The sequence below is a fragment of the Pteropus medius genome, unplaced genomic scaffold, assembly GCF_902729225.1.
Source record: "Pteropus medius unplaced genomic scaffold, Ma_sr-lr_union100, whole genome shotgun sequence".
Classification (NCBI taxonomy): domain Eukaryota; kingdom Metazoa; phylum Chordata; class Mammalia; order Chiroptera; family Pteropodidae; genus Pteropus; species Pteropus medius.
This window is the reverse complement of record NW_024347862.1, coordinates 3,243,718-3,315,806: the sequence shown is the minus strand read 5'-3', so window position 1 is coordinate 3,315,806 and position 72,089 is coordinate 3,243,718.

The following is a 72,089-nucleotide window of genomic DNA, read 5'->3' as shown; positions in this document are numbered from 1 at the left end:
ACTTCCTCATCATTCAGGGCTAGGCTATTTTTTAAATGTCCTCATAATTTTTATAGTTTCATTCATATTGTTCTTATGCATATGTTATTAAATTAATTCCTAGATGTTAGCATTTTTGATGTTGTTTTGAATGGGCATTCCTTATAACTGTACTTTATAACTACTTATTGCTGATATAAAGGAAAGTATTGATTTTTATATATTTCTTTTATATCCAGTTGCTTTATTGAACTCTTAGCAAGTTTTAATAATTTTAAATGAGTTTTTTGCATTTCTAGGAAGACAATTATATTGTTGTTAGATAATAATAAATTTATCTTTTTCCCCTCCCACCCCTAGTGTTATAAAATTTAAAATCTCTAGATGGATACTCCTTTCTCATTCAAAATTTTATAGAATTGCCTTCTGTGTTTCAAAATTTAATAGGAGGTTTGCTGCTGATTTTTGCAATAAAATTTTATGAGCTTTAGGAAATTTCCTTTAAAAAAAAATTTGCCTAAAGTTGTTATTTTCCCCCATTATGAATGGTTGTTAATTTTAACAAAAACTCACTTGGCATCTAACAATATTATTACATGATTTCTCCCCTCTATATTTTAATGTGATGACTTATTGTTGATGTATCTTCTATAGTTGAAATCTGGTATGCCTGGCACAAACCCTAATTGGATTTAAAGTGCTGCTGGATTTCATTTTATTGTTTTACAGCATATTACTTAGTAAAATCTTTCTAAAATTATTTTGTTTATTTTCTAAGCTATGTTTCGTATCAAGTTGGGTGTAGCCTTATTAAATGAATTGAGAAAGTTTCTAGTTGTTTTTACCTGTGGTTTTCACTACCTATTCTGTATTCTCAGTCCCTCTTGCTCTCTTGGCTCCAATTTTTTTTTGGCAATGTATCTACTGCCTCCCCACGGATCTGGCTATCACTTCTAAGTATGCATTTGCCAATCCCTTTTCTCTATAACAGTTCTCTGAACTGCCAACTCATATTTTCAAATGATGGTTTGATTTTTTTTTTTTCATTTAATTTAGAATCTTAGGTGTAGAAGATTGGTCTCTCATTTATGGGACATTATCATAATTGCGCCATGCATTAAGGCCCCTTTTCTTGTTTTATTTATGTTATCCCATTTCTCACAGCCTTATTAAGAACCATTCAAATGCATATAATGTTTATTCTTTAGGCTCTTAGGTTTGTATGTATGTATATATACACATATATACATATATATATATGTATACATATATATATACATACATACAAACCTATGTATATATGTGTATATATATTACTTAGCATAAATGGTATTATATTACATACTTTATACTGTTTCTTACCTCCCCTCTCCCTCTCATTTCTGTACTGTTTTAAAGCCCAATAATATTACTTTGTGTTTATCTAACTTCTAACTATTCTTAACACTCAGTGGGGGAATCTATGAAAGTTTACTTTTCTACTAGTCCATGATTGATGTTACATTGCCTCCAATATATGTGCTAAGATGAGCATCTTTAAACATGTTCCCATAGAGACCTGTGTGAGAATTCTCTTGGTTTATATGCTCACGAGTGAAATGAATGGTTGTGATGAGTACTTCCCTTAATCTGCCTGCCCTCCACAGTGGCAGCTCCAGTCTACACTTCCACCTACAGTGCTATGTGTATCCTTCTCTCCACTTCCTTCAACACTTGGCTTTATTCAACTTTGTAAATCTTGCCAGTCAAACAGGTATAAACTGGTATTTTATTTTTGTTTTATTTTGAAAATGTTTTGATTACCAACTAATTTAAGTATTTCTTTATATCCTCATAAGCCTTTTGTGTTCCTCCTTTTTAAAATTCCTCATGTAAATTCCTTGCCCATATAAAGGGTTAATTGTCTTTTCTTCGTATGCATCACTTATGTATTCTAAATACTAGTGTTTTGTCAGTTTCAGATACAGACAAGTATCATTGTCTGTTAATTCTATTTATAATGTCCTCTGTTGAAGTAAATTTTTAATTTTGATGTGATCAAATTCATAAACTTCTGTGTAACATTTTAGACTTTTATTTAAGCAATTTTTCTCTACCCCTAGCTTACAAAGAAATTCTTCCTTATTTTCTTCTATTAAATTTTCAGTTTTACCTTCTCATTTCAGTCTTTAATCTATCCTGCGTCTATCTTTGAATGTAGAGTTAAATAGGTAACGTTTATTTTTCTCCATATACTAAGTTGGTTTTCATAATATCATTTTTCCTTTCTCCAATTAATTATATTGCCACCTTTAATGTATCGTAAAGCTCCCGTAGCTGGTTTCAGTGGTGCTGGGACAGGCGAATTTTGCCTGCAGTCAGTATGGGACAGGAGAATTTGAAAGCCTTTCTTCAACTCTCACTTCATCTCCCTGTCATCCTTGATCCCAGGTTGGGGACACTGCCTCCCCTCCCTACCTTTGCAACAGAGCCACTCAAGTTCAAGACAGTGGCCAGACTCTCCTGGGTCTCACATAGATTTTGTTGATATTTTTGTTATTGTAACTTTATAAAACCCATCTATCCTCTCTATTCTAGTTTCTCCATGATTGATTTTAGGAGAGGGATTCAGAAGCCTAAGAGAGTTTAATCTTTTGACAAGAAACATCTTACTGGATACCCTTAACTACATGTCATCTGCCACCTCAGAATTGAGAAATCTGGATTTAAACTCACATTTCCTCTCAGATGTTCTTCTTTCATGTCACTAACACAATTGTTGGCATTGTCATCATCCTAAACATCTGTGACTCCTTTCTTCTTACCACCATTCATATATATACATTTAGCTTCAAGAAACTAACAATACAGCTTCACAGTGTTCTGCATATTTTCCCAGTCATTGCACTTATGCTTACTTCACTGCCTTCACTCCCTAGCCTGTGCACTTTAAGCACAGAGTTATCTGCTTTACTGTAATCATGGTACATCTGAGCTCCAAAACTTTAATTTCAAGACTACTGCACAGAGAATATACGTATAGAGTTCCCTTTTGGACAAACTGCTTCACATGATACTCTAAACCTGTTGTGTTCTGACCTCAGCCTCCTCTCTCAGCTCCTTCTAGAAATCCTAATTCTAGTCTGTCTATTTTACTTGCAAAGCTCTGAGTAGAAGGCCCTTAATGTTTCAGACTCATTTCTTTGTGCTTTTCCCTCCTCTTGGAATTCTTAATACTTTACATTTGCTTTATTTTGTTGAAAGGTTACGAATACCATCCTGTATATTATTTCATTTAGCCTTCCCTCCCCTGCCTTTTTTCCCTTGTCTACTATTTCAGACTGTTGAAATTTCAATTTTTTCTTAAGACTTAACTCAGATATACCTCTAATGTAGCTTTCCTGTAGTCCTTGCTTATTTTTTATACTGGGATGGAATTTATAAATAAACAATGGATTTTGTCAATGGAGTAAAGAGACATGATCTTTTGTGGACTAATGCTAGAAAATAACTCCCCTAGATGGCCTGAATGCTTTTACTTTTCACTAACGGAAATTGTAGCTACTGTTACATTAGTTTTTGTAATTCTGGGAAGAAAGTTTGTGGTACAATGAAAGACAGGTTCAAATACTGGATCTTCCCATAGAGATACAATGAAACAGACTTGGCTTCTAACACTGGATCTGCTTCTGTATTGAGAGCTGTGTGGCCATCCATCGGTAATTCCCCTTCTCTGGATTTTACCATTCTCTACTGCAAAATGAGGTGATTAGATTCTTATTCTCCAAGGACTTGTCAAGCTCTAATATTATGTTTGAGTAGTGAAGCCCTTTTGAGACAGAGGCAGCCTTGTACATTTTTGCATATAGAAGCTGTCCAATGAATGTATCTTGAATTTAATCAGCTTCATAATGAAATCCTGGCCTCAAATTTGTGCTATACTTCCACATTCATATACACTTAATTTCAACAAAATTGTTTAACATTGGTTGGCTATATTATCTTACTAATAACTTCAATTCTCCTTGTCACATATATGCATAAGTATTGCCAGAGCCCCATGTGTGCCTGCTTACCACCACCCCCACCCCAGTGTGAGCATAAACCTTTGCATTCTTGATAATCACAGTAAGACAAGATGGTAACACTTTTTGTTCATACCCTCAGACAATGCAGTTCATTAATATCAAAATTATTCAAACATCTCATTCATACTGTACCAAGCTATAGGTAGAGCTCTATATCATTGAGCTTGAAAAGACAAATATAGCATGATCCTCTATAAGTAGTTTGTAATCCATTTAGGAAAGGCAGATGTGGATGACACTGAAATAGATGTGTAATAATAACACAGAATAGTAAGTTAGTACAACGTGATTTCAGAGGAAGGAGACAGTGTTTTGAGGAAAAGTGGTCAGCAAGAGCTTCATGGGTAATATGGGGTTTAACTTAGACCTCAGGGGAATGGTTAGGATTTTATAGTCAGAAAAAGAGACAGAGCAATGTTACCTGATGGTATAAATGCAAGTCTCAGTTTACAAGCTGGGGACGCATTAAGGGCAGGAAGCAGCAGGTCGCTGAAGGCACATTAGCCACACCAGTCAGGTAAAGATGGGACCAAGTACATGGTGATCTGGAGCTCAGAAAAAGCAGAAGGCCAACGGCAATGGTTCTGGAGGCTGCTGCCAGAGTTCTGAGCCTGGGTCTACCACTTCTAGGTGTGTGAACAAGGACAAGATAGGTAATAACATGGGCCTTGTTCTTCTCATCTTAAAATAAATATAGTGATAATAGTACCATCTTCATAGGATGTGAGAAGCAAAAGAAAGCTAACTGAAATCAAGAAATTATGAAGAGAGTACTGCCTGGCTCAAATTACCAAGAGAGTACTGCCTGGCTCATATTAATCACTAAACAAGCTTTGGCTAACTATTGATATAAGTGATCAAGACTGAGATTAAGTGATCAGACTGAGGGAAAGGAAGGATAAGATGTACTTGGATACCTGCCTTAAAAAGGAAACCAATTTGGGAGCTAAAAGTTGAATGGGTAGCCTGGACACACTGTGTGTCTTGGTTCAGGGTTGAAGAGCAAACATACAGAGATCATTTAAGTCAGGAAGAGTCCCTCCTATTTTGAAACTTTCTCTTGTTTCTTGATTATGAAATGACAGGAATCTGGTGCTGGCTCCTTGGGTGGTGCCAGAAGGCAAGATTAGAGTTCAAGACTCTTCCAAGGCCAGACTGGGCCAGTCCAATCCAGTTTGGACAAGAGAGCTAGCAGTGAGGACTTCAAGCAGGGATATGGCATGATGGTGGTGAAGTGTAAAGAATATAAATCAGCCATGAGGTGACATTCAGTGATGGCCATGTGCAAGCCACTCTGGTGTGGATCTGGTTCCCAGTACATATCTCGCTGGGAATGTGCAAATAGTTGGGGCCCAAATGGACAAATACCACACTCAGCAGCTGGAGCTGTGGCGGGGTTGATCCTGCTACACTTCATTTGAGTAACTGTAGGATATGTTTAGAGTGCTGCTTCATTACCGCTGAACTCCCTGTGATGTTCTTCAGGGCCCACTGTGCAGAGACATCTCTGTACACACCAAGGTCCCTGCAGTGGAGCTCTAGGCTGCAGCTACATTTCTGATAATAATGATAACACATAGACAGTGGGGATTTCCAGATCGTTAATTTATCTGACTTAGCTCTCTCTTTAACCTGCTTTCGTCATGTCCAGGCTGAGGTAAAAAGTGAGCCCAGCTAAGAATACTCATTAGTTTGGTATAGTGAGCTGACCAATCCTGGTGCTCTAAAGGTAATTGACATTTTGTGCAGTGGCCCTGAATAGTCACTGTGCATGAGAATCACCTGGCAGTGTGATTCTTGTTGACAATGGGACACCTAAATGTGGTCCAAGTTTCTGATTCAGTGAGTCTGGGTTAGAGCACAGGTATGTGTACCTGTTATATTTTCCCCCAAGTGGTTGTGATGCAGGTAGTCATGGGCCACCTAAGGAAGACACATTTGTTGATCACTTGCTGGGCCAAGCACTGCGCTAAACTCTAAGTAAGTTATTTAATTTGTATGCATCCTTTAAGTTGAGCACTGTTGTTAAATCACTATTTTATAGATTGAAGGGTGGGGGAAGCAACAAAATTGCCTTGAGTTTAGGTATTTTAAACAATTTGGCCAAGATAACAATGCTACAAGGTATTAGTGCTACCTGGGATTAGTTTAGGAGGGTAGAAGTTTTAGGGTTTTTTTTCCACACTTAATTCGATCCCCTCAGGTACCACAGTCACAGGGAGAGTTTATTATATAACAGGTAACAGAGAAAAAAATTAAAAATAGATACAGTATAAGTTCTCAAGGAATTCAAAGTCTCATGTTGGAGACCAGGAAGAATAAATGTTAAATAAAGGAAAATGTAATTGAAATGTCAAAATGGTGTATTAAATAAAAACAGGCAGAATTTTTTTTTTTTTTTTTAGTTTGTCTATGGTTTAGGTTAGTCTCAATGGCCTTTGAAAGAGGCAAATCCCATACTCCAATTATAAGCACATCTTTTATCTTACTTAACTTCTAGAAGAAAGGTGGCTTGAAAGAAATCAATCAATTTACAATATACAATGATCCCATAAAGATCCTGTATTAGAGGCAGCTCGCTTGGAGGTGGGATATTGAGGCTGCTATAGACTGTTCTTTTCCCATGTGACATCACAGAACAATGGCAGGGTCTGCACCCTGAGAACACGGATGTATTATATTTCTCCAATTCAGGCTGGAAGACCTTTGGTCAGATCACTGTGGTCTCTCACTCAGTCAAACTTCTTCCTCACTAACATAAACCCTGAAACTTCTCTATGAAGGAAGAATGAATTGGACTCTGGAGGGAAAAGCAAGGGAGAAGAATCAGTCAAGCAAGATGGTGAATGTGGGGAGGAGTGGGGAGGAGGCCACATTAGTTGGTTGTTTCCCCCATTCTCTTGCTTTTCCCGACTTCTCAAAGCCCAGTGTGCTCTCTGGGTGGATTGTGGATTCTGTCCTTTTACCCTGAGCCACCCTATCCTAAGCAGATTTGCCCCCTTTCCAATAAAGGCAAACCAAATTAAATCTATAATTATCATTACTAATTCCACTTAATTAGTCAAAAGCCAGCAGCCAAATTGGCTTTCTCATAATTATCTGATAAGCAGTAAGCACATCTCATAGATTATAATTAACACTACTTAATTAAAATCTAATATACATACACCCTTTCCTCGAAATACATGTAATTGGGTTTATAACAGCAGGTAAAAATTCTTCTTCAGTTGGGGATTTCAAATACCCACTTTTACTTTCAGAGCCTCAGATAACTAAGAGTGAGTTGCAGATAATTTTGCTGATTTATTCTTTCAGAAAGTTATACATTTTCTCCTCAGGGGACTAAAGGAAGTCTTTCCTCTCTCAAACTAAGACATGCCTGGCCCACAATGACCACACTGCTGATTCTTGCTTTATGCCAGGAAAATTTCAGCTTCCAACTTAGATTTCTCGACATTTATCTAACCACGGACAGTGTCAGAAAGGTCTTGTTCACCTCTAGACTGGAAAAAAAAATCCCTATCAAACTTCCACCAAAAATCCTAGCAAAATCTTTGAAAATGAATGGGATTCAAAGCTTTTTTGAAGTTCTAAATGGCTGTGATATGTATTTTTCATCCACTTCCATCTCTGGCTAAGCTGAGGATCATAGGTGTCTGATGTTACATTCCTGTGAGGGTGCTCGCTGGGATTAGAAGGCAGAATATTCAACATCTTGAAAGTGAAAAGACTCTATTCGGAGATTGCTAGCCACCCATTCCTCAGAGATGAGGTCAGAGAACAGATTAAAGAGGGCCAAAGACAGTCGCTATTTTGTGTCCTTTAGGAGCTAGTGCTTATCCAACTGGAAAGCAAAGAGCCTTGGCTATCTTTCACATGCTGAAGACAGAGAGGGAAAATAGAAAAGCGAGGAAGAACAACTGTGCCAGAAAAGAGGCAAAACTCTGTCTAGTGTAAGCAACATTTCATTGGTGAAGTGTCAATGATGTGCTTATAATTGATTTGTCATTTGCAAACCATAGAGAGATGTATGCATGATAATTTCATGTATTTCCTGAAGGCCCTGTTTATAGAATTCAGAGCTTTCTGTCATTTGATCTTATTTGCCTCACTTTCCTTGTGCCTAGTCTAGTGCCAGAAAGTGGAAGACAATGGTTTCTATACTGATGCCTACATGGTAGGTGGTTTAATGCTCCAATATCAGAATATCAAACAATGCCTAGGAGAGTCAGCTGAGGTGTGGTTAATTGTAGGAGAACCAGAACCAACTATCTCTCCTGGTACTTCTCATTACTCACTCTTCTCTACGCCTTCCCTGCTGGATAATATGTTTCATGAAGGCAGGACCTGGGATAACTTTGCTCCCTGCTTTATTTCCTACTATCTCCTTAAAATCACACATTTAATAAATGTCTAACATATTACTGTTAATGCATAAATGAATGAATATCCTATGTTTCTTTCCTACTGAATAAAAGCAAATTCACAACCAATTATTACTACATGGGGAAAATAATTGAAACCTGAATTGTGAGATTGATCACATTTTTATTGGTACTAGATTTCTCCTGTAAAGTCCATTTTGTATCAGGAAAACAGATCTAAACCTAACCACCTAACAACAATCAGAGAGAAAATTCTACTTATGATTTGTCTTGGTATTTCTTCTATCTATCTGCTTACTTCTTTCTTTGTACCCTAATCAAACCATTTGACCAATGGGTCAATCATTAGCAATTTAAACCAGCTTTGGCAAAATAATTAGTTGTTGAATAGTCCATCTCTTCATAGCCCACCTAGGGAGTAGCTATAAACGCTTGGGGGATGATCCTGTATGTTGAAAATTACCTTAAAGGTTTTTGGCCTGAATGCCACTTTCCTCCTTCTATCTTGGATTCCTGTTTACTTTGCAGGTCAGTTGGGTAGTGACAGCTGTGTTAATACAGGGAGACCTCTGTCGAGGAGATAGTTTTGCTGGTGGCCCTTAGAAGCTTTTGAAGCCTTTTTGTCTTTCATCCTCTTTCTACTTCCAGGGATCCTCTGAATGAACACAGCTTGCTACTAACCACTCATTGCCCCTGGGAAGGCTATGCTACCTTCTTGCCTCTCTCATCCTTTCTCCCACCCAGCAAGGGCTTTTTAAAAATTTCAGTATCTTGACTGAAAGCATTTTTATTCCGCAGGAATTATCTCAAGGGAGATACTTCATTTATCCTGTTCCTTTGACTGAAGCTGCCTTGGCCACCTAATCCTCCATCCACACTGGGCTTTCTGTAATACTCTGGGTTTGAATAAATTATATTTTCAAAGGTTAAGACTGGATTTCAGCAGTCAACACTCCCACTGATGTCTATGTTATTTCCTGAACCTGAGAAAAAGGCAGAGCTGGTGGGTTTATAAAGAGAAGAAATCTCTCTGCAATGCCATCACTGGGAAGGTGCTATTAATTCTTTTGCAAAAACTTTAGTCCTTTCTTCTCCTCCATGTTACTGCAAAGGGACAGAGTGGACTATTTCTGTCTGGGGCTTCTTATTTTGAAAGGTCTTGAGCTTGGGATGGCTGCTGTAAGTTTATCTCTGTGTCTGTATCATTTAATGCAAGAGGGAAGAAATTAATGGAAAAATAAGATGGGGAATGGTATGTGGAGGAGAAAATTGAAGAAAGAGAAATGAGCAACTGTTTTTCCTGTAATCTGCAGTATCCACTGAGCAGCTGTTTGTTGCGTTTGCACTTGCATTATATTTGGCTTGAAATATTTGCATTCTCTTGGATGTGGTACTAAGTAGCAAAAAAGACAAAAAAAAAAAAAAAAGAGCATACACATATATACCAAAAAACAAAAACACTTTTGAAACATCCAGTTGTGTAGTAATAATATTATTTAATAATTACAATGTTTGTCAGCATAGTCCTGGAGCAGCACCAGGGTAGAAAAAAAACCAGAGAACAGCTAGTTTCACAGCTAGAAGTGAAGGTGGCCTGTCTCAGGCATCGTCAGAAACTTTGTTGGTAGCCTCAGTGGATACCTGTGCGACTTGGCAGGCTGTGGTTCCTTAGCAGGAACATTCCCTCCCCTATACTTTTGAGTCTTTCCACAATCTCTCAGTTTCCTTTCTGTCTGACATTGTCTCTGAAGGAAACATGTGCTTGCTGTGCATGCTCAAAGGCCGGTTTCCAAAGGCCAGTGCCCCAGCACCTCTGAGATCGCCTACCTTCCTCTCCTATATTCTCTTTCACCCCACTCTCCTGCCATCTGTTCTTTCATGTAGAGAATGAGTCTGAAATACATAAATTCGAGCCAAGTCTCAGAGGGCAACCTAAGTGAACTGGGTCCCAGGGTGTTTACAATCTATTGGCTTTTTGACTTTGACACCCTGAAAGGGATTCATGGTTGTACATATCCATGGCTGTTTATGGGGTAGTTAGACTGTACAGATAGAAAAACATCTCAGCTCTGGAGTTCTTAATAGTGATGATGTAAAATTAAGGTTAAAAACTAAACATTAGGACCGCTTCCTCTCACTACCCATCTCCACTGCTTCTGTCATCAAATACTATTAATTCAGTCTCTCAAATATTTCTGGCAATTCTCTACTTCTGTTCTCACCCACTGCCAGTATCCTAATTCAGCTCCACATTATCCTTGCATTGTTTAGGTAAATATATTCCTAACCTGTGTGCACATCAGGAGTGGTTTGCCTATAATGCAGAGCCTGTTGTGTCTCTCCCCTGCTCGTCATGCTTCAAGGGCTCCTGGCTGCCTCCAGGGGAAAAATCTAAACTTCAGAGCATGGCATTTGAGATCTGGCTCCCTACTCACCTTCACAGGCTCATATATCACCAGTCTCCCCACCCACTTACCATCACTATAAGTAGATGGGATTCTTTGTAGTTTCTCCATAAGTTAATATGCTTCTGCCTCCCTTTGGGTTGTCCTGCTGTGCTTCTAACAACCCTACTCTTCTTTAGGACTCTGCCTCTCCAGGAATACCATCAGCGTGCTCCATGCTCCTAGCCCTAGTCTGCTTTTAAGACGCCTTTTCTGTGCTTCTCTAGCACCCTACAATTTTACCTATATTAAACTTACTATAATGCAGTATACTTGTCTATTTCTTATTTTCTTATGTATTAAACTATAATCTCTTTGAAGATAGCCATGCTTGCCTAGAACAGTTACAGATAAATAATTGTTGATTAATAAAGATTTTTGGATTTGTAAATAGATAGCATATTTAGTTGCTCACTTTGGAAATAAGTGATCTGATAAAATTAGAGAAATGAATGACAGCCTGTAATTATACAATCTGTGCTAAGAGTCTGAGTATGTTCTTATCTGGGTGCTGCTCTTTTCTAGGAGACTATGATATTCTTGACTTGAAACATGTATACCATTCACTCTAGTTCAGGCAGGGACTGGCCACCTAAGCTCTCCCAAGGTATATTAAATTAATATTTACATAAAGAATTTAATGTTTATTTATAATGACAAGAAATAAAGGAATTTACTTATCAAACAAAATAGATAAAATAATAAGAACAAGTAAAACAGAGAAAACAATACTAAAAAAGGGAGGAAGAAAGGGGGTCCTTTTATGTATAAAAGACCTATCTCTTTCTTTTCTTAGCTAGTCAGTAACAGCTTTGACTTAATTATTTCTAGCTTTGCCCATTCTCAACTATTTTAATCCATTCTGATTTCAAAGATCATATTCTTATGAAAGTGTTAATTTCTAAAAATATCGTGCTAAGTATGTTTACTTTGTAATTTTGCATAGTGTCTCTCTTCTCTTCTTCAGGTTATCAGTGTCCAGATAGCTTGGGAAGCCAGTCTTCCCACCAACTCAGTCTGTGTAGTTTCAATGCACTGGCTACAGGTCGAGCTCCACAGATGTGCCAGGGACCCGATGTGGCCATTACAGATCCCTTCTCTGTAATGATATGTTCAGAAATAATCTGGGACCCCTTCCTCCACACCCCTTCAGATACACTTCATTGAGCAAGAAATGTGACCCAAAAAACACTGAAAGGCTCTCCAGTGAAGTCCAACTCCTCGAAACATGATGGCCTCAAAAATATCTTCTTCTAATTAGATTAAAAGTGGCATTAGATTAACTAATGGCATATATATGTATACATTTTTGTGACTAGCTAGTAGCCACTAAAAGGAGCCAGGACACCATGGATTAATGGTTGGTCGATTTTAGGACTGAGACATAAGAAATTCAAAGTGATATACCTGAAATACCTTATACCTAATAGCAAGGAAGTGCTCAAAAACTAATGGGAAGGTGTTCAAAGTACAGAGGAGACAACTTAAAGAGGGTCACAATGTCCAAACTTTGGTAAAATTTGAGCATTAAAAAGAATAATAATATCATTGGATTATAACAATAAGCTAAATAAAAAGTAATTTCTGAGTCTATAATATTACTATATAAAATAGAGATGGGCTTTTCTTATAGAAGAATGCTAGCTAATAGATATAAAATGGAATGATAGAATTATGTTGTAAACATTTTATAATCACCAAAAAATTTTAGACAAGTATCATCAATGGATGATAAAACTATAGGGTGAATGTAATTGGAACAGAATATTAATATAGTCTCAAAGCATCACCCCTCTCCAGATTATATATTAATTACAAATGAAAATATGTAACATTTTGCAATGGAAAAATCTAGAAAGCACCAACTGAATATATAAGCATCATCGATAATGGGACAAACTACATTCTATATTTCCTGATATCATGTATTAAGAGGTCACAACATCACCTATGTAGTCTTCTGGGTTAAAAATGTTTAACTGGAATCTATGTATAAGAAAATAATTGTGTCAATCTAAATTGTGAAACGATCTAAAAAATAACTGGCCTGAACTCTTTCAAATGTCAAAGTAGTAAAAGATTTTAAAAATGGTAGGGATCTGTTTTAGATTAATAGAGGTTATAGAAATATATCAAATAAATATAATGCATGATCTTTTATTGATTCTGGATCAAATACGGATAAAAGACTAACTACATAAGACATTATTGGGGGAATTGAAGAATTGAATATAATCTGTAGATGAGAAAATATTATTGTATCAATGTTAACTTTCTTGAGAATTATCATAGTGCTCTTAGATACTTGTTACAGTATTGCGGGATAAAATTTAATCATGATTGCAATGTACTTTCAAATGGTTTTGTGGAGGACAGAGAGAGAGGACAGGTACATGGAAAATGCAAGCATAAGTGGCAAAATGTTAACAACTGGTTGAATCTGAGTGAAAATTAAGTAAATCTTTTTTTTAAATTTAATTTTATTAGTTTCAAGTATACAGTACATTGGTTAGATGTTTATATAGTTTATAAAACAATCCCCCCAATTGCTCTTTCTCTCCTCTGGCTCTCCACTTAGCCATTACATTAATGGCAACTGCATTCCCTATGCTGTGCTCCCCATCCCCATTACCACTTATCAATTACTAATTTGTACTTCTTTAACCCTTCACTCCACTATCCAAGCTTCCCAACCCTCAACTGTCACCAGATTGTCCTCTATATTTGTGTCTGTTTTTGATTAGTTTGTTCTTTTTGTTCCTTAGATTCCACATATAAGTGAAATCATATGGTATTTCTCTTTCTCTGTCTGACCTATTTCACTCAGCATAATAGCCTGTAGGTCCATCCATGTCATTGCAAATGTCACAATATCATTTTTTTAAACGGCTGAGTAATATTCCATTGTATATAAGAACCATAGCTTCTTTATCCAATTGTCCATTGATGAGGACTTAGGTTGCTTCCATATCTTGGCTATTGTTAAGTAAATCTTCATTGTAATATTCTTTCACTTATTTTGTAGGTTTGAGATTTTTCAAAACAAAATGTTGAGGAAGAAAGAAAAAGAAAGAAAGAAAGGAAGGAAGGAAGGAAGGAAGGAAGGAAGGAAGGAAGAAGGAAGGAAGAAGGAAGAAAGAAAGAAAGAAAGAAAGAAAGAAAGAAAGAAAGAAAGAAAGAAAGAAAGAAAGAAAGAAAGAAAGAGAAAACAAAAATAGAAATGGCCTAAACCAGTCCTATGAGACTTAATTCTTCCATTTGTGTGGAACAGTTGGGAAGACTATACATAGAGATCTCCAAATGACTCCTTTTTCTCCTTGATTCTCCTCTAATTTTGTTTTCCTTTGTTCTCTAGATATTTGTGCAGTGACAAAATATGATGTATCCCTGTTCATCAACCAACCTCTATTTTCTTGTCTTCCTCTAAGTACAGACTCAGCAATTCAACATTAAAAGTTTTAGGGTTCAAATAATTTAAAACCACGGACAACTCTGAAGTCAGCAAACTTAATTAGGATCACAATTTTAAAATAAGAACAACATTTTCACAGACTTCAATACTGCTAAAGATAGCTAGCATTCTTTTATTAAATAGACATAATGGGCTCTGTTTTCCATGGAGGACATCTTCTAGTCCTCAGCCCTCCATATCTGGGTTTATTTAAAATTTGAGACTGGGTTAAGTTCCTGTGTTGTTATTCTCTGCTATCAATCCTCTGGGCCTACTCTCCTGCTTGGGGTGAGAGTTTATCTATTAAGAGAAGGCCAAAGTCAATATCCAGATGTGGTCTAGATAAGACTCATCTTACCTGTGGATGTCTCGGTCTCTGTGAGCTCCCAGAATGGGCCAGAGGGAGAGACAGTCCCAGGCACTGAGAAAGCATAACATTTATGGTTCTTTGCCCCTTGGTTAGCTGTGGGCCATTTGTATGTGGGGAGGTGGGGTGAACTGACGGTGGGCAAGAAGGGTGACTGCAAACCATGTTCTTGGCCCAGGTTAGTAGGTAGGATCATGTCAATATCTCCACAACCAGGAGAGGATATTGCCAATAGCTGCAGAGTCTGCTCACATATATTTTCAGTCAGTCTTGGACTTTCATTTGTCAGACATTGGAGGATTTGAGATGAGAAAAGTAAAAGGATTCCTTGCAGTAAAAAGACAAAATATAAATGCCACAGTCTATTTCTGGATGGATATGGGGACTATATGGGGCTCTGCTGGCAGTCTCAGCATTAATATTCAGCAAGATACCCACTGAGGAAGGGTGATGCAGCCAGAAGAGCACTCGCAGCCTTCTAAAAATAGCACAGGGCAGAGCATGGGAAGGCTGTGGCTCTAAGCCCAACACTGTGGTTTGGCTGACTTGGGTCACATAATTATGTCAGGAAGAGTAACGTGGTTCATGGTAGAGAGAGAGCCTGTTTTTCACCTTTGGTCAGGTAGCAGTGATTCTCTAAAATGTTGCTCTTTAAAACCCGTCAGGGCTGTCTTATACCTGACTTGGGCCAAATAAGAACTATTGCTTTCTCCAAAAAGCATGGCCCATTGTTTCCTATTTCTTTGTAATTATGAGACGATAATGTAGAGAAATGTGTTTCTATTTAAAAGGCCACGTCTTGCTATTCAAAGTTCATCATGCAAAGGTTTGGCCTGGCTTCTGACATTTACAGAGTATTTGAGGATTAGTGCAGAAAAGAAAAGTAACTAAAAGACCCTCATATTCTGAAAGAAAGTGTGTTAAAAGGGTTCAGTTGTCTTTTTTGCCAGTAGCAAAAAAATCAAACTTAACTTTGCATTCTCACTTCTTAGACCCTGAGAACATACTCTTGGTCTGCTGCTGGAGCCTTCTGCTCTCAACATCTTCTAATCCAACCTATTCTTCATACCTATATTCATATTCCTAATATAACTTATTTGATTTTTGCCCACCTTCAAGGGCACTCATGACCTCTTTCCATTTTACTACTCTGTTTCCCAGATATTTCTAGCATAAACTTTCTGTTTCAGCTTGAGTAATATATAAATATGTTGTGAGTATTCTTTTGCTCATTCCATTTTTTTCTCTTTTTATAATCACATGTTTTAAAATTCAAAAATCAGAGAGAGAGATATGAAATATCTGTGAAATGTCCTCCCATTTCTATGCTCTAGCTAACCAGCTCTTCTCTCCCAAGGTAATCAATATAATCATTTTTTTAACATCTTTCCAAAAATAATCTCCTATGCAAAAATAAGTAAATACTCTCTCTCTCTCTCTCTCTCTCTCTCGCACACACACACACACACACACACATACACAAACACACATTACCATATAATATACCTTATTCTGTATCTTGGCTTTTACTTAACAATATTTCTTAGAGAACATTCCATTTCAATATTTAAAGAGCTTCTTCACTCTTTTACATATCCTTTTGATTACCTCTCCCTTCCTTTCTTCTGTTTCTCTCAAATCTTTCTTTGAAATTCTGACTTCAATGCTACTACTTTTTCCATTTTTTGTTTATTTGTTTGTTTGTTTTTCTGACTACTCTTTCTCCATATAGTTAGCTATCTTTAATGTGGTTGGGTCATAGCTTCCCAGATAGACTGTACTGTCTTTAAGAACAGGGGCCATGTTTTAGCCTGCTTTTTAACTCCTACGACATGATAACATTCAACAGAGGGCCTTATTCATAGTAGGAATGTAGTTTGTTGATTTGATGGACAGCTGAAGGAATAGAATTTGCCAACTCTCTGCCTTGTCAGAGTCTGTGTTAGGAACCAGGTTTGTTTACATCGACCCTGAATGATCTTTCCAGCCAAGAAAGCCTTCTCAAGCATCTCTGTGAATGCAAATATGTGCTTGCCTAAAGCAAGGCATAAAGGGCAGCATTACTATGCCTGTTTTCTTTCAACAGTCAGTTGCTCTTTCCATTTTCTTTCTCCAAAAGTCAGCCAATTGGTAGGGTTTGCCAAAGCACAAACTGCAGAACAGAAAGATGAGCTCTTTTGGTCAGATGTGCTCCTTGTCAAGCCCACATCAAGATGACTGGCAGACTCATGACACTGTTCAGTCTCCAGAAATCTTATTGCTGATTGGGGCTACAGAGACAAGAGCAAGGAAGGATATAACACTTTGCCAATTTAGCTGCCCTCATTCCAAGTGATATCTGCCTGACTCTCTGGGACCAGCTGTGTGCTCCTGCATTGATCACAGGGATGAGGAAAGCTATGCTGCTTTTTCATACTCTGGTCAGCTCCTCCCTGGGGAATTTCTCCACTGTGAGATTGTCCCCAGATTAAGTAAATAATTTCATATTAGTCTAATTAGTTCTAATACACTCATTAGTTCAGTCTTAGAGCTCATTCTCAAGGGAGTGACAGTCAAAAGCTGTGATGCATGTTTCTTTTGTGAGAAAATCGTGTTGTTTTCTTTCAATTTGGGAATCCAAATGTGACTTCTGGGACTTAAAAAAATCTCAAGTTTCTTAGAGTTGAGCGAGTCTCAGTCCAGATGCATAGAGTCAACCTCTTGTTGCTGCTCTGCGATTGCAGGGCTGATAAATCAGTTCGCAACTTCAAATGGCTGATTATAGTGTAATTTAGCAAGACTAAATGTAAACAAATAAAAAGATGACAAATATAAGGCAATACTGTCTAGCTATCACAGACAGTAAGTGTTTTTAATTGTTTAGAGGTGAGAGATTATTGTGAAAGAGCAGAAAAAGTTTCACTGAGGTTTTAGATCTGAAAGATCCCTAAAGAATGAGTAAAATTTTAGGAAAGAAGAAAGGAAGAAGAAGCAGAAGGAACATCGGTGCAAGACAAGATTCATAAAAACCTGAGGTTTAATCATACAACAGCAAGGGGACAGTTTAGCTATAGGGGAACCTTTATGTTAGGGATAAGGGTATTGACAAGCTTCAACAGGCAATTGAGATCAGACTGAGGAGAATGAAGGTCAAATTTAGAATTGTGGATTCTCCCTGAAAACAAGAACTCCTGAAAGGTTTGTTGTGATGAGATAAAACGTTTGAAGCATTTGTTAAGGAAAAGCAAAGAGGTGAAAATAGGTAGAGTGAATTGAAGTGGGCTTAAGCTGGAGTAGGGTAAAGCAGGAGAGAAAGAAATGAGTTGAGTGGCATTTGCATTAGTTATTTCAGGGGATTGTCAACAATCCAGAGAAGGCATTGAGATACAAATATTTCTGAGAGAAATAGCACTTGTTTGATAATCCATACCTTAGCATGAATGAGCTGATCAGAATTTTTACTAGGAGAAGAAGTATACTGCCAACTCCTATTCTTGGTCAGGGTGGACCTTCTGCTCCTGGGCGCTCACTCTGCTTCTTGCCCTATGGTCGGTGCTGATATTTAATGATGCACATTTCTAGTCATCAGTAATTATTTTTTTTCCATCATATCCTCTGTCCTCACCCTGAAAGCAGAGTTGCTAATTATACTGATTATCTACACCCTCACTTCTAAACGGAGGGGTGACTGATAATTTCAGAAGGTATAAAAAGGGGCTAGGGGAAAATAAACAGAAATGTTCTCATAAATGCTTGTGAAGAAGACTTTTTCTCCTGTATATCTCAGTGGAACCCATTTTCTCTGGGGACCAGGGTGCCTGGAAGGGCTCTAGGCCAAACACGATTTTGTATTCTAATTCCATTTGCTCTGGACAATTTCCCAAGGGCTCACCTGTCACTGTTAAGCCTGACTGTGAGAGTCTACCAAAGGCAGTCATCCAGCTCTGAATAGACCCGAGGCCCTGCAGACAATGTTGCAACTGGCTAAGTCCTAGAAAGTTTGGGGGCTCTGCCCACTCTTCATAGCAACAGCAGGAGCCAATGTCTCCGGTTTCAGGGCTTCAGAACTCTGATGGCAGATGCCCTGGGAACTGAGTATGCTGGGAACTGTGGGAGAATTGCCACTGCTGTTACGGATCCTGGGGAGTCCTGGAACTCCTAGACCTCGGTTCTTGGCGGCTGGTTGACAAAGAATTGAAGGCAGACACCCAGCAGTTTATAAGCAGGGTAGTTTTATTGAAAGCAAAAGTATACTTCTCAGATGGAAGAGTAGGCTGCCAAGAGCGGTCAGCCTTGAAGACAAAGTACACTAACTCTCAGAAGGGAGATCATGCTGTCAAAAGCTGTCAGCCCCAAAGTACAAGCGAAAGTATGCTCTTAGACAGGATAGCGGGCAGGCTTGAGAGAGAGCTGCTGCGTTGTCCTGTTGTGGGTTTGGGAGTTTTATCCATTAATCTAGCTGAGAGGTGGAATATTCATGATTTGTGGTGGTCTCTTCATGGAAAGAAGGTGTTTTTTTTGTTTTGTTTTGTTTTTTTGTTTTGCCGTGTTTGTGCTTTTTGGAACTGTCATGGCATCAGTTGCATGATGGGTACAGCCTTAACCGGAATGCTAATTTATTATAATGATCATATAATGAAGCAAAGGTAAATTCTAGATCACACTAGCTGTCCTTCTGTGCATGCCTATGCTGGGGACTTTCTCCATCTCCTTTATTTTTTGCTTTAGCAGAAAGTTTTAAATCAAAAAACTACTTCAGCATGTCAAAGCTACTATTCAAGGCTGTTTTTCATTTTAGTGGCTCTGGAGAGGGGTCCCGATGTAGCTCCTGCCTCACTGCTGCCATACACAGTTTTCCTCACAGCACTCAGCTTCCGTTGTCTGCAAGCTGGATTCTTTTTTCTTTTCTAGGAAAGGAGTCATATTGGCAGAGGTCTGGGAACCATGTAGATTTAACTTATGGGAGATGCTCAACAAACACAATACTGTGCTTTGACTGTGGAGAGGGTGGCTGCAAGAATTCCATGAAGTCTTAATTAGATTTTGCCATCAGTGAAAGGCAAGGGAATTTTCTCACTTGTTTTAAAACTTTTACTTTATTTCAAATAACACCAAAATTTTCAGCCAGCCATTGTCACCCTAAGGTGTCATTTACTGAGAGCTTTGACTATGTGCTAGGTACCAGGCACCTTACATGAGATACTGTTTGCCATCCCTACTGTAGAGATGAGAGAATTGCAAAACTGCTAGGTCAAATTGAGAATTTCAGAGGTAGGTAGTGGTCTATGGCGAGGTGATTGTAAATCTGTTATACGAATAATCTATTATTGTATAAACAAAGCTTCCACTCTTTTCCCTTTTCCACACTGCTTACCAAGGTTAGGACACCAGATTGATTTACAACATTGCATTTGCTATTGTCTCTTTTCAGCTTAGAGAATGAGGGGAAGCCCTAAACAACTAGTCAGTGCCGCAAGACACTAAAGATTGATAATGTAGCAGGTAAAGGCCGGAAAGTCAGAGATCTTGGCTCACCTACCAGCCCTGCTATTTGGGGCACAAGGTACTAGGCAGACTATTTACCTTTTGCTCAGTTTGGTGAAATGAGAACTACTATTTGACACAGAGGTGTTATAAGTATTGACTAAATAAGTTGTCAGAAGTGCCTTCCATGGGGGCAAGAGGCAGTACTCAAGAATTCTTAGTTCTCTTTCTGGTCTTTTTCTTTGATTTTTGGAGGATTCTCCTACCCTCTTTAAAAGTATTATTAATCTAGTGCTTGGGCCATTGTAAGTGCTCAGAGATCTGAGAATGTAGACAGGAGTAGTGCAAGTGATTGTTAAAATCAGGTGTGAACATGAAGGGTGCCTAGTAAATCCATGAAAACTCCCATTCATATTATACATTCTATCACATTTTGCACTTGAAAAGAAAGAACAAGAACAAAATCTGTAAGTTATCTAAGGGCAGGGATCCTGTGTGCATTTTGCACAACATTTAAAATAATTATTGGAAAGAACTTACTTTTGCCATTAAGTTTTTTTTTCTGCGTGCTTTAGAACGTTTTTGTCTCTCAAGTTCTTCACTTCTGTTTCCCATTGTGTTCAACTTAAATTAAATCACATACAGAAAATCTATTCTTCCCCTCCCACTTTATGTTATTAAGAAGTGATATCTTTATATGTTGTATACACGTTAACATAGATTTATAGCTTTTTAAATCTTATATGTTAATTAAAATTGGAATTACAAGCCAAAATTACAATGGTACCATTTTAAAATTTTTTCCTTGTATTTACTTTCACTGGAGATTATAATATTTTCATATGGGTCTGAGTTACTTGTTGTGTCCTTTTATTTCAACTTGAAGGACTCTCTCTAGTATTTCTTCTGGGGAAAGTGTAGAGGTGATGAACTCCTTATGCTACTATTTACTTGATAATGTCTTGATTTCTTTCTCATGTTTGAAACATTTTTTTCTGAATATAGCATTCTTGAGTGATAGTTTTGTTTATTTTTCTTTCAGTTTATTAAACATATTATCCCACTTCATCTGGCCTGTGAAGTTTTTATTGAAAATCCACTGATCATCTATTGTGGATCATTTGTACATCATGAGTCACTTTCTCTTGCTCTTTTCAAGATTCTCTCTGTGTCATTGTTTTTTGACAGTTTAATTCTAATCTGTCTTGATGTGAGTCTCTTTGGGACTATCCTGCTTAGATTTCTTCTTTTATTTGTATATCCATGTAATTCTTCACATTTGGGAAATTTTTCAGCTCTTATTTTTTCAAATAATCTTTCGATTTTTTTTTCAGAACTTTCACAATATGTGTATTGATATGTCTAATGGTGTCTCATAAGTCTCTTAGATTCTGCTCACTTTTCTTCGTTTTCTCCCTTTTTGCTCTTCAAAATCAATAATTTCAAATTACTTTTCAAGTTTATTGATTCTTTCTTCTACCTGTTCAAGTCTGATGTTGAACTTTACTAATGAATTTTCAATTTAGTTATTGTGTTTTTAATCTCCAGAATTTCAGTATTTTTTTGCAATGATTCTATTTGTTGATATTCTCATTTTACTCATATATTATTTTCCTGGTTTCCTTTATTTATTTTTATTTATTTTTATTTTTTGGTTGTTGTTCATACTTTCCTTTAGAGATTTGAGCATATGCAAGACCATTGTTTTAAAGTATTTGCCTAGTAAGTTTGATAACTGAATCTTTAGGGACAGTTTTTTGCAGATTATATTTTCCTTCTACAAGGTCATGTTTTCCTGTGTCTTTGTATGATTTGTAATATTTTCTTGAAATTTGAGCATTTGAAAGCACAGCTACCTCCTTAATCTTTGCAGACTGACATGGAAGATCATCACTAATTAGTGGGCTTCTGAGTGTTGGGACTAGCCTGGGGTGAAAATTTAAGGTCCTCTGAAGTCTTTTCTGAGACTGTTTGAGGTGTTTGTAAGATTATTTTCAGATTTTTCCTAAATAAATAGCTACTTTTAAGTGTCTTAATTTTTCAAATAGTATCACTCCATTTTCTTCTGGGGCCTTAGATTTCTATCATATTCTTTTGCATTTAATCTCTTGCTACCAGGTATCTGCAGGTCTGTAGTCTTTTGTCATTTTTACCTACTGCATTGCCTGCCACTGCCTTCCATGGCTTCCACCAACCCGAAATCCAAACTATGTCACCATTTCCCACCTGATCTCCAAAACAGATGGGGGTAGGAACTAGTCCCTTTATATAGCCCACAGAAAGAGTAAAACATTGTAAAAATGTTCTACTCTTCCCCTCCAGACCCAGGGAGGAAACTAGGAATGACACTTCTTCCCAACTGCACCTCACCAGGGAGGGGGAGAGACAAAGGTAAATAAAAGTACCATAAAAATTCTCACCATTCGAATGTGGCTTTTTCTTGATTGAGTATTCACTTGTTTGCTATAGATCTTTGACTAGTTTCCAGAGCTTGTATAAAATTATTTTAGTCCATCTATAATATTTTGTTACTTTTCAGTGGGGGAATGAAGATACAAAGTTTCCTAGTTTACCATTTGGCATTATTCCTGTAAGGCACTTTTGCTTGGTACTTGACATATAGAAGGCATTGTTATAAATTGTTATTATTATTATTTTCCAATTATGTGCACATTCTCAACTGTTTTCTGGGGGCAATTAAAAGGGGAAGCAACACTAAGAGCAAACTGGAGAATTATTTTAAGCAATTGTAGACAGAAAATTGGTTTGTGACACCCTTAAATTGTATCATGCATATGCTTGTCAAAAATCTTGTTGGAGTTTGATTTTCCTAAGAGAGAATATTCATTACATGTGAAGGAAACCCCTAAATTGAACCTAGTATATAACCCAGAAATAAAATATGTAGGAATCATAAGACTGTTGTTGGAACTTCTGGAAACTAGATAGCCTCTCAAAAAAAAAAAAAAAAAAAAAAAAAAGCTGGGTTTAAATAAAGAATAAAAGAATTCACACTACCTTTCTTTGGTATTTCCTGTTCTAAGGAAACTGACCCTATATGCAGGGTGATCTGGTAGCAGTGTGAGATATTGTATTTTAAGATCTGCATTGACAAGAATATTTTATTCCAGACTTTCGAGAATCAGAGGTTAACTTGCTTTTTCTCTTTGTGAGAAAAGAGTGTTTTTTAGTTTAGTGGAGGAGGCAAAACAAACTTTGGGTTTTAACTAATAAACTTTGGATTTAGAATGTCTTTTATGTCATACGAGAACATATTGTTAGTAATGCAAACTTCCAAGGGTAAAAATAAATAATCCTTTTTGGGGAAAAAAAGTAGATCTCATAGTTCCTTACTTTCTCTCTCTAAACGAGATGAAACAAATTGAAACTCTTAAGGATCATTCATTTCTTTTATACAACTCTGGACCACTCTGTCTCTTTTTATAATATTAAAGGAGGTGACACTGATAAGTGACAAGTGACATATTTGCCATCAAAAGTGTTTTTTTTCAGTCTGGTCAAGATAAACACATGTTTGACTTATTCTTAAAATTCTCCAAAGAGATCATGATATAGCTTTTTTTAAATAAATAATTTCTTCTATCATACTTATATGCGAATATGAATGTTTTTATTTCTTTTTCTTTATACTTTACTTTTTTATTCTATCTTCTGGAATAACAATAGTAATTAATAAGCATTTTAAGATAAGTTTAATATATTAGAAAATAGTTGAATTCTACCCCTGGCTTCTATTTCCCCAACTTAATAATTCTAAAATTCTTTACTCTTTTACAGCATACATTCAATGCTCAATATATACTGATCACACTTTCTAATATTATCAGCACTTTTGACTGTGAGAAAATTTAACAAAGTGCTTGTGTTGGAATATATATATATTTGTTGCTAAGCTGAAATTATGAATCCCTTTAGCTCAGAAATTATTTATGATTTTAAAAATATCTCTCAACAGCACAAGGTAGGAACACACTGGCTTATAATAGACTACCATTGATGAATTAACACTATATTTTTAGTAATACATATCTGAGACATGATATCAGTGAATATGTTCAAAATGACTTTTTAAAACCCAGAATTCAGAACCCTGAGGCAATTAGGATAAAAACAAAATGAAACTTGATTTCTAAAGCTCTGCAACTTTAATTACCCTGGTAACTAGTAAGCCTTAATTCGCCTCTTCAAATATCAATTCCTAAAATCCTAAAGAGAACTGCAAACTTGCAGGATTTCTGTTTGGGGAATGTACTTGGATTAGATGTCCTCTAAAGTTCTTTCCAAACCCAAGATTATGTGATTCTGTTAAACCACAGTGGACATGAATTTTCTTTTCCTCCCACTAGATTCCTGTGTGAATGGATTTCCTTTTATCTACAGCCAAAATCTCATTAATATCATCACTAGACAAAACGTGTGTTTGAATTCACATGTAGGCTCTGTCCCCAAACATTCATATTTTGGCTTTCTTTCATCTCCATCTGTACGAGATATTTCTGTGTTACTTGTGGACATATAGGTCTCTTATCTATGGCAAAGCTTATGCCATGTAAGGATATAGTCATCACAAGAACATTTGAGGATTCAGGGCTAGCGAGTGGTGCCCTGGACTAAAATGGGAAGTTGTGGCTGAGCTGTGTTTGGAAAGCTGGTATACCAACACCAGCCCACAGATTCCCTGAAGATAACCAGAGCTGTCAGCTTAGCACACAGTGAAATGAAAAACAGTGAAGTTTTAAAATACACATCCACTTTTTAGCAATTTATGTATTTGGTTTGTCCTCATTTTTGGCACTTGTTTGTCAGAGGAGAAAAAACAAACTTTGAGGAAAATTAAATAAATAATTATTCTCTATAAAAAGGAAAGGCAAAGCAATAAATTATAAATAACTTTTTTTCCATCAGAGTTTAACATTTCAGTATCTAATCAAAAGTTTAAAAATCCCTTTTTTTAGGCTTACAGTATATTAAAAAAATAGATTTTAAAGTGCACAGACTCACAAACAGAACCTCTCTCTGATTAAATTTTCAATTCGGTCACCACCCACTTTATTTTTGATGGGTTTCATAGGAATGACTTTAAAAGTGTTTTTGATACTCAAGTATTCCTGGAACTTGGTGTAATATGAATTGTTTTGCTTTCCAAATGCAATTCTGCTAAATCTAGATTGAGAGAGAAGTAATGCTTTTGTATACTCTCAATTACAGCATCTGGTTCAATGGTCCTCTAAACTCTTTTTATGAGGCCATTATGAGGTTTTTATGGAGTAAACTGGAATCTGAGGCTGGAACTATGTTATATTAATCCATGGAGAAATAACTAAAGATTATATGCTGATACATGTTTAGTTAAGATTTCCCGGGTTCTTTTGGTTCAGATGTTAGTGATAAGTAGAAGACCTGTATCTTGGTCTTAGCTTTATACTAACTGGTTTTGGGACTGTAAACAAATCATGATCTGTAGCAAAAGGTTTGGAGATGAATTAGATCTAACCTTATGATTAATAGAGGAACACAATAACATCCATTGAAGTTAAACGTCTCACTTAATGACATATAGAGATTCTTGTAGTTAAGATTTGGTTTTCTTCACTCAGTGTGCTACCATACTATTTAAGCAATTTAAGCTCCAAGATAATGGCACTAAGGTGACCAACTTTACATGCTTTTTTTATTACGAAGAAAACAGATATGGAATTATTTCATAGATATAAAGTAAATTAATAAAATACTATCATTTGTGTATTTTTATAGTTTCATATTTTTCTGTCGAGATTTCCTATTTTTTGATGCATTTTTCTTTTTATTCTTGAGCACAGTTATAATAGCTTCTTCTAAAATCTTTGTCTACTAATTACATTATCTGAATTGTCTTGGGTTTGGTCTTCATTGATTATTTTTTCTCTTGATTATGGACCACATTTTCCTGTTTCTTTGCAGTGTTGTCATTTTGATCATGTTCTGGACATTGTGACTGATACAAAACTCTGGAGTCTGTTGTGTTCCTCAGAATATATTGGTTTTTGTTTTAGTTAGTAGCCCACATGGTAAGATTCGAACTCCAAACTCTATCTCCCCTGTGATGGGCAACAATAGAAATTATTGCTTCGTCCTTTTAGCCTTACCTGGATGCCTTGCCAAAGTCTCTGCACATGAGAAGCTCAGGGACCAGACAGATATTTTAAAAGATTGTTTAAATTCAGAATTTAGGACTCTTCCTCTGTGGATGTCTTTATTCTGGGATTTGTCCTCTCAACTTGTAGCTGCTGAGACTGACTATCTTCAGACAAAAGTCCGTAAAATCGTAAATTTACCCTGAATTCAATGGTTTAATCAATAAGAATTTTATTGTCTGTCATAACAAGAATATCAGAGTTAGGAAACTGTGAAGTGAGTTAATTTGTCATCTTAATGATGTTGAAGACTTTGTTTCCTGCACTTATCCTGGCTTTCTCCTTGGGGTCATAGGTGACTGCCTCAACTCTTAGCATCATGTTTCCATGTGTCAACATCCAGAGACAGAAAAGTATGAGTTGTGCCTGTACTTTAGAAAATTAAATAAGAACACTTTTCCCCAGATCACCCAATAGTTAGCCTTTTTATTCTCACTGGCTAGAAGTGAGTCATGTGCTCTCTGCTAGACAGTTAATGACAATGGAGAATAAGATTATCATCACTGGCCTAGACTAGATATAGTGGGTTGAATAATGCCACTCCCCACCCCCCCCAAAAAAAACAAAATATATTTATGCCCACTTGGAATCTCAGAATGTGACTTTATTTAAAAATAAGATCTTTATAGATATAATTAGTTAAAGACATCAATATGAAATAATTCTAGATTTAAGGTGAATCTTAAATACATCAGTAAGAGTCCTCATACCAAGAGGAGGAGAGTACTCAGAGAGACACAGAGAGGAAAGTCATGTGAAAATGGAGGTAAAGATTGGAGGGATGCACCCATGAGCCAGAAATGCTAGGGGATCAGAAAATGGAGGAGGCAAGAAACCATTTTCTAGAGCCTTTGGAGAGAAGATGGCCATGTCAACACCTTGATTCCAAACTTCTGGTCTCCATAGCTGTGAGGAAACACATTTCTGTTTTCAGACACCCAATTGATGGTATTTTGTCATGATAGCCCAAATATACCAGAGGCGGGGAAACTAAGGCCCATAGGCTAAATCCTGCCTGTTAGCTATTGATATAAATAAAATTTTATTAAAATTTAGCCTTACCCATTCATTTACATATTATCTATGGATGTATTTCTACAATCATGATAGAGTTGAATATTTATTACTAGACCTTATGGCCAACAAATATTTAAATATTTACTATCTGGCTTCAAGCAGAAAATGTTTGCTGACCTTTGGCCTAGACTAATAGAAGTTTAACTTTTAGGTCTATAGAGAGGCCTATTTTCTATAAGAACATTGTTAACACCTGAACAAAATGAGGTTCTGTTAGCAAAGAGGGCAGGGACAATGATTTATGGGTAGACAATCAAAAATATCTTTCATACTTTAATTAGTTCATGTGCATGTAGCCATTAACACATGGATTATATATAAGAATAAGTTAATACTTGTTAACTGTTCACACATGTAGCTTTTCTCTAAGAAATGTACCAAATCCGTAGGCTCCCAGGTGGTTTTTGTTATTAATACAATTGTCAGTAGTACTACATTTTATGTGATAATATATTACAAATTTGGCTGTATAAATAAATCATAATATTCATAGTGATCATCTTGATTTTATAAATTGTGTATACAAAATACAGTTTACAAACTTTATTTTTATATTTTTGGATTTCTAAATGATGATATCCAAGATGTGGGATTAAAAATACTGGACAATTCTACAATAATCCGGAAAAGATAGCACTTCTGCAACAATATATATAGAACTCATGAACCAGAATGTGGAGTCTAGAAAATAAATCTTTATATTGTGATCTATCATTTTTTGACAAAGATGCCAAAGTGACTTAATGAGAAAATAATATTTTTTTTAACAAATGGTGTTGAGATGATTGGATAGCCACATGCAAAATAATTAATTTTGACTTTTGCCTCACACCATACATAAATATTAGTGAATAATGGGTTGTAAACCCAAATGGATTGTAGAGTTAAAACTATAAAACTAGACTAAAAAATTATAGAAAATCTTTAGAATCTTGCGTTAAGCAGAGTTTTTAGATATGACACCAAAAACATAATTCATAAATAAAAAAATTGGACATTTTTAAAATTTAAAACTTTTAAGTTCCTAAAGACATCATTTAAAAAATGAAGACAAGCCACAGTTGAGGAGACACTATTTATAAATCACTTATCCAATGAGACTTGTGCACAGAGTATAAAAACAAAAGATATGATTTAATAAGATGAACAACCTGCTTTAAAAATAGACAGATGATCTAAATAGACATTTCTTAAAAAAAAAAAAAGAGGGAGGAGGATGGCTAAGAAACACATGCAAAGATGCTTAACATTATTCCTCATTATAAAAATGCAAATTAAATCTACAATGAGATATCATTTCAATAATAAAAAAAAAGATTATAACAAGAGTCGTTAAAGATGTGGAGAGACTAGAACTCTCATACATTGCTGGGAAGGATGTGAAATGGCGTGGCTACTTTGAAAAAGAATTTGTCAGTTTAATAAAATCTTCAACATAAACTGACCACATGGCCCACCAATGGTACTCCTAGGTATCAACCAAACAGAAATAAAAATATATGTTCATAAAAAGATTTGTACACAAAATCTCATAGAAGCATTATTTATATCAGACAAATGATAACAATGCAAATGTCTATTGATGGTGAATAGATAAAGAAAATATGATATTCCATTCAATGTACTATTCGACAATAAAAAGAAGGTACTAGATCTTGCTTAAACGTGAATGAATCTTGAAAAAAATATTCAATAAAAAAGACATCAGAAACAGGTGACAAAATGTTGTATGATCCTGTTTTCACAAAATGTCCAGAAAAGGCAAATCTATAGACAAAAAGTAGATTAGGAGAGCCTGTGGCTGGGGGTGGAAAATAAGCGGCAATAACAATTGAGATCGTGAGATCTTTTTGGGTGTTGGAAAGGCCTTAAAACTGAGTGGTCATGGTTGCACGACTCTATAAATTTATTAAAAATCATTAAATTCAACTTAAAGTGGGTGAATTTATAATATATGAGTTATACCTCAATGAGGTTATTTAAAAATACATATAGCTAGGGGATTTTTAAAAAAATCTGCAAATGTCTAATTTTTGTCCAACAGAAAACATAGGTGAAAACTAAAAAGTATATAAACTGTATCCATTGCATCTCAAATACAAAACAGTACAAAAAGGCTAAAGGGAGGTTGGGGATTCTTGTTCTTATTCAAGAGATGCTTAATATCATAACCATTGTGTAGCTCAGAGTGGAATGCCTGAGTTTCCTGGCCTCCTACTGACCCAGTAAGCAGAGTAAAAAGGTAAGAATCCCATTAGCTGAATGAGCAGAACATACTTTTAGAGATTTTCTTTCTTTTTTTTCTTTTATCTTTATACCATCCTGTGAGGTAGGTTGAACAGATATTTTTGGCCCCCTTTCAGATCATAGAATGACAGACACGTTATGAAGATAAAGTGATATCTGACTTTTTAAACAGTCTTGGGAGATCTACCTTACATTACTTACCCTATCTTTATATCCTCCTAATCAACTTTATATCTAACACCAACATTACATTTAACTTCTGCTTAATTTCTCACATTTCTTTTATTCCTCACAGAAAGAACTGTAAGGCTTTAATCTTTGAGCCAATCTTGCTTAAAATCTTCTCTGGAATGCTTAGAAAGTCAGTTTTAGGACAACATTTTTAGCCAGGAGAGAAATTTCACTTTGCAAAATTATTATTTTGGAAGTTTCCCTCCTTTTACCAAGTTGAATCTATTTAAATTAAATTTGACCACATTTTGCAGATAATGAATGATGATAAAACTTAGTTGCAAGGGGTAACAACAACTACATTTTTTTTAAACTAGTAAGTGCTAGGCAATCTTGTAAACACTTATCTTGGATTATCTCATTTACTCATCACTCCGTGAAGCAGGTACTATTTGGGTCTCAGATTAATTTTATCCGAAAAATGGCAGAGTAAAGAATTAACTCAGTTCTGCTGAGTTCTAAGTACTTATTACCCTAACCCTTGCACAATACTAACTTCTTGTCATTCCTTGTCATTTGTAGAGATATGTAGAGAGATGATCTCTTGGTGTCCCTTACTCTGTGTTTTAGTCCTTTCGGGCTGTCATAATAAATATCACAGACTGGGTGCCTTAAACAACAAACATTTATTCTTACATGGCAGAAAGAGGGAGGAAAGGAAGGAGGGGAGGGGGGAAAGAGAAAGAGAGACAGAGGAGAATCTTTTTCATGTCTCTTTTTATAAGAACCCTAATCTTATCATGGGGGCGTCATCTTCACAATCTCATCTAAACCTAATTACTTCTCAAAGGCCTTACCTCCAAATACCAGCACATTGTGAATTAGGGCTTCAACATATGAATTTTGGGTAAATATAAACATAGCACTTTGTAATTCTGTAGATGAGTATGGTCATTTCTCTCCACCATCTAATAGTTATGTAAGAAACAAACAACATAGTTTCAAAATAGTTGAAAGGATGACTGCATGTTCTTTCAATGTCACGATTGAACTTGTCTATTAGGCTGTTCAAGGTTTAACTAGTTCTCTAGGGATTTTTTTTTTTACTTACTACTAATTATTGATTAGAATATTTTATTCTAATATGTTAGATTTTATATTAATATTTATAAAACTGATATCAATGCAAATTATTCTTGTCCAAAGCAAGAAGAGGTAATTGTATTATTGCCCTGCAAGATTTTAACCAGTTTTGTATCTAATTTACCAATCCTATTCTAGCATTTTTTCAGAACCTGTATATAACTGACTTAGTCTCTCAAATCCTCTTTGAACTAGATTTATCATTCTTTTGGTTCAATCATTAATGAGTTAAATACATCTTTGACAAATGCTCACCTAATATTCGTATATAAAGAATGTTTAACTTTTTGGAAAATTATACTGATAGTTTTAAACTTGTTGACAGCAGGGAGACTACTTTTTTCTTTGTCCTTAAAGTGTCTAGTATATTGCTTTGCTTCTCTAAAAACATATTAAATACTGCACTCTTTAGACCCCACTCTTCTGCTTGTATGTGCTTGGAGACAGCAGCAGGCAGGCTGCAGCCTGCTTCCTCTGCTTCTCTCTGCTGCCTCTGCATGAAGTATATGGAAGCATTTATAAGAGGTTTGGTGTCTCTCTTGGTCCCAGAGTTCCCCACTACAAACAGAAAAGAAAGCTGATATCTAGGTGCTACTATCCTTCTGTCATCTGAGTCTCAGGCTTGTTCCATGGTAAGAACATGTTAACAAGACACCCAAAACTCCCTTTCTAAATACAGGGTTCTTGCTGTGGCTATCCCCACTGACTCCTTTGTAGGCAGCTCAACAACTGGGATAGAAAGGTTAAGCAATCTTGAACTGTTCTTCTGACAAAAGAAGTGCTGTACATACAATGCTCAGCCCACTTCAGAGCTGAATGATCCTGATTCGGAATATTGGTGCCTGGAGGAAATAATGGGTGTTAACTGCAACAATGAAAGAACAATGTAACCTGGTTACTAATGGACAATGGGACCTATTATTTTCACCCAGGATGAAGTCTTGTGAGTCTGATCGACTGTAATGAGCAATGCTGTGCATGTTTTAACGAGAAAAAGAGAACAGGAACCTAAAGTCATTTCTGCCACAACTACCTATGCATCTGTCTGTGGAATTAATTTAGGATCAATTTCGTGTTAAGAATGTAGCTTCATGTTGGTAAAATGAGAGGGAATCTGAAACTCTGGGCTGAATTGCCAACAAATCTTACTGAAAGTATTTGGCATGATATAGAAAACATCCAGCATTGAATTTTACTCTTTCCTTAAATAGAAGATGTGAAGTTTATATAAAAGATTAATTTGTGCTCTTAACAAAAATGTTAACCCTGGACCTGTAGAGTGAGTGATCATATTTATAGTTCAGATGTTCTATTTCCCTGCCTTGACTTAATTGTGGTGATGTATGCAACTACTGCAATAATATGCTGCACATAGTTTTTAATTTATTTTCTGTGATTTATGTGGATTTAGTTTCAATTTCATCACTTTCATTATTTACTTTTCTTTGTATAATTGTTGTTTTCTTTATACGAACATCTCATTGTAAAAGACAAGAAATAGCTACTGACATTAAGTATAATGCTAAAAGTTTATCTCTGTCCTCTCTAAATCTTCCAATCCAAAACATTTCTGTTCTCCTCTCCAGCAGAAACCACTAGTGAAAACAACTTGGCATGTATCTTTCTAATCCCTTTTCTAAGCAATTACACACACATTCACACATGTAAATCATCTTTCCTTCCTTTCCTTCCTTCCTTCCTTCCTCCCTCCCTTCCTCCCTCCCTCCCTCCCTCCTTCCTTCCCCTCCTCCCTTCTTTTCTTCCTTCTTTCGGTTTCTTTCTTTTAAAAATACAAAAAGTTTTGTTTCTGCAATTTGCTTTTTTTCAGGGAACAGCAGGTAAATAAGTTTTACAATCATTTCATATCAGTTCCTATAAACCTACTTAATTTTTATTAAAGGCTGAATGCTTTTGTATTGTATAGAGATATTCTCCAATCATTACACGAGAAGCGTATTAGCTGACATATATGTCAATTCTGAGTTTCCACTTTTACCAGTAATGCTGCTATAACATTCATTTTCAAACATCTTCTATATATGTCAACTGTTACTTTATTTTTTAAAAAGATTTTTATTAAAATATAGCTAATGTTCAATATTGTGTGAGTTTCAGGTATACATTATAGTTACTCAACATTTATATACCTAAAGAAGTGATAACCATTACAGTCCAGCAACCATCTGACATCATACAATGCTATTTCAATCTTATTGACTATATTCTTTATGCTATATACCACATCTTCATGACTTATTTGTTTTATACCTGGAAATTCCAGCCTCTTACTCCTCTTTACCTTTTCCTTCTTTTAAATTTTTCAGTTAGAGTTGCTATTCAATATTATTTTATGTTAGTTTCAGATGTATAGTATAATGGTTAGATATTTATATAATTTACAAAGTAATCCTTCTGACTAGTCTAGTACCCATTTGGTACTATACATAGTTATTATAGTATTATTGACTATATTCTCTATGCTTTAGTTTATATCCCCATGGCTATTTTGTGACTATTAATTTGTACTCCTTAATCCCTTCATCTTTTTCATCCTACTCCCCAACCCCACTCCCATTTGGCAACTATGAAAACGTTTCTATATCTATGCATTTGTTTATTTTTATTTATTTATTTATTTTAGTTTTCACATGTGAGATAATATGGTGTTTGTCTCTCTCAGTCTGACTTATTTCACTTCCAGATCCATTCATGTTGTTGCAAATAGTAAGATTTCATTCTTTTTTGTGGCTGAGTAATATTCCATTATAAATATGTATCACTTCTTCTATATCCAATCATCTATCAGTGACACTTATGTTGCTTTTATATCTTTGCTATTGTAAATAAAACTGCAATGAACATAGGGGTCCATAGATCTTTCTAATTAGTGTTTTGGATTTCTTTAGATAAATACTTAGAAGTGAAATTTTTGGGTCATATGATAGGTCCATTTTTAATTCTTTGAGGAACTTCCATACTGTTTTCCATAGTGGCTTCCCAATTTGCAATCACACCAACAGAGCACAAGAGTACTCTTTTCTCCGCATCCTCACCAACACTGTTAGTTGATTTATAGTTGATGATGGCCATTCTGACAAGTGGGATGTGATATCTCATTGTAGTTTTAATTTGCATTTCTCTGATGAATAGGTACATTGAGCATTTTCTCATATGTTTATTGTCCATTTGTTTGTCTCTTTGGAGAAGTGTCTGTTCGGGTCCTCTGCCCATTTTTTAATTGGATTGTTAATATTTATCAGGTTAAGTTGTATGAATTCTTTATAAATTTTGGATATTAACTCCTTATTGGATGTATCATTGGCAAATATCTTCTCTCATTCAGTAGGTTGTAGTCGTTTTATTGATGATTTTCTTCGCTGTGCACAACCTTTCAAATTTGATATAATCCCCCTTTTATTTATTTTTTCTTTTGTTTCTCTTTCCTGAGGTATCATATAAGAAAAAATATTACATTGACAAGATCAATGTCAGAGAGTTTACTGCCTATGTTTTCTTCTGGTTTTACAGTTTCTGCTCTTACATTTAATTGTTTACTTCATTTTTAGTTTATTTTTGTATGTGGTTTAAGAAGGTAGTTCAGTTTTATTTATTTATTTATTTTACTTTTTAAAAAATTTATTTATTTTAATTAGTTTCAAGTATACAGTACATTGGTTAGACATCTATATAGTTCGTAAAACAATCCCCCCAATTGCTCCCTCCCACCACTGATCCTCCTTCTAGCCAACATATTAATACCAATTGTATTCCCATCCCCGTGACCATCTATCAGCTACTAATTTGTATTTCTTTAACCCTTCACCCCATTCTTTCAGTCTCATGACCCCCCCTCACCTCTGTCCATCACCAAATTATCCACTATATTTGTAAGTCTGTTTTTGATTAGTTTGTTCTTTTTATTTCTTAGATTCTGCATATAAGTGATATTATATAGTGTTTATCTTTCTCTGTCTGACTTAAATACATTCTATGTCCATCAAAGCAATATCTTTTTTACATCCCCTTCCTTTATTCTGTGTGTATCTTTTAATCTGAAGTGAGCCTCTTGTTGGCAGCATATGTAGGGATCTTGTTTTTTTCCCCCAATCATCCACTCTATCTTTTGGTTGGAACACTTAATTCTTTTCCATTTGAGGTACTTATTGATAGGAATGTAGTTGTTACCATTCTTTATTCCTGTTTTTGATATATATTTTTTTTCTTAAAGAAGTCCCTCCAATATTTCCTGTAACACTGGCTTGGTGATGATAAATTCCTTTAGTTTATTTTTGTCTGGGAAGCTCTTTATCTGTCCTTCAACTCTAAGCGATAGCTTTGATGGATAAATTATTCTTGGTTGTAGATCCTGGTTCTTCATCCTGTCAAATATTTTTTGCCAAGTCCTTCTGTCCTGTATAGTTTCTTTTGAGAAATCAGCTGCCAGTCTTATGGGTTTTCCCTTATAAGTAACTATCTGTTTTTCTCTTGCTACTTTTAATATTCTTTCTTTGTATTTAATCTTTGGCATTTTAATTATGATGTGTCTTGGTGTGGGCCTCTTTGGATCCTTGATTTTTGGAATTCTCTGAGCTTCCTGGGTTTTATGTCCATTTCCTTCATCAGGTTAGGGAAATTTTCCATCATTATTTCTTCAAACAGCTGTTCGACATCTTGATTTTCTTCAGTTATGCTGATCAGATGGATATTTTGACCCTTAATAGTATCCCATATGCTCCTTAAATTATTTTTATAGTCTTGGGATCTTATCTCTTGCCATTCTGATTGCGTGTCCTTGGCTTTCCTATCCTCTAGATTGTGCATTTGATCTTTTTCTTTATTCACTTTGTTTATTCCATTTAATATACTTCTCATCTCTGATAATGTGTTCTTCGTTTCAGACTTTTATAATTTCCATTTTCATTTTTATGTTTTTTGTTTCTTTGTTGAAGTTCTCACTGAATTTATGTACACTTCCCAAAAGTTTGTTGGGCATCTTTATAACCAATGTTTTGAACTCTGCACCTGTTAGATTACTTGACTCCATTATATCTGGATCTCTGTTCTGTTCTCTCATATGGTTTTTGCTTCTTTGTCTTCCCATTTTGGCTGCCTTCTATGTACTATGTACTATGTCTGTTTCTATGTACTAAGCAAAGCTCTTAAGTCTCCTGGTCTTATTAGTATGGATTTGTGAAGTAGGTGTCCAGTGGCATAGTCCTAGGAGGAGTTCAGCTGCAGGACAAACCTAGCCCAAACCTCTACCCCTTCAGGGCCACCTGTTAACATTCAGCAAGCTATCCACAGATGCTGTGCTTATAGTTGAGTCAAAAGGCCACACCAGAAATTGAGGCCAGCTGCCTCCAGTGTGAGTCTAGGTGCTGCTCAGCAAGGATCACCTGACTTGCTGAGGATATACCTGCATGTGGCTTAGATGGGGCCACGAGTTGGGGGAGATGGGATTTTAGGAAATCCTCTAGGTGGAGCAACTTCTGTTATCCAGTTGATGACGTCACAGCTATGGCGGAGCTGTGTCCTGTGCACTGGTAAGGGGGAGAGCTTAACAGGGAACAATGGATACCGCTGGCACTTCTTTACGTAGTGAGTCTCGCCTCAGGCCCTCACTCGGACAATATCTCCCTGTAAGACCCTGGTGCCCCCTGTGCATGGCCGAATCAGTGCACTGATGCTCAGAGGGAGCAGGTTCATCACCGTGAAAATCCACTCTCAGACGCGGCCCCTTTAAGAGGCTTCTGCTGTTGCGGATGCCTCCGTCTCACTTAGCCGCTCAAGACCAGGCAGCCTGGCGTCCTCACCCCGTCCTACCTTCTGCTATTGCAGGATGATTTCTTGGGTTTCTCCCTAATTGTATGGCTTATTCATTTAGATCCCAGGTGATTTCTCCTTCCTGCACCAGCTCAGTGGATTCCTATCCAACGGCTGAGCCCTGATTGTAACATAACAGGCAGTTTTATACAGTCTTGTTATTCCTACACAGCTACAGAGATAAGGAAGAGCATTAGTTGGTTGGCAAGTCATGAATCAACAGATGTGAGCTGGAGAGTCCTTGAAGTGGTAGCTATGGGAAAACATGTTAGCTGGAGAGTTCTGGAGGATAGAGAGAGGGCAGTCAGGAATGGACTTTAACCAGCTGAGTCAGTCATTTCTGCAGGCCCTTTCCTTTGCATTCTTCAGATGCTTCCTCTCCTCTCTTAGTAGGGCTATATACATTTTAAAATATTTATTGACCACTGCAAAATCTTATTAGAAATACTTTTTGACATAATTTTTGATTTGGTAGGTTCTTTATTTTTTCTTAAAAATTTGGAAGTGCTATTTATACACACATATACATATAGGTATGATATTAAATATTAAACTTTGATCATATGTTGAAATATTTTTCAGAAATATTTATATGTCCTATAGTGTTGCATGTACTGCTTGATAAAGTTATACATTTTTTCCTTTTACCAAGTATGTCTGCCTTTTCCACTGTAACTTATTCTATTAATGTCTACTCAGGGATGTCTCCCCAACTAACATTTTTGGGGAAAAAAATGAAGATTTTATTTATTTATTTACTTACTTAGTTAATATTTAGCTTTCTAATCCTTGTGAAATTCTGAAATTTATTATTTGCATATAGTGTGAGATGGAAGATACAGTTTTATTTATTTATTTATTTTTAGAAACATATATGTGAATAGCACATCTTTTCTATATCTACCTGAAATGATACCTTTATACATTATAAAATAAATGCTTTTATACCATGGATCTGTTTCTCATTTCTCAAATTCTTTTTTATTTTTCATATTAATACCCCAATTGTTTTTATTACAAAGTATTTTTTTAATATGATAGATAGTAAAGTGATAGACCAAATGAAAGTTTTTTTAAAATTTTCATGCTATTCTTGGGAATTTTTTTTCTCCAAATGCATTTCATAGTGTAGGTGTGGGTGTGTATGATCAGGATTGACTACTTTTTAAATTTTTTATTTAATTTTATTTTTTGTTAAAGTATTCTTGGCATATGGTATTACATAATGTCAGGTGTACAACATAGTGATTCTACCTTTTTATACTTTATGATTTATATAGTTTATGATGTGATCACCATAATGTCTAGTAACCATCTGTCACAGTACAAAGATATATTAATGAATATATGCCCTATGCTGTACATTATATGCTTGTGACTTATTTATTTATAACAGAAAGTTTGTACCTCTTATTCCCCTTGGCCTTTTTAAATTAATGGTTTCCTTTTCTTTGGATAAATGCCCAGAAGTAGAATTGCGGGGTCATATGATATTTCTATTTTTAATTTTCGAGGAACCTCCATTCTGTTTTTAATACTGGCTGCACCATATTATTCTCTTACCAGAAGTACACAAGAGTTCCCATTTCTTCACATGCTAACCTATACTTGTTTTTTGTTGATTTATTGATAATTGCTATCCTGATGCATATGAAGTAATATCTCATTGCAGTTTTGATTTGCATTTCCCTGATAATTAATGATGTTGAGCATATTTCACATGTTTGTTGACCATTTGTATGTCTTCCTTAGAGAAATGTCTCTTCAGGTCATTTGTCCATTTTTTTTTTAAATCAGATTATTATTTTTTTATGTTGAGTTGTATGAGCTCTTTTATATATTTTAGATATTAAACTCTTATTGAATACATCATTTGAAAATATCTTTTCCAGTCAGTAGGTTCCTTTTCATTTTTGTCAATGGTTTCCTTCTCTGTAAAACACACATGTGCATATGCACACTTTTTAGTTTGATGTAGACTGATTGTTTATTTTTGCTTTGGTAGCTCTTTCCTAGAGAAACATATTAAAGAAATATTGCTAAGACCAATGCCAAAGAGTTTAGTGCCTATGTTTTCTTCTAGAAGTTTTATTGTTTCAGATCTTACATCTAAGTCTTTAATCTATTTTGAATTTGTTTTTGTACACGGTGGTCTAGCTTTATTTATTTATTTTTTGCACATATCTATATGTTCTTTGAACACCATTCATTGAAAGACTATTATTTCTCCAATTCATATTCTTGTCTCTTTTTCATTGAGTAATTGACCACATAAGCGTGGGTTAATTTTGGGAATCTCCAGTCTGTTTCATTGATCTGTGTCTGTTTTTATGCCACTATCATACACTGTTTTGATTACTATAATTTTTCATTACAATTTAAAATCAGGGAGTATGATATCTCAAATATCTGTCTAATGATTGCTTTGGTAATTTAGAGTCTCTTGTGGTTCCATATAAATTTTAGGATTTTTTATTCTGTGAAAAAGCCATTGTATTTTCATAGAGATTGTATTAAATGTATATATTGCTGTGGATATTATGGACATTTTAACAATATAAATATTTTCAATTCATGAGCCTAGTATATACTTGCATCTGTTTTTGTCATAGTTAGTTTCTTTCATTAATGTCTTATAGTTTTCCAAGTACAGGTCTTTCATATCCTTGGTTAAATTTATTCCTAAGTATCCTTTTTTTTTATGCAATTGTAAATGGGATTGTTTTTTTTTTAATTTCTCTTTCCGATAGATCATTATGAGTGTATACAAATGCAACAGATTTCTGAATATTATTTTTTTATCCTGCAACTTTGCTGAATTTATTTATTAGTTCTAACAGATTTTTTTTTGTGTGTGGAGTCTTTACGGTTTTCTATATTTAGTGACATACCATCCACAAATAGTGACAGTTTTGTGTCTTCTTTTTCAATTTGGATCCATTTTATTGTTTTTTCTGGTCTGATTACTGTGTCTAGGACTCCTTATACTATATTGAATAAAAGTGTTAAGACTGGGCATTCTTGCTTTGTTCCTGATCTTAGAGGGAATGCTTTCAGCTTTTTACCATCGAGTATGACATTAGCTATGGATTTGCCATATAGGTCTTTAGTACGTTAAGGCATGTTCCCTCTATACTCACTTTTTTGTTTTGTTTTGTTTTTGTTTTAGCCTTTTATTTTTCCATTAATAACATGCTTTTCTTTGAGTACATTCAGGAGAAAAAGATACATCATTGACTTTTAAGTTTACTGGTTATTTAGCATTTATGTCCCAAGACTTTTTAAAAAATTTATTTATTTAAATTAGTTTCAAGTATACAGTATATTATTTAGACATCTATATAGTTTATAAATTGATCCCCCCAATTGCTCCCTCCTTCCCCTGGCCCTCCATCTAGCCAACATATTAGTGTAAACTGCATTCCCTCTGCTGTGCTCCTTATCCCAATGACCAACAATCAACTACTAATTTGTACTTTTTTAACTCTTCACACCATTCTCCCAGCCTCCAACCTCCCTCCCCTCTGTCCGACACCAAATTGTCCACTATATTTGTGAGTCTGTTTTTGATTAGTTTGTTCTTTTTGTTCCCTAGATTCCACATATAAGTGAAATCATATGGTATTTATCTTTCTCTGTCTGACTTATTTCATTCAGCATAATAACCTCTGGATCCATCCATGTCATTGCAAATGGTAGGATTTCATTTTTTTTTAATGGCTGAGTAATATTCCATTGTGTATATGAACCATAATTTCTTTATCCAGTCATCTGTTGATGGGCATTTAGGTTGCTTCCATATCTTGGCTATTGTAAATTGTACCCTCTATACCCACTTTGTTGAGAATTATTTTTCAGGAGGAATTGCTCTATATGTAGGTTTATATTCAGTATATCCATGGAAGGAGGCAAGTTTGCAGTCTTCCTGAATTTATTTTTTTCCTCTCCAGGATTATTTTTTTCGTTATATTTTCTAGTTTATAATATATGCTAACACATAAGATAATTATTGATTTTTGTATGTGATGATGTTTCTCTCACTTTATGAGACTCTTATTCTAGTAATTTGACTTATTTTAATACTTATTGTAGAGTCTATGGATTCTGTTAGAGATAGAAAATTATACTGTGGAAAATTGTGAAGGTTTTGTAGATGCCTTTACACTATATACCATTTTCATATTAACTTTGACTATTGTTTATTGTCTAGGCTTGAGATGTAACGTTGAAAATGATTTTCTTTTGCTTTTATCTAACTCTAATAGGAATGTTATTTGAGTCATATGTAGTTGCTGTAGACTTTAAAAAAAATCTTTTTAAGATTGAAGACATTTCTATCTATTTTTAGTTTGCCAAAAAGTTTTTGGTTTATTCAGATTTAACAGTTATATTACATTAAATGATTGTCAGCCTTTATTTAAATGATCATATTTGGTATTTTTAAAAATCTATTATCATATCTAATTATATTAATAGCTTTCCTGATGTTAAACTATTTTATCATTTCTGAGTTAAACTTGACTTTATTTATATAGTATTTTATTAATTCATAGCTGGATTTGATTTGTTCATATTTTACTTAGGAGTCTTAGAAACATGAAATTGCTCCTTTGATTTCTTCTTTGTAGTTTTTGCTTGGTTTTGGTATCAGAGTTAGACTGGCCTTATAAGAATTTCCTATTCTCTGAAACAGTTGTAAGTTTCTTATAAACTCATTTGGATGTCATATGAGTTTATATGTTTTTTTGTTGGTTTTTATTTGTTATGGAGTAATTCTTTTATTTTAGAAAAAAATTTGGAAACTTTTGAGAGTCATAATTTTTTTTTCATTTATTATTTGTTTATTCAGTTTTCCCAGTTTTTCTTGAGAGACTTAAATAAATAATCTTTTCCTAGAAAATATTTTTTTCTTGTTCTCTCATGACCTCAATGTTGCTCTCCTTTCCTCTATCGATTCCTCTCTCTTTGTCTGCTTGATCTATAAATCGTTAAAAGGGATATAGCTAAAGCTTTTTCTATGTTTGTAATCTTTTCAGTTTCTCTTTTTATTTTCATCAGATTTTGCTGCACACACACATTTATATTTATTCAGCTTCCTAGCTAGAGACATAAGTTTATGACTATTGCATATTCTGTTTGGATCATGTTATATTAATTCTAGATATCCACTTCATCCCATTTAATGCTTTCTACCTTAATTATTCCATTTTCTGATATTAATTTTGCTATGCTATGCTACTTTAAAATAATTTTATTACCATTTGTGTAGTATATATTTTCATATTATTTTAAAAAAATTGTTCTACAGTTTAATTTCAGACTACTCGGTAGTCTACATGTAGTTAAATTTTTTTTTTTCCCAGAGAGTTTAAGATAGACATTTTTTAGTGATTTCTGATATACTTTGATTTTAATGTTCTGTTGTTTCTTTCTAACTTGTTCTTTACTGAATGGATTTTATATATACTTTGTCCCATAAAGTTTACTCCCTGGCAATTTAGAATTTATATATCGATTTCTATTTTTCTAGTGATTATACTTATACATTTAACAATTTTTAACAATTCTGTCAACGGCCATAGTATCTTCTTCTTATATGAGAATAAAATTTTTAGTATTTTTACACTTCCCACTACCTCACTTACAGAAAGCGCTGTTGAGAACATCTGGGATTTTAGTTCCAGATGGCTATTTTACACATTTTTAAAACATCACATATCAATACTTATTTAAACTTAACTTTGACTTTTGGTGTTGTCTTTGATCACTATTCGTTCCTGTATACTTTTTCTTGGTTTTGCCATTTATTTTACTGGAATATTCTTTTATAAGTTTTATAAAAGAATTATAAGTTTTATATTTTTTCCCCCAAAAAATATTTGTGGGTGGCAAAATTTTTGTCTTTGCAGATCCATAAATCTATTCTCTTTCCATACATGAATGTAAGTTTGAGTCTGGGTTCAAAATAATAGCATTGGTACATTTTCTTCAATCTTTTCAGTGTTGCCGTTGAGAAATAACATATAAATTTAATCCTCATATCTTTGTAAGTAATCCATTATTTTCTTTTTGAAATATTTTTTAGGATTTTTTCTTTATGTATAATGTTCTGATATTTTACCATGATGTTTAAAGTTGTGAGCTTTTTAAAACTCATTCTTTTGACAAAACATAGATCTCTTCAATTATTTTTGATCATTCTGTTTAATTCTCTTTTTCAGAACTCTTCTCCATGTGTATTAAATTTTCTTCTATGTTTCCTTTTTTTCTTTTATGTATTATATTTTCTAGGAGAAACCTTTAGCTTGATTTTGTAGCCTACTGAGTTATTTACCTATATCCATTATGATGTGGTTTTAGCATTTATTTTTCTCTTTTCCCCAAGATTTTGTTGTTTTTATTTAAAGATTTAGTATAGTTTAAAGTAACTTTAAGGACATCGATATAATTTAAAGTCTTCATCTTTGTTCTATTAAATACTCATTTCTTAATTTTTTTGAAATATGTATTGGTTTCATTCAAATGGTGTGTGAGTACTGATTTTGTGTATTTCTCTTTTTACTTGAAGTTTCTTTTTCCCTTTTGGCTGGTAGTATGTTTTCTTGACTATGTTTTGGTTCATATGACTGTGGGTGTGATGCACCAGGTAGGGTTAGAATTTGGGTATAAGTGTATCTCATCTTAGAAGAACCTATCCCCTAGGTCTTAATTTCTTAGTGCCTCTTTGTCTCAGTGCCTATACAAATTGCTTTTCAGTGGTACAATTACCAGAGAGCCCAGCTAACTTGGTCAGATGGAGGTATAAGAGAGTTGTGGAGGGGCCAACAACCTTAGCGATTCCCAGTACATATCTCAAACCACTATGCACATGTTTTTTTCTACAAACTATGCACTTGGAACTCTAGATTTTTAATTCAACAAGACTTCTCTTCAAAGTACAAAGTCATGTACTTTGGACTCTTGTTTTACTTGGCTTCACTTTTTTCTTAACTCTGATTATCTCTGCTTTATATTGTTTAGAGAATCATCAAAATTTCTGGTCCTATGATACAATTCTTGCTTTCCAATACTTTTATAAGCTTTCTCTTTTTTCCCCCAGACATCTTTTTTTTTGGTCACATCATAAGATTTAGGATGGGTTAAAAGATAAACACAAATAGCTCAGGAATATCTTCTTGATCAAACCTTAATTTTATCTGTTTTAGATGGTCTTCCTCTAAGGAGTATGGACTTAAGTTTTCTAAATCTTTCAAGGTAGAGGATCTTTCATTTATTCACTTATTGACAGTCACTCAATTCCTATTACATGACTGACACCTTCTTAGGTAGGAATATGGGAATGTGAGAATGTGTGAGATTTAGATTCTTTCACTCTATAATCAGACCCACTCATTTTATACTTCAAGAAATGCTTCATAATGTAAAAAGAGTCAAAAGTAAAAAGGTGATAGAATGACTAAATCTTCCATTAGGAAATATGGGAGAAATTATTTCATAGATAGGTGAATTTCGATTTGTTTCTTCAAGGATAACTAGAAGTTTGCAGTAAGAGAATGTATGTAAGTATCAGAAGTGGGGAGCGTGAAGGCATTCCAGGCAAGAGTGAATAGATGAGCAATGTTGCAGAGGTATTGAAATGCTAAGTGATTAGTTTTGGGTACCTTGGATATTTGAAAAAAGAGGAAAGGAGAAGCTACTTGGTTGAGGTGTGATAGACCTCTGAAGAAAATATATACCAGACACTAATTGTCTCTTATGCAATTCTGTGGATGGATCCACAATTTTCCAAGTGTTCATTGAGTCATTTACACTGTGATTCAAATACATTTTGATTCTCCAGGAAGGACCTAAAAGGAGGTGTTCAAAGAGTGGATGTAGAAAGTAGCATCTCCTCTCCATCTTCTTACAGCCCTATACAGACATATTGATCATGTCTCTGTCTATGGCAAATAGTACAGACACCATCATTCTGCATACATATCTAACAACAATATAAGGCTTGGCTGATGCATAACGTACTATGATTTGGGTCCTGGTCATTAAGCAATGTTGTCAGTTAGTAAATATTGAATTAATGTCAGAGAAATATAATATGTAAATTAGATAGGTGTGCTAAAAACTTGAACAATCATTAGACTTAGATGAAAATAAATGAAGCCATGAGTCTGTATAAATAAACCAAAATAGAAAAGCACTTCAACACACTGCTGGGTGATAATAATAGAAAAGGTTTAGAACTATTTAGTTACTCAAGGTTGTTCATACAAAATATTATACTTGCTCCTCAGAAGAACTGTATGAGTTAGGTTCTATTATTATCCTCACTTTATACCTGAAGAAACTCTGACAATTTTAGTAACCCATTCAAGGTCACACAGCTAGTGGTGGACCTAGGCTATAAGCCCATATTTCTCAAATTATATGCTCTTTTATTTTCACAAATATTTCTTGCTACCAGACATGTTATATCATGGCACTCACACACATGAATGTGGAAACTCTTAATGAAAAATGATAAATTATCATCTATCATGTGATAGATAAATGTGATAGATTACATTTGTAAGCTTAATAGTGCTAAAGCCTCCAGATCTGAAGAAAACTTATCTTAGGATAAGGGAAAGGTGAATAGAGTGAAACTGCTAACTTGCTCAATATGGGAATTTTGACTTTAACTATAATGCATGTCTAGACTTTCAGTTAGGGGAAGCTATAAAAAAAAAGTTCTTCGAGATAAAGAGACAAAAGACCAAAGATGGCCACATGAGTGTCTGCACACTACCTCACTATATTTTATCTTTTTTTGTGCTCAGTCAGAAATAAACTACAAGGTGGTTCCAAATATTATCAGCTTTTATCATTAATTTAATTAACTGCTGCTAGATCTCTCTTACTTGCTTTTTTCCCCTTTCGAATAGGACAATATAAGCAATGGACTATTTTGTTCTTGTTGCAAAAACAATTCAATTTAATTTTTTTTTTTCCTTTTAAGAAATGAACATGTTACTTCTAGTTCTAACATTCTACCACTCAATTCTTGATTAGGTATTTTGTGACAGCACTTTGTGTATGAGTATATGTTTTTATGTGCTTGAACAAGTGAGTGTGAGAGAGTATGCATGTGTATTTTGGAAAATGTTATTTATAGCTCTTAATTAGAATTTTAAAAAAGAACTATACAGGCTCAGTACTTTGTTTTCAAAAGTGAAGAGCCAAAATTTGCTGCTTCTTATACCTTGTGGGAACAAAACTGTGCAGTATGCGTAACGGCTCTGCTTTCCTCACCCCATGGAGAGGTGGGCACTAGAGTGGAAGTGGTTAATCCTCTTAACAGGGGATGAATTGGAAATAGAGCTTTGCAAACAAAGTCAGAGATAAAAAAAATCTTCATTATTTATGGAAATCAGTTACTTTATTTTAATTTTCCACTGTTTGAATCGTCCACATAAAATGCCTTTTCTTTTATTTAAACTGCAAATAATTGCCAGTAACATTATTCATTGGAAATTGGAATTCACTTTTTGATCTCTAGAAAGCCCATTAATAATGAATGAGGCTGTTATTTATTTGCTACAATTCCACAAATGGAAACTGAAAAAAGACTCTGCATTCCTCACTTATTTCTTCTGACATTATTTAAACTCACCTCAGGAGAAATACAAGAATGTGGAGAAGCAACATAATGATGGGAACAACCTTTTTTCTTCCTTTTATCCTTCTTTTTTTTCAACCAATACTGATGAGTAGTTAGTTTAGAAATGTGAGGTCAGAGGAGGTCGGAGGAGTTCCTTCTAGGACAAAACATTCATAAAATCCTTGACACTGGCAAGGGATACACCCTGAGACCTTCAAGAATTTGCACATTTGTAAATCTTACTATAGCATATAATTTTCCACATAAAATTCAATAAAATATAACTGATAAAAATTAAGCGACCCCTTTGGACCCTTATAATTCTATAAGTAAAAGACTCAAATAATTTATAAAGCCATTAAAATAAATGTTCCTATTAATATAAACTCTATACTATGTTCTCTCACTTGAGCAATTTTTACATCACCCAGAGCACTTGCTAAAGTCGTTCCAAGAATTGCTTTTCCCAGTTTCCATATAGAACCTGTGGTGGAATCATTTATGTCTAAGTGACTGCAGAATCTTAAATTTTTGCTCTTAAATTTATTTTTAAAAAATCCATTTCCTGATCAAAGCTATCACTTGATTGGATATCCTCATTTTCTCATATTTATATCAACAGGAGAAGCCAATTTTCTTATTAGGAACTCCCCCAACCCCTTTGAGAGAACCAAAGTAGAACCTAACCACTGTTTCAGCATGTATGTGGAAACAAACATAGATTAACTTGGAATTGGATGCCCAGGGCCATCCCAGCTACTCTCAGAAGCTATTGGAGTAATTCCCAAAACCAGCCTTAGAGTACTGGATTTAAATTTGAGCCTCGGCAAAATTGCCTCGGCAAAATTAAAGTACAATCAAAACCTTTGTAAATAGTCAAAACCCTACTTCTATAATCACAAATAAGCAATGCCTGGCATCTTTAGATAATCGATAGAGGACAAAAGGATCAATTCCCATAGGAAAGATATAGGTAAAAGTCTAAATTCAGAAGCTATAGGAGAGATTAAGGAAGGCTCCATGGAGGAGGCAGCATTCCCCCTGATCTTTGAGTTCAAATAAAACAGAAAAAAATAAAAAAAAAACAAAAAACAAAAAAAACAACTTTGTCAAGGACAAAGAAGGAATAGAATGAGCAAAGACATGTAGGTGAGAATATAGGGAGCCGAACATGGGGGAAATGAACAATATATTCCTATCTAATTACAAAGATAGTCTATCCTTGGTAGATTATACAGAAAATATAGGCACTGCTTTCCATTTTTAACAATATGGAAAACTAGGCATACACAGAAATACTCCTAGTATAGAATATTTTAAAACACTAGAAAGATATAAAGATATATTAAAACAAACATTTTTAAATGTATAATGATTTAGAAGGAAAAGAAGGGAAAGTTTAAAGAGCACGAAGTAATGGAAAAATACTACTTCAAAAAGATAAGCTTAAAAAAAAGATAAACTATATACCAAAGCCAGTTTTGCTCTAGGACATTTTTTAATCACTCATTTCCTAAAGCTTGAATTTGAAGGACTATATGTGAACAGTTGTTAAAACCTGGGATTTGGGCAAAGTGAGAGGTGGGATTCAGATTTCGTCCTAGAACCATAGATTCTGAAGGCAAAACCCACCAAGGGGAAAATCTGTCTTGCAAGTAAAGAGGATGGGAATACTTGCCTGTATTGAAGAAGGATTTAGATGGGAAGGGGCAGAAAATCTCTGATAATCCTTAACCACAATTACCCTCACATGAGTTTAAGTGTAATTCACAATTATGGCGTGACTCTCATAAGATAAAATTCTAAATTGAACCCAGGTTGGTAAGACTTTAAATAAGCAAACACAAATCTTCATTGAAGAAATGTCCAATCATCACTAGCATTTCCACATATATTTATGAAGTTTAGCTCATCATATACATCAGGAAACAAACCCTATGAACAAAAGTTAGTATTCATAATAAAGTGTAGAACATAACTGCAAAAACTGCAGATGGTGCAATTTTTCCAACGCAGAATATAAAATATATATGTATAATTTTGCTTTAAAATACAAAGTAACAAAAGAACATAAAAATTTGCCAATGTTATTTTTCAAATAACTAAGTAAATTTCTAAAAATGAAAAACGTAATAATTGAAAGTAGAATTTCAATAGATAGATAAAAAGTAGATTAGTTTCAACTACAGAAAGAATTAGTGACCTGGAAGGTGTATCTTAAGAAAATAGCAAATAAATAAATAAATAAATAAATAAATAAAAGAAAATTTTCCCAACCTCCCTCAATTTATTGCATACTTAATGTCTCAATATATGTATGTATATGTGTATTTCTTTTTAATATAGCACATCTAGATCAAAAGAAATACCTAAAACTTATTTTATTAATCTGTTAGGCCCAAACAACTGACCAGTAGTATTTTGCATGGTATTCAATAGACATTACTAACTCAAAAATTTTAGCAATGTATTCTCTTTCCCAGAGAGAACCACAAATATTTTTTCAACTTCTTCTTCTCCCTCTCTCTGTGTATAATTATATACATATATAATTTTCAAATTGAAATTCATTCAATACCTAGTTTTGCATTTTCCTTTTTAAATTAATACAACATGAATATTTTATTTACTTATTTAATATAGTTCAATTTAAAAATATGATCAACATATACTAGGCACTGTAGTACGTACTTTATAAATGTTAATTTACTCAATCTTAATAACAACTCCATGAGGTAATCATTTTTCCCATTTTGCAGTTGAAGAAACAGCCATCCAAAGAAGTTAAATAACTTCCTTAAGGACACTTAAGTTCAGAGCCAGGATTTGAAACTAGGCAATCTGGCTCCAGATTCTGTGTTCTTGACCCCTACACCATATTGTATTAAATTTTTGACTACCATGTTAAATAAGTTTGGAAAACATGAGTTTTAATATCTGTAAATATGTCATTGTTTGAATAAATAAATAAAGCAGTTTTTTTAGATATAGACACAGTTTTTGTTAATATTAAGTATTGTAAATAATATTTGCTAATTGTTCTTTTGACATATTTGCCTGACTTATTAGTTTTTTGAGATTACTATTTAGAAGTAAAACTCTTGACCTTCATAAAGGCATTTATAGAGCTAATCTGCTTTCTGCTAAGACATTATCTTTAGCACTGTAACTATGCCCTCAGTAGAACCTTGCTAATTTTGAGTACAGGAACTATTTTAGAATTTAATAACTTCTGAAAATATTTTAAGGTTAAAAAATATATCTAATATTACCATGATTATAATTTCTTGATTTACAAATGACTTTGAATGTTTTTTACATGTAATATAAGCTAGTTGTATTTCTTCTTGTCTGTGATCTTTGCTGAGTTTTCTCTTGGTGTTTTAGTGTTTTTCTCAAAAAATTGATCCACATGTGTTCCTAACATATAGTAAGTCCAGTAGTTTGGTCTGATATATTTGTGTCATTTTTTCCTTAAGTAATTTGGCTTTTTATTTATTTTATGGTTTTCTGATATTTTTGCAATCAATCAGTGTGTATGTTTGTGTGTATGTGTTTGTGTGCATCTTCTTTTGTTGTTGTGCTTAGATTATCCATTCATTCTCACCCCAATGTTAGATAATTATTCACACATACTCTTATAATATTTGATTAGTTTTAAGTTCACTTTATAAATAAAATATTATTTTAATTTTATATTGAATTCGGTAAGCCATCTTCAATATTCTTTGCAGTATGTACTAATATGAAGAACTATTTCAATTTTATTTTCCAAATGGTTTACTTTGTTGGTAGCTTCAGATTTCTCCTTATTTTTCTGTTTTACTTTAAAGCAAAACTCTTAAAAAGAGTTGTCCCTATTAAGATACTTCATTTTGTTTTCTCTCTTTTTTTCTTAAACCCATCACAATCAGCCTTTAGATTTTACCTTTCCACCCAAACACCTCTTATCAGAGTCACCAGTAAGACCCACATTATTAAATGTATTGGTCAGCTTTAAACTTTCATACAATTTGATCTATCAGCAACATTCACACAGCTGATCACTGATTTCTGGCAAAACATTTGTCACGACAACCTCCTACCTCACTGGCAATTCTTTCACTGTCTCTTTTGCTTGTTTCTCCTACTGGTCTTGATTTTCAATGTTGATAGGCCCTAGGTCTCAGTTCATGGACTTGTCTCTGTACTCAGGCCCATCATGATTTCATATAGATGTTTGGTTTTAAGTAAAATCTGTATATTCTGACACCCAAATATATACCTGTAGCCTGGATCTTTCCTGTGAACTCTAGTATATGTACAACAGCTTTCTCAACATTTCTACCTAAATGTAAATTCGTGATCTTCTCTCTCAAAACTGCTGTGAGGTCATCCCAACCTAGCTAATGGAAACATCTTTTCAGCACTCAGGCCAAACACTTTGGAGTCATCTTTGAACTCTCTTTCTCATACCTCACTTTCACTCTTTGAGTAAATCCTGTTGAATCTACCTATTTCAAGAGATTTCTTACCATCTTCACTGCTATTTTGTTCATAATGTATTGGCTGGATTATTACAGTAGCCTTCAACCAACCACCCATTTTCACCTTTGCTTTCTGCAGTCTATTTTTAACAAAGCAACCAGAGTGACCATTTAAAAATAAAAATCAAATCATGCCACGCCACTGCCCTGTACCTTCCAATGGCTTGCAACCTCATTTGGAGTAAAAGTTAAAATATGTATAATGAACTAAAGACTGTATATGAACCCCAGTATCTCTCTGGCCTCATTTCCTACTACTTTCCTGCCTTGCTAATTCCAGGAGGGATGTCATGGTCTCTTGGCTCTTCAGATTTGGACATATCAGATTTGCTCCTACTTCAGAGGCTTTGCAGTTGCTGTTCCCTCATGGAAGGCTTTTCTCCATAATATATTGGTGGGTCATTCCTCATACCCATCTTCATATCTTTGTTCAGTTTACCTTCTTAGTGAAAACTTTATCACTATCCTGTTTAAAATTTCAATTTTTGTTTATACTGCCATTCCCCTTCCATATACACTGTTACCCTTATCATCTAATACATTGTTATATATATTAGTCTAATTTTAAGGAAATTTCATTTTTTCAATGATTTTTCTGTTAATTATTGAACCATCAGCAACTGATTTATCATTATAAATTTGTCAAACATTTCATATCTGGTGAGGCAAATTTTCTTTATTATTATTATTTTTAAAAATTCTCTTGGTTATTCTTAGCCTTTTTTTTTCAGTTTTACTTAAAAAGTATTTTGTCATGTTCTAAAGGAAAAAAACAAATATGAGTTTTTGGAATTTCTTAATACATGCACATTAATTTGAATTTTGGAATTTCATACACATGCACATTTATTTGGAGAGAATTAATATCTATATTATTCACTCTTCCTTTCCAGGAATGCTGTATGCTCCTTCATTTATTCATGTCTACTTAAGTTTTGCTATCAAAGTTTTGTAATTCTATTTTTTTTGGTAATTTTTACATATTTATTGTTTAAGTTATTTGTTTTAGTCTATATTTTTCCCCTGATGTGTTCTGTTGTTGCTACATTTTTCTATTATGTATTTTTAAAAGGTTATTTCCAGACAGATGGTTTTTCAAATTTATATCAAACAACTTTGTTCAACTATCTTATTAGTTGCAATAAATTTCCCATTTACTCTCTTGGGTTTTCTAAGTAGTCATAATGATAATTCTGTCCCTTCTCTTCCCTATATTTTGTCTCATGCTGTAATGCCTTGGCTAGACTTCCACAAGGCTTGAATAATCACAGTAATTACTGGCCTGTTGTTCTTTTCTTCTGCTTATTCACTCTTAAGTCTGGTGGTAATTTTTTTTTTTGAGATGTATGTGTTTCATCATGTTAAGGAAGTATCTTTATATTTCTATTTTACTATAAGCTCTTTTGAGAAAAAATAAGGAAGAGTTGAGAAATTTGACTCGTGCTTTTTGTTTACATCAATTAAGCTAATATTACCAATTGATTTTATTAACAAATTTCTCATTATTAAACTATAGAAATGATTGTTGGGAATGACATTTTAAAACATACCGTTGAATTTAATTAATTAATTTTTAAATGAGAATTTTTCATCTATATTTATAAGTGTGTCTGGTCTACAGTTTTCATTTTAATGCTATCTTTTGTCAGTTGTTGGAATCCATATTATGGTATTTCTTAAAATTTATTTATTTATTTTAATTAGTTTCAAATATAAAGTACATTGGTTAGGCATTTATAGAGTTTATAAAACAATTTCCCTAATTGCTCCTTCTCTTCTCTGGTCTTCCACTTCACCAGTATATTAACACCAACTGCACACATTATGATATTTTTATGAAATAAATTAGGAAGCAATTTATCTTGTTCCATTATGAGGAGAGAAAGAAGGATGTATGTATGCACGCACCCATGTGTGTGTGTGTCCATATGTACATACACAAATGTGTTTATGGAGAGTATCTGCTTCTAAGATATATGACAGAATTTACTATTAAAAACTACTTGGTCTTAAAGCCCTAAAACCCTTTTGATAACTTACTGATTATTACAATGGTTATTGATGTATTTCAATATTCTACTCCCTTTTAAGGAAATCTTGATAGTGTTTTGCTTTTCTAGTAAATAACCTATTTTAACTCAATTTTTAAATTATAACTGTTGAATTATACCTAGCATTTTCTTATAGTTAAATTTTTTTTCTAAATCTGTTGTTATTGTGGCCCATTCTCATTTCTTGTTCTGCTTATTTTTATTTTCTATGTTTATCTTTGTTTTTCAAAAGGCTTCCTTAATTAATGTTAAATTTTACTAATAGTAAAGCATTTAAGATTTGTACTCCCCATTTTGATAAATTTTAACTTCAGTCCTTTTTTGTCTCAAAAAAAAAAGGCTTCCATTTTAGTTTGTCTTTGGTTCTATATTTGTTTGAGAGTGATTTTTAATATCCCATGATTAAGCTTTTATTCATTTGGTAAATTATTGTTCGTATTTTCTCTTCTTATTGTAGTGTGGTCAGAGAATGAGACTCTTGTAATTTCCACTACTGAGAATTTATTGGTGCTCTTTTTGTGATGTAATAGATTAAATTTGTAATGGTCCATGGTCATTTGAAAATAAGGTGCTTCTTTAGTGAAAAAAAAATCTTCTGTAGTAAAAAAAATATTAATCTTTTAAATTATATAATATTCTTTATATCTTTTAATTGTGCGGAATCAATTTTGTGACTTTGGTATGTGTGTTACAATCTCCTGCAATAGTACTTCTGCTAATTTTGCCTCATACTGCTAACAATTTATCTGTTTCTCTTCATATATTGGTTCTTGTATTTTTTGTATAAACATTTATGAATCACCTATTTGTTTGCATATGTATTTATTTTCACTTATATGAAGTTTTCTTACATGTAAAATCCTCCGTTGACTGATATTAATATTTTGAATCCTGCTTTCTGCCTGTTTTTTGGGTGGGAAATGTGAAAATTAGCCTCCAGCATATACTGATTCTGGTACCCTTCCCTTTTCTACAACACATAAAGTGATAAACCAGGGAGAGTTCATATCAAAGAGTGAAAGTCACTTTTGGCAGTCCTGCTCCCCTCACCATTTGGTTCTTTCCTGATAATAGCATTTTCTGAACATATTTGTGGTAGGAACACTTCAGCTGCCTTGCACAATTTTCAGGTTGTTGTGGACCTTGAGTCTTTGGAGCAGTCAGGAAGAGCTTAGCTTCCAGTTTCCTCTCACATCTATCAGATTACACCTTTATTATTTTATCATGTATGCTTCTACAACCTTCCAGTGTTTGGGAGTTGCTCCCAGATTCTAGCAATAAATGGGATATCTGTCTGTTTGCTTTTATGAATTTGTTATGTTTTCTTTTTCTTCCTTTCCCCTCTAGTATCTTAAAAGGCATTTTTGTGGACAGTTGATAGAGACAACATCAGGAACTACTAGTCTATTAAAAAAAAATCTGCTACTCAAATGTTTCTATGAGATATAGAGATGTGGTCTATTCGGTCAGCACTGTATTTTAAGAGATTTCATCTGGTCGGAGTGTAACAGAACGCTCAACTAGGAGATAGTGGCGGCAGTCTAAAAAAGTTTTAACTCTTGTGGTGGGAACGGAGAGAGAAGTAAGTGTACAGAGATATATTAGGGAGGCAGAATCTATAATATGGAAAATAAATAAATTTGTATGTATGTATAAGATTGTGAACTAAAAGTTAGGTGGGGAAAACACAAGTGTGGGAGGATTTCAAATCAATGCTAAACTTTCTAGCACAAATTAATGAAACTATTTGGCATGCTGCTGATGTAGAGCTTTTGAAAGAAATAATTATAGTTATGTAGAAAAAGTTTTTATTTTTATTTTATAAAGAAATGAATAGAGAAGAAGCAAAATGTAATGTTGTAAAAAATAGATAATTATAAATAAAAATATGTTGGAAATGGTTAAATCAAGAAAGTGGATATATTAATGTTTATTTTCACTTTACTTCTCTATATTTTGAGAAATTGTTTCATAATAAAAGGATAAAGAAAAAGGGAAGAAATTACTCAGCTTTGGACATACTGTCTCGAGGTGCTAGCAGTGCTCCCACTCCAGATGATAATGTGCAGGAGGCCACTGAAAATGGAGCCATATACCTCCAGTGATCAAATAAGTATGTATCATAAGTATAGAACTTGTAGTTGAAGTTATTATATGCTAAAGTAGAGTTTATAAAACCACTTTCTAAGTATGTAACATTTGGAAATTTGAGCAATATTACTTAATTCACATCACTTTTGTGAGGATAACATGATATAATAAAGTTAAAGCTCTGGAAACTTTATTGCTTACTGTAGTAGGAGGGACTGCTACCATTTTAGTAGTGTCTGTGAAAAGGAAGGACAAAGGTAGGATATTTATGTGATTTGGGGGGCATGTCTGGTTTAAGGTAGGTGTTTTTGTGAGGGGGCCAGATTGAGAATGGGCCAAGGTTGCAATATAGTTTATATTAGGATTATATTATAATAGAATTGGTGGACTCAGAGGTGAGGATTTTGAAGCAAGCCTCAAAGAGTAAACAGATGGGTGATGCCAGCTAAACAATTTATTTTCCTAAGAAGGCTGTTTATTCTGATAAATGCAAGTAGAGTGGTCTATTGTTGAGATCAATGAATTTTCAAGATGTTTCTGAAACAAAGTTATTTGCAACTTCATCTTCTAGGTCAAAAATTTTCAGGAATACTAAAGATATTATGTTAATGGAGAACAACAAATAGTAAAGTCATGTTCTGTCAACAGTAAGCTGTCTGGATGTAGACAGTTTCAGTTCATAGTGAATATTATGGTATGGATTGCTTCTATTTGATTTTAGTATTTGTGGCATATTGCTACTTTCACAGCAGGCACATAAATTGTTTGGTAAAGTTTAATAACGCCTATCATTTACTTGGCAATATGTATCAAAGGCCTTAAAATAAACTTTGAGCTAGTAGTTTTTCTCTTAGGAATCAGTCATTCAGAATCATCAAAGACACAGACAAAAGATGTGAACAAAATTGTTTACTACAGTACTTTTAGAATAGAAAATATAAAGTAAACAAAGTAATCTTAAAAGGGCAAACCGAAAATAAATTATGATTTAGCCATAGGATTGGACACTCTGTATAACTAATATAAATTATGTTTTACAGTAATAGTTGACGATGTGAAGAAATTATCTCCAAACTAAATAAAATCAGGATATAAAACTATATAGAATTATAGTGTTTATAACTGAGTGAAAATTTACCAATATTTTACAAGTAGTTATCTCAGGGTTATGAGAAGACAAATTAATTTAATTTTCTTCTTTGTACTTTTCTGTATTTTTATAAATATTTAAAATAAAATTTTTTCCTGGGAAGCACACTTATAATTGCTAGACGGGATGCTGCCATATTCATGAATTGCTTAATAAAGCCAATTAGATCTTCAAAAATAAAAATAAAAATTTTTATGAGAAAATAAGTATTATTTAAATAATAATAATAATAATAAAATTATTAAAGGGATGGTCTAGGTGCCTTTCAAGGAGAAAAGGAGCTTGTCTCTCTCTGTTCATACAGCAAATAAGACAATAGAGGCAGGAAAATCAACATGAAGAATGCTTTAGAAAAGAAGAGTTAGTTGGGGGTTCAAACTGATTCTGAATAATGGATTGAAATCTGTGTTAATATGGATTAGCATATTATAATATAGGAAATAACTCTTGCTGTCAGAAGTACTGAATATTCTGAGTGCCCTTCAGATACAAATAACACTGAAATTTTACAAACCACTCAGTAAATGTGCTTATTCCCCCTTGGTTCCTCATCCTTTGTCATCCTTACCAGATTTTTTTTTTCAAGGAATTGGAATTCCTTAATGAGTTCTCTTTAGTAATTCTTTTCTCCACATTGGAAACTTCTATAACTCCTTGTTGCCAGGAATGTAATAGAGTTCAGAAAATTTTAAATAATTTGCCTAAAGATACAGTGTAAGTTCAATTCTTTGGGTCAGCTGCCACATATGGAAAAAAACGTTGGAGTTTCTATCTACTATAATTTATATGCAGCTGCAGCCCAAATGGCCAACAGATGCTGAATGTAGCTGGAAGTTCATCAGAACTGCACTTTTTATTTTTTTTTACCTAAAATTCTAATTATTCTAATTGCTGAAATGAAAGAGAGAAATAATAAGGTAGAAAAACTCTAGAATGAGGCAATTAAAATGATCAAGGGAGTGATGGAGTACTGAAGAAGAGATAAAATTTTTCAGAATGGAAAGATAAATGCTAAGAGAAGATGTTTATAACATTATGAAAGGCAAATATAAACCCATTTTTCAATTCTGTATACACATTTGAGGGTATAATTTAAAATCTAAAGGAGGTCAGAGGAAGAGTAGAGTGTCTTTGGATGATATAATGGAGAAAGGAGCAAAAAGGAAGACACTGCATGCACATTATCTCATTATATAACAAGCAGTCAGAGCATTTTGTTCTACTCCCAGCTCTGCCACCAGCTATTCACATGATCTTCACTTTTTAGGACTCATATTTCTTTTTTGTAGCATTGGGCTTGAGAACACTTTCTGACTTAAAAAGAGTTTGTTTTATTTTGTAATACAAAAACTGTAAATATTACACAGACTGAAAATATAAGAAGATTTGAGAAGTGTTTGTATATGTTCGAGGTTGCCAGTTGCATAATGATTATTAAAAGAAAATCAGTGATTCCTAACAAGACACTGAAATAACATGGCTCAGGCTTGCTCTCCCAAGATTGGTACCCAAGCAATGATAACAAGATGGGGCACTGGTTTGAATTTGTGCTTATACACGCAATATCTTTGGTCTGAGAGAAAGTACAAACTAGTGTGGCTTTGGAAGGATACAATGGCAAAACAATTATGAAATTTTGCTCTTTCTCCTCTTACCCTGTTTCTTTGTGCAAAACAGTGATTTCCACAACACACTTAAAACAAATCAGGTCCCTGGCACAGGGGTCCTAAGGTGTAAAATAGTTCAAGAACCATAGCCTTTTACTTTTAGGGATCTACATTAACCCCCATCTTACCCTCAAGGTTATGAATTGTAATCTAAGCAGTATTTACCTTAATGATGCTTCTTTCTGGGGCCAAAGAGTAAGGTCCTGACTGAAGAATTGGCTTGTGCTATGCTGAGTAACTATTTTTCTGGTTCACAGTTTCCACCTCCTCTTGAACCCAAAGCCATTGAGGCTGAGAGCTAGAGTATGGCCTTCCAGAGTGAGATTTACCTGGCAATGCAGTTAATACTCCAGAGGAAAAAGAGCTTGCAAGATACTTGAGAGGCATGACTATTTCAAAAGAAATATAAAATACTGGATTATAAATTCCATCAGAGACAAAGAAAAGTACTAGAACAACTGAACTAAAAAATTAAAATAAGTCTGATAAGCAAAAAAGATAAGAAGCTATAAATTTGAATCAATAACAAGAAAACATAAAAAGAACCAAGAAAAATATTAAATATAAAAATATATAATTGTTAACTTAAAAAAACAAATGGATAAAGAGTGTAATGAATAGGGGTAAGGAATTAATTAAGTCTTTGAAGGGCCATATTGAGCAAATCTTCAATATGGAAAAAGGAAAGACAAATAATGAAATACATAAAAGTAAAAAATAAGATATATGAGGATTAAAGATATCCATAGTACTATCTGGAAAACAGAGGTATATGAAAGAGAGAATGTTCTTTTTACTGGAGATGAGAACATATTGAAATAAATTTTTTAAAATAAAAAAAAATAGATTATAGATGGAAAGGGTTCAAGGAATGCCAAATGGGAGAGAGAAGGAAAAAACTATTCCTAGAAACATTATTAAATTTAAGAACATTAAAATCAGAGAAAAATTTAAATGCTTATAGAGAGAAAAGGATAAGAATCAAATTAACAACTGATTATTTAACAGCAACACTGGATGCCAGAAGACAAACATTTACAATCTAGTAGCTTATATACAGCTAAATTTTCACTCAAATATGAGGGTAGGCTAAAAAATATTTGTACAATTATAAGAGTTCAGAAATTTTGTGAAATTCTCACAAATGGATTAAAATAAATATTAAAAACTATTTAAATAAAAGTCAAGACCAATCTAGCAGTTTTCACACAAGAGCTATATGAAATAAAAGTGATTAAATACATTTTTAAGATTTTCTATTGTATTTTGAAAATAGCAAAGGTAAATAGAAAAGATATTAAAAGTCTGGATCTGTATGTCTAATACAATAACCACTAGCTATTTGAAATGCAGTTATTCTGAATTAAAATTGCTATCAGTATAAAGTACACAATAAATTTCAAAAATGGACTACAAAAAAACTAAATATCTCATTTTATACTAATTGCATATTGAAATAATGTTTTGAAGATATTGGGCTCCTTAAAATTTTGTAATTAAAATTAATTTAATAGTTTATTTTTACTTTCTTTTATGTGTTCACTAGAAAATTTAAATTTTTATGTGTTTTGCATTCGTAGCTTAAATTATATTTTAAGTACTACACTGACACAGATCATGTCATTATATGTTAGAGAAAAGAGGAACTAAAGTCCTAGTTTTATCAGGCTTAGTCTTACAGGTCTTAAAATAAAAAGAAGGATTAAAAAAAATAGAAAAAGTAAAATAATAATAATAATAATAAATTAGATGATAGAAAGAATATCAAGAACTACAATAGATATAAATGAACTAATTTTAAATTCGAAGGCAAACATAGCTGTATTGGATAAAAAGTATACAACTATATCCTCATTATAAGAGATACACTCAAATCATAAAGACAAAAAAGAGTTCAAAGTAAAAAAATGGAAAACAGTGATATTAGGCACATACTAACTAAATAAAGCTGGCAAGTCTATATTAATATCAGATGACACTGACTTTAAGGCAAAAAAATCAAAAGTAGAGGTGGAATGGAACATTATACAATGATAAATGATTCAGTGTACTCAGATAATACAGCAATTTTAAGCATGTGTAAGTCTAGTAGAAGAGATTCAAAACATGAAGAAAAAACTGAGAACTATAGGAAAATTTATTACTATAGTAGGAGATATCAACACATATGTCTTGATAATTGAAAAATCAAACTACTAGGTTAAAGGAAATAAATCAAGAAGTCTGACCTAGTGATCTCATAGTGTTCTACATCCAGTAAATAGAAAAGACAAATTTTTCTCAAGTACACATGAAATAAAAAATAAGTACATTTCTTTATAAAAAAAACTCTCAACAAATATCAACAATGGGTATCATATAGATAATGATCTTTCACTACCACATCACTAATTAAGAAATTAGTAACAAAAAGATAAATTTTCAAATCCCTACACTTGCAATATTTAAAAACATACTAATAAACATCATGGATTATGAAAGAAAGAATAAAAACTTAAAAATAATATGTGGAACTGAATAATAAGTATGCTCTACATCAAAACTTGTAGCATAAGTGGTTCTTCAAAATATTTATTGTCTTAAATATTTATAATTGAAAGGAGAAAATCCTCAAAACTAACGAATGAATTTTACACCTTAAAAATAGAAAAAAGAGTAATAGTATAAATCTAAAGGCAGAAGAGATGATAAATATAAGGGTAGAAATAAATGGAATAGGAAAGGATGTTATAAATGAAACCAACAGTCAAAAGTTATTCTTTGAAATAAAAATACTGTTAAAATAGATAAAATTCTTGCTAAATTAGTCAAAAGATAAAAAGATACAAATATGAAGAGGGCATAACTATAAAAAAGTTGAGATTTTAAGATGACAAAATCTTCCCAAAAAGAAAATAGCATTCCTGTATCATTTTCTAGACAAGTTCTACAAAGAATTTGTAAGAGAAATTGTCCCAATTTACCTAAGCTTTTCCAGAAATAAAAAATAAAGAAAATACGCTCCAACTCTTTTTAAAAGAACAGCATTACTTTGTTGTTAAAACTTGACAGAAGAGGAAGGAAAGAAAATTAAGAAAGGAAACTAGGTTCATTTTATTCTTGGATGTAGAAGAAAAACTCCTAAAAAATATATTAGCAAAGTGTATTAAAAAATCATATTATTCCATAATCAAATAGAGTTTATTTTACATATTTAGAATTATTTATTAAAAAATCCATAATGTAATTGACCACATTAACAGATTAAAAGACAGACATATAAACATCTCAATAGATATATAAAAAGTATTTAATACAATTCAATATTCTTTGTTAATTAAGAAAAAATTCTATGAGGAAATTAGGAGTATTTGAAAATTTCCTAACCCCAAAAAAGAGTACATTAATATGAGTTCTTCAGGAAAACAATACAATAAAGTGAATACATATATAATTATTCTAAAGAATTGGCTTGTGAGATTGTGGTAGATGAAACATCTCAAATCTGCAGAGTATTCTGGCATTCTAGAGAACCAAAAAGGGCAGATGTCACACATACGTTCTAAAAGCAGTCTGCTGGTGAAGTCTCTCTTGCTCAGGGGAGGCTGGTCTTCTATTCAGGTCTTCAACTAATTGGACAAGGCCCAGCCACTTTATGGAGGTTAATCTACTTTACCTGAAGTCCACTGATTGAAATGTTAGTTTCATCTAAAACACTATCAGTAACATCCTAAATAATGTTTGATTGAATATTGGGGGACCCTTTGGCTCAGGCAAGATGAACGATAGAAGAAAAAACATTCACAAAGTGTATACAAAATATAAAACAGACAAATAAATAAATAAAGCAAAAACAAATATTATACTAAATGAAAAAAGTTGGAAGCATTTGGTTTAAAATTTAGATGATATGAAGAAGCTATTACACATATATTTCAAATTGTATTGATAGTTCTTGTCTGTACAATAAAACAAGATCAAAGAAATTAGAGGCATGACAATTAGAAATGAGGAAATAAGTGTCATTACTTACAGATCAGATAATCATTTACAAAGAAAAACACAAAATAATCAGTAAACAGACTATTATAAATGTGGGCATAAGAGATTAGAAAAGTAATTGAATATAAAAATAAAACACAAAAAGTTGTCTTTTTATATAATGGTGGCTAAAAACTAGAAAATATAATTAAAAAGAAAATAACTATTTGCAATAGAGAGAATGCCAACTATCTACAAAATTATCAAAAGATGCATAAGATCTTTATGGAAAAAAGTATAAGCTTTATTTAGAAATATTAAAAGAGACCTAAATAATTAGAAAAATACACCATGTCCCTGGATAAAAAGGCAATACTATATAAATATCAATTCTACTCGAACTCACCTAGAGAGTCAACATAATTTAATTAAGATGTCAGCAGGGTATTTAATGGTCTTGATAAGATTTTTCTAAAAATCTTTATGTTTGAATAAAGGACATAATTGAAATAGATGAACATAATAGACTTGCCCTACATAATATCAAGATTTATTAGAAATATATAATAATTAAAACAGTATGAGTATTGGCATACTGATAGACTGACAAATAGAATCAAATAGAAAGTCCAGGAACAGACTAATATGCATATGGAACTTTGGTATAAGAGATGTCGTCAAATCAGTTTAAAGATTTAAAATTAAAATATTGAATATTAATAAGGAAAAATGTAAAATTAGATCCCTATCTCACATGATAAACAAAATACAACCTCAGAAGAATTAAGCATTTAAATTAAAAAAATAAATAAAACTCTGAAACCATTCATAGAAAATATGGGTGAATATGTTTTAGACCATAAGGTAGTATTTTTTAAGACATAGAAATCATTCGTATAAAACATTTTTAAGTTGATCTAGTGATTCTACTCCTTAGGTCTGTTCTCAAGTCAAATTCATGCACATGCACAATAAAGAAAATATTCAAAAGTGTTTAGCATAGCACTGTTCACAATAGCAAAGCCTAAAGGCAGCTCAGATGCCCATCATCAAAAGAATGGTTAAACAAATTATGGTTTATTCACATAACAGACTGTTATACAACAGTTAAAACAAATGTAGTATATAATATGAATGAATTTGAACAAAATCATATCAAGTGACAAAAATAAATTCAGCATTATAATATACATTACGATATATCCTATAATCATAAATAAAAATAAAAGCAATGAAATAATATGAAATTCAGGGTGTGGTTTCTTTGGATAATGGGTGGTAAGGGGATGGGGACTATCACATGGTTAAATATAAATTATTATAAAGGTCCTACCTTTTGTTTTGGGTTCTGAATTTATGCGTACTTACTATACTATATTATTAAAAATAAATGCCTTGTGTTTGTAGTCAATCATATAGCAATTTAGTTCTGCTAGTTCTACTCTAGTCAATTCTGCCATAGACATAGTATATTTTCTATTAGCAAGAATTGTATTAGTGATCTATTGCTGCATAACAAACTACCTCCAAAATTTGAAGCTTAAACCAATAATAATAATTATTTCTCAAAGTTTCTGTGGGTTGGAAGTTTAGACAGGTCATGATGAGAAAGGCTGTATCTGCTCTCTGGTACCTGGGGACTCAGTTGGAAGATTCAAAATCAATTGATATCCATTAAGGATTGTTGTTGTCATTGCTGCAGTCTATTTTCTAGGACTCTTATCTTCATTACTCTTTACTACACGAAAAGAAGGCAAGTTTCAATAAATAAGGGTTCATTTAGATCTAAGAGAAACAAAATAAGAGTAAATGCTTGAATCCTAACATTCAATGGCTGCTGAGGTTAAAAGACCAGTTCTCAAATTATCTTTCCATCTAACATAAAGTAGCTGAACCAACAATCCCTACTCAATAATGTGAAAAGGCTGAGGAGAAAAAAAGCGAAGTGTGTAGATAGCTATAAAAATGGTCATTTTTAGTTTTATCTCTGAGCCCCAACAAGAACAACTGGTGGGAAACAGACACAATTAAGCCTCTGCTTTTCTTTCTTATGGTCCCTGGGGGGCATCTGGTTCTCCACCTTGATCTTTTCCCATATCACTTTAAATTCACTCCCTTGGGCCAGCCACAACTGCAGATGTTACTCCACACGTGCTCAACAATGTGGGCTATCATTGCATGTTTCCCTAACATTTCATCTTTATCAGAGTCTTGAAAAAACTCAGAGTGGAATTAAAGAACACTTGTGTAAATAACATTGGTATATTGACCCCAAAGTATGCTTACTCTCAGATAATCAGGCAAGATTTCAAGACAAAATCGAGATACCACAATTCTCTCCTACTTTAGCGGATTCTAGGCTCATGCAGCTCTTTCCTACCCACGCACTCACCTGGTTCAAAGGTCTCATTTTGAAGACCAATTATTGACTACTACGATTTTTTTTTTACAGTTTTTCTTGACGGCTCATGACACATTCATATATGTAGAACTTGTGGCTACCAAAACATACCAATATTATCTTGTGAAATTTTCCTATGTTCTTCTGGTTTTAAACTAATGTTATATTGAGGAATATTGAATTTCATCTTGAATGCTTCAATCAATTACTTTGTAAATCTATTTGCCAAACTCTTGGTGTGCCCCTGAACAATTCATGGTCTGCCTAGATTTATCCTTTTTCAAATTGCTGATTAGAACCAAAACTTTATAAGGCTCTTACACCCTTAATCCCATGACTATTACTAAAGATAATGATAAATGATGATGTTTCAGTGTTAATGAGGGAGTAAATAGCATGTTAATGACGTTTGCAGATGGATCTAAATTAGGAGAGGTTGTTAACATCGATTGAGGCTAGAAAGAAAATAATAAAAGTTCTAAAGCAGTAGAAATATACATGAGGAAAAAACAAAAATGAAAAAAGAGATTTAAATGATATAATGCATTTTATTGTAGTGGAGAAATTGCTAATTAAAAATAACCAACTACTGTTCCGGAGACCTAAAGAGAGAAAGGATGTACAGCACACTGTTTACAGATAATATAATACTCTTTATTGTAAATTCAATATGGGTAATTGTTTCTTGTAGAATACTTTCTTGAGTTTTGCCAAACTGCTACATCCATATTCCATCTGTGATGAACAAGGATAGTCCCAACATGGACATTAGTTGATATTTTAATTTACATTGAATAAGATGAAAATAAAACAGCAGTGATGTATGTCAGAACTTCTTTTGTTTGCCAGTGATTTAAACAACTTCTTTGCTGAATCAGATAGTAGTCTTTGAACATTCAAAGAATATTTTCTTAAATTTTTGTGTTACTCACATTATAATGTATGCTGCACATTATACTGTACGATTCGCAGTGTAATGGTTGCAGACATAATAGACTTTTAAGTTTGATCTCTATTGTTAACATTTTTTCCATCACTTTATTTAGTCTAGACAATCAACAAAACAATTAAGCAAGCCTTTATTTGTAATATTTGCTTATTTTCATGGTATAAATACTCTCATCATGGGTAATTTCAGGCAATCAACTTGACGTCACTGGACATAGACTTGGGAAGAGATGCAGAGTAGCACATGATATAGTGTGTTCAACCATGTAGAGAAAACAGACATAAATAACTTTAAGAACATGGATAATGGACTAAAAATAATAAAATAATTAGGAAGTGGTGGTTTTTGTATTTTCATTGCCTTTAAATATAATTTATTTAGTTGAAAGTTTACATAATTTAATTTTTAATAGTGGCAAATTTTAATAACTGGGTTATAAAATTTCTGAAAATTTAAAAAATGGGTCTTACAAATTTGATATGAATCAGCTCTAGCATGTCACTCAGTGATTTTACTCCTGAGACTCCTGGCCTAATTTCTAGTCTATGCTGGCTGGACATTATAGGATTTACAAAGTTGGTATGTTCAGAACCGAACTCATCTACTCTCTGCCAATGATGACTATATTATTCTCTCATTCACAAGTGCCCAAGCTAGAAACACGGAAGGCCATTTAAGTCTCCATCTTCCTCAGCTTTAAAAACCACCGAGCAATCACCAGTTCCTATGTAATTTTTTAAATGAAATAACTCTTGAATTTTTGTATTCATTTCTAATTGAATTCAAAACCTCATCATCTATTCTAGATTATTGCTACACTAGCCCCGCCTTCATAAACCTGCCACGTCATTCTAGAACAGTGTTGGCCTTGTCCTAGGCCTGCTTTAAAAAGTAGGTACAGATCGCTATAATTAGGTGAAAATCCTATTACTATGCTGTGGTAATAGGTCGTTGAGAGTATTTCCCGTCTTTCCTGTTCATTTCCTGCCATTTTTCACCTAACTCCATTTTCTAATCACTGACTCCATATCTCTGATGGCATGTTTTATAGGCAGTGCTTTTTCTTAGTTCAAGCAGTTCCTAGTATGTTCTTTCCACTCTTCAACATCAGAGAAAATTGTATTTGTCTTTCAACAAGGAACTCAGATGTAAGGCTTTGCCTAACTTTTAGAAGAGTTACTATTTCCTCCTCTGGCCCCCTGTTACCATTTATTTATATTTTCCTTAAATAATGTACACACCATATCTTACACAAAATGTAGCGTGCAGTGATTATTCATTTGGTGGTCTCTTCCTAAATTTTCTAGTGTTAAGGACATGAATTTTAGAATCCATGTCCCAGTGACTTGCTAGCTCTGTGATTGTAGGCAAATTATACAACCTCTTTAGTTTCAGTTTCTTCATCTATAAAATCAAAACGAAGAAGCTGCCTTTTAATGTTGCAGGGAAGATTAAATCGGATGTTATTGGTAAAACACTAGGTTTATTTTAAGTACCCAATACACATTAGTCCTCTTTCCGTCCAACCCCATTTTTTCAGACTATGTACTAACTACTTGTGCATCTTTCTTATAAGACTGTGAGTTTCTTATAAGACGGTGTTGAGACCATCCTTACTTTATTTTCTGTGCTTCTTGCAGACCTCGTGTAGTCCTTGGAACATGGTGCATGCTCAGTGGCTGTTTGTGAAGAGAATGAAGAGGGGTCATGTCTTAGATGTCCCTATTGTGTTGAGGTTTAATATGGCAATCTAAATAACTGAGTGGAAGATGAATACAAGAAATAAACCAATTACCTGATTAATAAGTGAGCAGAATATGAAAGAAACCTAAAACATAGTTATTATTTTAAGTGAGTTTATGGTGGAAAGTTGGGATACAAGAAAATTTAGAAAATATGATGAAAACACTTGTTAATGTCCTCCATGTGCAAAATTCTTCACTATGAACAGAATGTCTCGTAGAATATAAGAGACAGGGAATTTCTCTAGTAGGCAATCACATTCTGACATTAGTGGAGGAGGTGAGATCTGAGGGACAGTAAACAAATCTTAAATGGCTAGTGATGATTCTTGAGCAGCAACATGGCATAAAGAAAAAAAAAAATTAAATTAACATGTCTAAATTCTGCACAAGAGTCTGAAGAAATTAGCCATTTGGGAAAGAGTTTTTATAAGAAACCAACAACTCTGAATGTTATGAGCTGAATTCTGTGCCCCCAAATTCATATGTTGAAATCCTAACTCCCAGTACCTTAGAATGTGACTATATTTGGAGACATAACCTTTATAAAGGCAATTAAGGTAAACTGAAGTCATGAAGGTGGGCCTTAATCCAATATGACTGGTGTCCTCATAAGAAGAGATTAGGATACAGACAATACAGTCTGAGGGAAGACTGTGTGAAGACAAAGCTATAAGGTGGCTATCTGCCAGCCAACCCTACTGACACCTTGATTTTGGACTTTTAGCCCCTAGAACTGTGAGAAAATACATTTCTATACTGTGATAAAATAAATTTCTATTGCTGTCTATAGTATTTGTTATGGCAGCGAGGTTGACAGCAGTAGGAGTGAAATGGGGAAAGTGAATCTGAGGTTCACTGCAGAGGAACCATAAGAAGGATCCATGAAGCCCTGGGACTTAGGGGCAGCATTTAGACTTAGGCCCTCACAGGTCTTTTGTCCCTTTCATTAAGTTCAGTTTATTTCCTCCAGCATTCTACTCCACCCTCTTTCACCTCTCCTTGTGTTTTGCTTTCTTTCAGAAGTCTGTCAGACTTTTCCCATTCCCCAGTCACTCAACTTGTTTCTTATCTTCTTACCCTTGGTATTGACTTCACAGTTCTTAGTCCATGGGTCTGCCTGTCTCCTACTGAGTCAGTAAGCTCTCGATGGATGGGGTTATTTTTAGGTCTATTTATACATCTAGAGCCAAACACAACATTTGACATGCAGCAAGTGCTTAATACATACTTTTTGGCTAAGAAAAAAGACTATACCTGAGACATGCCTCACTCCCCAGAAAAACTTAATTAATTTTAGCTGATACTGATTATGCCTCTTTACATATGCTCTTAATACTTTATATGCTCTTTAATGGAAAAGCATATAACATATTTGGTTGTTTCTTTGTGCTCTTCCTCTTCTCCCCACAGCCTATACCAGACAATTCAGGCTATGAAATCACTAATGGTAGAGTCTGTTGTTTCTTTATCTCTCTACTCTGTCATCTCCTGACATTTCTCTGAATCAAGCATTGTGCCCAGGGTTGGCTGCTGTTGATGCAGTGTGACAAATGTAGAATGAATTCACAAGGGCTGGACTTTGAGAACTTTCCTTGGTGTCTCTTGTTTATGAAGTTTAGGAGACAAAACTCAGTTTGAAATTGTCACATTCAAGGGTGGGTAAACATTTAGGCAACGTTTACTGGGAAACTTTTATAGGAGCCAGATACACAGGGGATGAAAAAAAGTAGCCTGTTTTTGAGGAGTTTATGGTCAATGAGACACGGACAATAATAGAGTAACACGTGCTAAATCTACAGTTATAAGAATAGTTTGTCGGGAAGCTGACTCACATTGAATTTGTTAGAAGAGGCTGCCCGGAGGAAGTGAGGCCTAAACAGGACGGTCTTGAGCAACAGGTAAGAGTTTGTCAAATTTAGTTTGGTAGAGATAGAGTGGGTAACTAAGCAAGGGTAGATTATGAAGAATTTTAAATCCTTGACAAGAAGTTTAAGCCAATAAGAAATTTTAAAGGGGGTTGGGGGACAATTATGTTCAGAATAAAATTTTAGCGTTCTCTCTGGTGGCTGTGTCTAGTTAATCAAGTACAGAAGGAAGCCAAAAGCAGAGAGATTCATTTTTATTTTACCTTAAAGATAAAGGAAAGCTTTTTAATATTCACATGGCACTCTGAAGGGTGGTGTATTAGTTTTTTACTGCCACAATTTACCCCAAATTTAGTGGCTTAAAACAGCACAAATTTATTTACATTTCTGTAGGTCAGAAGTCTGGTATGTGTCTCATTGTGTTAGAATTAAGATATAGACAAGCCATGTTCCTTTCTAGAGGTTTTAGGAGAAAATGACCTTCCTTGCTTATTCGAACATTGGCCAGATTCACATTTCAAGCTTTGGCCATGTGGTTTTAAGATTGAGGCCTCTGTTTCTTGCTGGACATTAATCAGGAATCACCTCCTAGAGGTCTCTCTCCTATCTTTGCACATGGGCCTCTATATCTCAGAGCAGCCAAGGAACATTAAATTTTTCTCACCATGTCATCTCTCTGACTCAACCAGGAAAGGTTCTCTGATTTTAAGGATTTATGTGATTACATGGAGCCCACCTGACTAATCCAGGATAATCTCTCCTATCTCAAAATCCTTAACTAAATCACATCAGCAGTCTTTTTTGCCATGTAAAGGATTAGGGTGTGGACATTTTTGAGGGGTCGTTGTTCTGCCAGCCATAGGTAGTGGCTTTTTGCTTCTCCTTTCTGGTTGACCCATTGCCTCTAACACAATTTTGGCTTTTGGTACCTAGATCTTGATTGGTTTCTAAATTCTTGCCACTCAAAGTATGATTAGAAATGTGGAAACTAGGATCCCACTAGAAACCTAGAGAATAAAAATCTTCATTTTAGCAAGATTTCCAGATTATACATATGACTTTTGAAGTTTGAGATGCACTGCTCTAAATAGCTCACATTTTAATCTCTCTCTGTACTTAGGACATTTAAATTCTTGTTGTCTTTTGAGTTGAGAGAGGGTTTGATTAAACGAATCCCCTATATCGGGCACCAAATTTTGTTTTTGACTTCTGATCACTCCCAACAACTGATGTCATTCCTTGGACCTGTATCTATGTCTGCATTTCTAGAATCACAAAATCTCCAAGGTCAGGATACCACTGCTAGTGAGGAGTATATATGGTGCAGAGAATCCTGGAGTGGAAAGAAAGAAAAGAAAGCGCTTTTAAATGGCACAGTCTGTTCAAATCAGTATGCTGATGAGGCAGGAAGGAGCTGGGAACTAGGGATTTGTGAATCCAAGCTGTTAACTGGGTTTCATAGGGAGTTGTCAAAACCTGGAGAATCGGCTTCATTTGAAAATCTCTGGGGTTAGATGCATTCCTAAATGCACAGGGCCAGATTGACTTGTTAGGGGTTTTATTTTAGGGTAGTAATTTTGGGTTTACTTCTGTCACTACTACAGTGGACCCAGACACATGTCTGTAACTAACAATAGCCCATTAGGTCTCAGCTTGATGTGTGGATGGACGAAAGAATGACTACATGCAAGATGATGGTAGTGATGCTGGAATTTGCCCTCTATGCATCTGTGCATTCTGTCCCCCACCCCCACTACGCCAACTACAGGATGGCATATCCTGTGAACTTGGACATAATTCAAAAAAGCCATCAAAGTGAATTTGATAAATCCCTAAGAAGGTCATGCTTGCTAATTTTTTTTTTTTTTTAAGTTGGTGTTTTAGGGTGAGAGTTTCCACTGTAAGTCAGGGAGGTTTTTTGACTTACCTTGATGATTCAGAATGCTGAAATTCTGACTTTCTCATTCCAGTTCCCATGCCCACAGCAAGGAGGAGAGTGTGTTGTATGGAGTAGGCTCTAAGCGAGGAACTGTTGAAAGAAAAACACACAAATAAGTGTGAACTATTTCTGCTCTTTGAGTGAGAGCAGAAGCTATTTTGAAGCTACCATGCATCTAAGCACATACATGTATTTAAGTAGCTACAGGCATAGGGGAAGGAGTGAGAGCACTTTCTTTGCTCATTCTTCTCTGGCTTGAGAGGAGGCATCTCAATGGACCTCAGCCTGTGTTTAGCTAACTCTTCCTCAGTCTTTCTGCTTCCCTCCGGCAGCATGTCCTTGGGCTGCCCGTTGGATTGGATGAAAGGAACTTTATTAGATTTCTTTTCACACCCTGACAGCCACAATCACTCTTATAGGTTTTAATTAAAGTGTTTAATTAAGCACAGTTCTAGTAGCAGAAATTTAGCTCTCATCTTCGCTAATCTCCAGGGTTGGAGTTGAAAGAGGAGAAAGAGGATAAGAGAGGTAGAGGAGATACCTTTATAGTTTTTCGTCAGCTAAAGAAACTCCATGATGAAGTGAGGAGAGACATTTAGTTTTCTTTCCACTTGAGACTGGCTTTAGACCAAACTAGGAAGAAGCAAATTTTGGCTTCAATATTCATTTGTTCCTGCTTTTTATAATTCTTTACCCCTGTGAATAGGTCTCTAGGCTTCCTGCAGATCTCCAGAGCCCCCTACATCTTATCAATTCTGTACAACATTCCATATCGTTTAACTTTCCCTGATAACCACTGCCCTTCTCATTCCTACTATCCTCCTCAAAACTCACCCATTCTATGTCCTTTTGTATCAGAACCTTGCCTCTGATGAAGGTCAAAGGTTCTGCTAAATTCCCTAGTCTGAGAAGTGGTGCCACTAAGTCACACCTTGATCTTAGTGAAAAACTAGTCTTCTAAAATAAGATTTGCACATTCTTCAAGACAAAGGAAAGGCTTTTAAGAGGAGATACTTTTGATCAAAAATAGACTTTCGGCGCTCTGCAAACCAAATTTGCTCGTTTTAGAATGTTGTATCTTATATAGTAGTCACTCAGTAAAGAGACTGCTCAGACTTTCCACTACTTCCAGATTCACTCTCCCTGATACTTGAACTCAGTCTCACTTACCTCCCTTTCTTTTCAAAATTAAGGCTGAAGCAATCACAAAGCACAAACAGTGAACAAAACTGGGAAATTTTGTTGGGGGTATGAAGAGCAGATAAGGCTGTAAATGTGCTGTTTTCTCTCCTTGTAATAT